This window comes from Pecten maximus, chromosome 8, assembly GCF_902652985.1.
Source record: "Pecten maximus chromosome 8, xPecMax1.1, whole genome shotgun sequence".
In the NCBI taxonomy this organism is placed as follows: Eukaryota; Metazoa; Mollusca; class Bivalvia; order Pectinida; family Pectinidae; genus Pecten; species Pecten maximus.
Window position 1 is genome coordinate 27,423,869 of NC_047022.1, and position 72,089 is coordinate 27,495,957.

Genomic DNA, 72,089 nt, shown 5'->3' on the forward strand with positions numbered 1-72,089 from the left:
ACGCTGCCGAGTATAAATCAGGTCCTTACCCGCTAACTAAACACTGCCGAGTATAAATCAGGTCCTTACCCGCTAACAAATCACTGCCGAGTATAAATCAGGTCCTTACCCGCTAACAAATCACTGCCGAGTATAAATCAGGTCCTTACCCGCTAACAAATCACTGCCGAGTATCAATCACGTCCTTACCCGCTAACAAATCACTACCGAGTATAAATAACGTCCTTACCCGCTAAGAAAAAAATACCGAGTATAGGAACTGATACACGGATCGACTGCATTTTCAGTACATGTGATTCCCATTATTTCCATTATGCGATTGGATGTCAGACATTTTTTATGCTTGTTGATATTCCTAGTGGTTCCGTTGTGGTGACTTAACCTGGATTTGACCTAGGTTTGTATATTAGTGTCGTTGATGCAGCAGAAAAACGCTTACTCGTCTGGAACCCCTGGTCTTATTCTCTGTACTTTTTTCAGGAGGCACAATGCAGATATATATTATGTTTGCATTTTTGCCTCTTTGAATTGATTTTGAAAAATCGGAGCATATAATGCTTAGGTGTCGTGCAATTTTAAATGTTATCTTATTCAATAATATCCACTACAACATCATTAATACCGCATATTTGATGAAACATCATATTGCACTCTCGCGTAACTTGGCAGACATGTGTACGACAAATCTGATTGGCTGAAAGAACCCAACGTCATAGAACACTCGCACGAGCTTGCACTTAGATGTTTTATCACTATGGCATATCAATTGGAATAATGGATCAGATGTAGACCAATCAGCATCTGATACAAAACTGAAAATATAATAACATAATTTATATATACACATTGAGAATTAACAGGCCTTCATAGAAACTACCTTCATCGTTTTGTGACCTTGCATCAGAAACTACCTTCACTGGTTTGATGACCTTGTATCAGAAAACGTCTTCAGAACTTGCCATTGATGCTATAAACACCATACAGATGTCTCGTCATTCGGGTACATGTCAGTGATGCTAGAGACACCATACAACTGGCTCGTCATTCGAGAAACCTCCAGTATCATCATCACATAATTCGCCAGTTATGCTAGAGACACAATAAAGCTGGCTCGTCATTCGAGAAACCTCCAGTGTCATCATCACATAATTCGTCAGTTATGCTAGAGACACCATACAACTGACCCGTCATTCGAGGAATCGTCAGTGATGCTGGAGACAATGTGTAGCTGTCTCGTCATTCAAGAACTCGCCAGAGACACCACGCAGCTATCTGTCATTCAATTGTGGAAATCCATGAGGCCAGTAAGGAAAAGATTCTAGGCTATTGTATTACAATTGTAAGAGGTGTGTTTTATTAACCGCATGATGTAGTCAATTTCAGAATAGTTGGTGGACATTATTCAAAATTCGAACCTACCGCAACTTTTCATAAAGGGTCCGAAATACCTTCTGTAAAACGTTATTTTAAGATACTTATGACCAATCTAGTTTTTTTATGATTACCACTTATTTGGTTTGAATATTGTTTTAAGTCCTCAACATTACTTTGTTTTTTTTTCCCAAAAAAATATTATGCATTAAACAATATTTCAGATTACTGGTTAATATACCACTAGTAATAAAGACCTCCTCCTTTTTATTATATTCCTAAACCTTACGACAGCATTTTATTCAAGGTTTGTTTTAACAAAAACAAAAATGCATATGTCTTACTACATGTTTATTCTTTGTATTTTTAAAGCATGTCTACAGAGTATTGTAACTACATATTAATTTTTCTTATCACGTGCTGTTTCAAATAGTTTTCGGAAACAAACGGTCCTATTCGCTTTGATTTTTATCTTTATTCTCCGTGTAAATGGGTCTTTTAATATGTTCCTCTCGTTCCATCAATGTTCAGTTGTTCTCTACAATATGTCAATACTTGTTATAACTGTAGTCGTGTTACTATTTTCGCTGCTCTCCAATATCAGTGTATGTCCAACGATTATTTGATAATCATCAGTAAATACCCAGATGGATAACGAATTCCGTATATTGAGAAATCAACTCTTTCACTAATAAAATTAAGCCTTTATTTCTATACATTTAACTATTGTTCGTTAAAATTATATAAACGGAAAAGAAGGACGATGCTTGACTGGTGGCAGTAGCCAGATTACTATACAAAATAGAAATAAAAAATGTACAAGCATAGCAAGCATATTAAAGGGACAAATAATGTGGTTCAAATATAATTGATTAGTAACATAAATGGATCGCAGTAATTGGCGGAGGTCAGTGTATATAGGGACCAAGGAACCAATGATTTCCCATAGACGGTAATGTTAACGTTTACCACTGTCCTGCTTAAATGGAGTTTTCAACACTGGTCCAGTACGTAGCTATAGTTTTTAAGTATGTCATCTCGGAAACCTCTAAATAGAATGATTTTTTTTTTTTACCAATTTGAACTTTTTTTATATGGGGGCCACCATCTTGTATTGAATTCAGCACCAAAAATTCATCTAAATTTACAACAAAATACACACGTACTTTACTCCCCCTGACCAAAACAGGCTAGCAAAAAAAATAACTTTTTTTCTATATATTTTACATCTACATGTATTGCCCAACCCACATATTAAAACTTTGGAAACTTCTCTCACCTAATGTCAATGACTGTTTGCATTTAAAGATTACCCAAGTCAATATTTTGATTTTCAGATTTTATCGTTAAATATGGAAGTTTTTGAGACAAACTCACTGATAGAGTACTGCGACTCATACGGAAATGCATTCGAAAGTCTCCTTCGCTATACTTTGGGACAATTTCGGAGGCATAATCAACAACACAGGCGTGTGTTTCCTTAAAAATATGCTTTACGGCAATGATATCCAAAAGTCTTCTGTTTTTACTCAGTTCTTCTACAAGAACATTTGAAGTATCGTCACTTTCTGCTATTTCGTTTATAAGTATTAAGTTCAACGGTGAAAAGTCAGCCATGATTGTTTGATGTCAAGCACTTAGAACCGTTGTAGAAGTGACTTAAGCGCTAGAAAATCGGCTGAGCGACTTGCAACGCACCCCTAGATATCCAATCAGTAGGCCCCGATGCATTCACCTTCCTATTAAATCTGCCCAAACGGGGAAAACCCACAATCTATTTTTGATTTGGTTCTGTGGTCCCTATAACACATAAAACAGAGTATTTATAACGGCTTACACTCTCAATACAAAGTTGTAAAGTATATGGGTCACTGTTCAGTGGTGCCAGTGTTCTGTGATAAGATAGTAATAGGTCGATTAACACAAACACTAGTCATTTCTGATTTCCATAAAATCATCAGCCACCTCTTCGTAGAATGTCGATCAGCGTCTCTATCTCCTCTCTTCTCTCGTTATCCATTCCTCTCTCCTGTGCTATCTCCCTCATCATCTCGTTTTCCATTTCTCTCTCTTGTTCTCTCTCTCTCATTCTCTCGTTTAACATGTCTCTCTCCTGTTCTATCTCTCTCATTGTCTCGATATCCATTTCTCTCTCCTGTTCCAACTCCTTGGATTCAAAGTCGGATTTCTTCTTCCCTTCTGCAATGTAGAAAAAGTACATCATTGTAGGAGAGGTCAGCGATGTCGGAATGGTAAGAAGTTTTACACTTATCTTTAAAAAAGATAAACGGCATAGTTTTAATGCTAGTGATTATAATGTAAATCTGCTGTTGAAATAAATTAACGAACTAATACATTTCAGCACGGTTAACAAAATTATATCGGTTTAAATCATATTTGATGATAATAAGACTGCATTTGAATAAGGAATATAATTTTATTAATGTGTCATTTGAAAAGATACACCCACTTATTCAGCTTGCATTTAATCGTAACTTTGTTTCGTTTTTAACTGCACATTTACATTTTGCATCTACCGCTACATTGACCAATCACATACTTCATCTTGACCAGTAACGCCACCTGTCGCGTAATACCCGGGGCCAAAAGAATATGATACGGCTATGCCGAAAAACCCAACAGAAATATGCGATTGTTTGTGATTATCCGTTTGCTCCACATTGCCACTATATAACCAATGAGCGCGGGTTATTCGATTTGTCTGCCATCCTGTGAACCATATAGGATCCGAAGTTTATTGCGTATATAAATATTATTGATATATATATATGTTATTTACGATTTACGAGTTGATATAATCTCAGATAGGAAAACGTTTGAATACGATTCTTCATATCACAGGGGAAAAAATAAAACAATTTTTCGATGACTAATTACCCTATACGTCACATATCGCTGTCAGTTGGAAACATTATCTTAGGAACATAATGGTGATATTCGCCTGACGTTTGGAGGGGAACAAAGTCGATAATACTTTCATTCATATTTTGTTCATGCCTCGAATGATTTTAAAAAGAAGTTTAAGTTTTAAAATCCTCTTATTTAAAAAAGACGTCCATGTTAAAATCACAAATGGGGTGCACTACAAATCAACACTATCAAACAATTAAACACGTGAGTATCTAAAAGTTTATTATTATCCCTATTATACAGCAAAACATAGCAGGTAAACTTACATTTTTTGTTATGTTCTGATTTGTTAAGCTTTAATGTGGGAGACGATTTTTAGTCAATCGGATATGTCTCAGACAGGGGGCAGAACGAACTATTCCTCGAAGTGGTGATTGTTCAACTAAAAAACCAAACGTGAGGCTTTGCCAAGAGAGATATTAACAAGAAATATATTCGGTAAGAAAGGAAAATATAAGATCCCATTCAGTCCCCTCTTACGATCATACAAGGATGGAAGGAGGTACGATTCTTACGTCCTTACTGCCAGGCATGGTCAAGTGGGGTAGGCAGTCTGTAGAGGGATTTTGACAGAAGTCAACAACAACAATCTAACTTTCAAACAAATAATTAAACATATAGTACCTTTGCAAACACTGGTAGTCAGCACTCTGAGAATGGAGTCCAGCTCGGAGAAATCATCAACCATGTAATAGTTATCCGCGGCAATGTCTTCCAGCTGGTCTGACCCGACTTTCTTCCCAACTCCTGCAAAAAAAGTACCCTGACAATGAAGGTGCTGTGGTAACGTAGTAAGCTAGATAGTCGGACATAGCTTCACTTACTTTTAATACTCAGATAATCACGGACTCGGGTGTAAATAATGCATAACCCTCAGACATTTTACTAATGCGTTTTAAAACCAACGAAGTAATAAGTAAACAATTAAAAAAATGAAATATCTCAGAGATTTTCCCTTCCTATATTTAACTCCTTTATATATTCTTAGATTAAAACAGACACACTACAACTATTTACCTATTGCAAACATATGTATTCCTTTTTTCTTTCGCTTCAGCTGCCATCCTCGTGTGTCTTGGTTATTCCCTGTGGATATCCGCCGGTGATTACAATCCCTATCCTCGGAACATCTTTTCGTTCAAGTGAATCCGAGAAAATCTGATTAGTCATCATTTGTATGGCAAGGTCAGTATTCCTTTGTCCTGATGTGAATCGGACATTTGAGAGACCCTGTTCGACTTCCGCTGGTTTCGTGTACGAATCGAGATTGAACTCAATCTTTGGTGCATCAGCGAACGTTATGAGACCAACGCGGGTGTTGTCAGAACCAATGTCAAAATTACTGACAACTTTGTCGATGAAATCGATGAGTTCATCGAAGTTCGATTGCCCGATATCGGCAGATGAGTCCAGGATAAAGGCAACATCTGCGACCTGCTGCCTGCAAACTGACATAAAATAATGTCAAATTAAAACGTAATATGTATGTTTCTACAGCCATATACAAAATAAACTTTCCCTTTGTTACTATGAGACATGAGACATGGGAAAATATATATCACTGACTGTACGTATATCACTGACTTCGTATATCATTGACTGTACGTATATCACTGTATGTATATCACTGACTGTACGTATATCACTGACTGTACGTATATCACTAACTGTACATATATCACTGACTGTACGTACATCGCTGACTGTACGTATATCACTAACGGTACGTATATCACTGACTGTACGTATATCACTGACTGTACGTATATTACTGACTTCGTATATCATTGACTGTACGTATATCACTGTACGTATATCACTGACTGTACGTATATCACTAACTGTACGTATATCATTGACTACGTATATCACTGACTGTACGTATATCACTGACTACGTATATCACTGACTGTACGTATATCACTGATCACGTATATCACAGACCACGTATATCACTAACTGTACGTATATCACTGACTGTACGTATATCACTGACTACGTATATCACTGACTGTACGTATATCACTGACCACGTATATCACAGACCACGTATATCACTAACTGTACGTATATCACTGACTGTACGTATATCACTGACTGTACGTATATCACTGACTATGTATATCACTGACTCTACGTATATCGCTGACTGTACGTATATCACTGACTGTACGTATATCACTGACTGTACGTATATCACTGACTGTACGTATATCACTAACTGTACGTATATCATTGACTGTACGTATATCACTGACTGTACGTATATCACTGACTGTACGTATATCACTAACTGTACGTATATCACTGACTGTACGTATATTACTGACTGTACGTATATCACTAACTGTACGTATATCACTGACCACGTATATCACTGACCACGTATATCACTGACTACGTATATCACTGACTGTACGTATATCATTGACTGTACGTATATCACTGACTGTACGTATATCACTGACTGTACGTATATCATTGACTGTACGTATATCACTGACTGTACGTATATCATTGACTGTACGTATATCATTGACTGTACGTATATCACTGACTGTACGTATATCACTGACTGTACGTATATCACTGACTGTACGTATATCATTGACTGTACGTATATCGCTGACTGTACGTATATCACTGTACGTATATCACTGACTGTACGTATATCACTGAATGTACGTATATCACTGACTGTACGTATATCACTGACTGTACGTATATCATTGACTGTACGTATATCACTGTACGTATATCACTGACTGTACGTATATCACTAACTGTACGTATATTACTGACTGTACGTATATCACTAACTGTACGTATATCACTGACTACGTATATCACTGACTGTACGTATATCACTGACTACGTATATCACTGACTGTACGTATATCACTGACCACGTATATCACAGACCACGTATATCACTAACTGTACGTATATCACTGACTTCGTATATCACTGACTGTACGTATATCACTGTATGTATATCACTGACTGTACGTATATCACTAACTGTACGTATATCACTGACTACGTATATCACTGACTGTACGTATATCACTGACTACGTATATCACTGACTGTACGTATATCACTAACTGTACGTATATCACTAACTGTACGTATATCACTGACTGTACGTATATCACTGACTGTACGTATATCACTAACTGTACGTATATCACTGACTGTACGTATATCACTAACTGTACGTATATCACTAACTGTACGTATATCACTGACTGTCCGTATATCACTAACTGTACGTACAAATAAATGTATATCACTGACCACGTATATCACTGACCACGTATATCACTGACTACGTATATCACTGACTGTACGTATATCACTGACTGTACGTATATCACTGACTGTACGTATATCACTAACTGTACGTATATCACTAACTGTACGTATATCACTGACTGTACGTATATCACTGACTGTACGTATATCACTAACTGTACGTATATCACTGACTGTACGTATATCACTAACTGTACGTATATCACTGACTACGTATATCACTGACTGTACGTATATCACTAACTGTACGTATATCACTAACTGTACGTATATCACTGACTGTACGTATATCACTGACTGTACGTATATCACTGACTGTACGTATATCACTAACTGTACGTATATCACTGACCACGTATATCACTGACCACGTATATCACTGACTACGTATATCACTGACTGTACGTATATCACTGACTGTACGTATATCACTGACTGTACGTATATCACTGACTGTACGTATATCACTGACTGTACGTATATCACTAACTGTACGTATATCACTGACTGTACGTATATCACTGACTGTACGTATATCACTAACTGTACGTATATCACTGACTGTACGTATATCACTAACTGTACGTATATCACTGTACGTATATCACTGACTATGTATATCACTGACTGTACGTATATCACTGACTGTACGTATATCACTGACTGTACGTATATCACTAACTGTACGTATATCACTGACTGTACGTATATCACTGACTGTACGTATATCACTAACTGTACGTATATCACTGACCACGTATATCACTGACTACGTATATCACTGACTGTACGTATATCACTGTACGTATATCACTGTACGTATATCACTGACTGTACGTATATCACTGACTGTACGTATATCACTGACCACGTATATCACTGACTACGTATATCACTGACTGTACGTATATCATTGACTACGTATATCACTAACTGTACGTATATCACTGACTACGTATATCACTGACTGTACGTATATCACTGACTGTACGTATATCACTGACTGTTCGTATATCACTGACTGTACGTATATCACTGACTACGTATATCACTGACTGTACGTATATCACTGACTGTACGTATATCACTGACTACGTATATCACTGACTGTACGTATATCATTGACTGTACGTATATCACTGACTGTACGTATATTACTGACTTCGTATATCATTGACTGTACGTATATCACTGTACGTATATCACTGACTGTACGTATATCACTGACTGTGCGTATATCACTGACTGTGCGTATATCACTGACTGTACGTATATCACTGACTGTACGTATATCACTGACTACGTATATCACTGGCTGTACGTATATCATTGACTGTACGTATATCACTGACTGTACGTATATTACTGACTTCGTATATCATTGACTGTACGTATATCACTGTACGTATATCACTGACTGTACGTATATCACTGACTGTGCGTATATCACTGACTGTGCGTATATCACTGACTGTACGTATATCACTGACTGTACGTATATCACTGACCACGTATATCACTGACTGTACGTATATCACTAACTGTACGTATATCACTAACTGTACGTATATCACTAACTGTACGTATATCACTAACTGTACGTATATCACTGACTGTACGTATATCACTGACTGTACGTATATCACTGACTACGTATATCACCGACTGTACGTATATCACTAACTGTACGTATATCGCTGACTGTACGTATATCACTGACTGTACGTATATCACTAACTGTACGTATATCACTGACTATGTATATCACTGACTGTACGTATATCACTGACTATGTATAGCACTGACTGTACGTATATCACTAACTGTACGTATATCACTAACTGTACGTATATCACTGACTGTACGTATATCACTAACTGTACGTATATCACTAGCTGTACGTATATCACTAACTGTACGTATATCACTGACTTCGTATATCACTAGCTGTACGTATATCAGTGACTGTACGTATATCACTGACTGTACGTATATCACTGACTGTACGTATATCACTAACTGTACGTATATCACTAGCTGTACGTATATCACTGACTGTACGTATATCACTGACTTCGTATATCACTAGCTGTACGTATATCAGTGACTGTACGTATATCACTGACTGTACGTATATCACTGACTGTACGTATATCACTGACTGTACGTATATCACTGACTTCGTATATCACTAACTGTACGTATATCAGTGACTGTACGTATATCACTGACTGTACGTATATCACTAGCTGTACGTATATCACTAACTGTACGTACATCACTAACTGTACGTATATCAGTGACTGTACGTATATCACTGACTGTACGTATATCACTGTACGTATATCACTAACTGTACGTATATCACTGACTGTACGTATATCACTAACTGTACGTATATCACTGACTGTACGTATATCACTAACTGTACGTATATCATTGACTGTACGTATATCACTGACTGTACGTATAGCACTGACTACGTATATCACTAACTGTACGTATATCACTGACTGTACGTATATCATTGACTGTACGTATATCACTGACTGTACGTATATCACTGTACGTATATCACTGACTGTACGTATATCATTAACTGTATGTATATCACTGACTGTACGTATATCACTGACTGTACGTATATCACTAACTGTACGTATACCACTGACTGTACGTATATCACTGACTGTACGAATATCACTGGCTGTACGTATATCATTGACTGTACGTATATCACTGACTATTCGTATATCACTAACTGTACGTATATCACTAACTGTATGTATATCACTTACTGTACGTATATCACTGACTGTACGTATATCACTATATCACCGATAGTATGTTACGTATATCGACAATAATACCTAAAAGCTAAAATCTCCACAACAACTTTTGGGAGCTTAACAGTGTTGCCATTTCCCCCCTCTGGTATTGTTTTCTTATACAGCAGTTTTTCCAAGGGCACTAGCTGTTGCTATGGCATTAGCTGTTTCTAGGGCATTAGCTGTTGCTTGAACTAGTACACACGCCATAATGTACATTTATGTCTAAACTTCGCTTTAAAAAGACTATGATTTCCGTTCCTTTCTGCGACCTAATAGGTCTCGAAATGTGAAAAGTATACACAACTATGTGTATACCCGGTGAATTGTAGATTAGCCTCTGTAGTCGATGGAGACGCTAAAACGATTATATATATATCCTTTTCCATGACAACAATACATCTACACTTCATCTCGATTTCCTCATTACATTTTTCAATTCTAGAACTACTCTAGACAACGCGAACCTTCGGCGCATCCGTCCAGATTAAGTGTCACGGGTGCTGTCAACTGGCTGAGACATAGGGTCTACTGCGTTCAGCTTGACGTTAGGCTGTTGAGCTTACAGGAAGGACTAGCTTGCGGATTATTAGTATAATGTGACTTGGTGGAGAGGGGTGTAAAATGAGCCCTACAAACATTAACTCCTTCTGAGGTTACACATATCATTTGTAGATATTTTGATTTCGTGAATTTTGAAACGAATTTTGTTTGTTACTACGTCTGAAAGTTACAATAAGTAATTCAAAACATCTTAGATTATTGTTCAAAGTGAAAGAACTAGCATCATAATAATAAGATTTAAATATCAATAGAGAGTTTGATAAAGTAATATGTATCAAATTCAATGCATCACGCTCTTCTCCTTATGTCCTATGGAACACAGGAACAGACATTTTAGTAGTAGAACTAAGGAAGCTGAAGTTGCATCACACATCTGCCTTGTCATTCTAGGTATCCTCAGTCTAATGACTAATGTCAAATGTCCCGTGTTTCAGGGAATATAAGATATTTAGAACATAAAATTAAGAGTTAACTATTAATATGTGGTCATACTTACTTTCCTCCATGCTTTCCGTTGGTTTTTCTGCATTAGAAAAAACAAGGATTATAAATCATAGATACATGTAACTATGATAAGTCGAATACCAAAGGGTGCATTTGCAACGGAAATTCAATTAGAACATGTGATCCGTACAAATTTATATCAAATTAACTAAACAAAAGAAACGCCTAACAATGCATCATCACATTAGATATAAGCCATCATACTGAAGGGAACTGCCGTGTTATCTTCCAATACCTACTTTTAGTTTGAATATTGATTATGGAGTTTGGGAATAACGGAGGAACAAAAGTATTATTTTAAAAAGAAAATGAAAGAGAGGCACACACTGGAAGAACAATCTGCCATATGGAATGCTGATTATGTTCCTAGACGATAGATATTTTATTTAGAACATGAAGAGGTGACTTAAGCAGAGCAAATGAGCTAATGAAGTCTCCTCTTTTCTTAATTGTACAAGTTAATACTGGAACCAAACAGTCACCTAAAACACGCCTCACTAGTGGGATATAAACCTGACATTTTAGAGTGATAATTTTGTTTTTAGAATATCAGTTTACTGCTCACCTTTACAGACCCTGTAGGCTAAAAGTCTCTTGATTGTTTCAAGAGCATCAAGAGTGTCAACAGTGAAGACGAATTCTGAACTCGGGTCGGATGCCAGGATGTCGAGCTCGGGTCTATACACGGCTCCGACACCTACAATGTATTAACTGTATAACTCATGTTATGACCTTTGGATCAGCATTGCTAGTAATAAAAATGATTTATTGTTTTAATGATGACACACTTTTTACGTGGGGAAGCCAAGAAGCAATGTCTTACCAATATTTATCAAAGAGAATACATAGGGAATACAATGATAGCGTCGTACAGGCATACATAATAAAACTCTAACCGATAGCAAACATGTAAATCCCCTTGCTAATAACTTGAGCTGCTTGTTTACGAGTCTTGTATGGGTCGGTAGAGTTCCCGTCCGTGACGATTATCCCAACCTGTGCCACGCCTTTCCGAGCTCCATTTCTGACTGTGAAACCTTCATCCAGGAGCAGTGTGAGAGCCTTGTCGGTGTAGGTGTTTCCTCCATTCCATTTTGTCTTGTTTACGGCGGTTTTAACCTGAAATTATTTTTTAATTAGAAGATAAAGAAGTATACCTTTCCACTAATTATATTCATGACCATTGTGCGCAGGGTCGAATCAATTTAACATTCTCTATATCTTTAAACTTTTATTCCAAAACTGATAAATAACCATTGAATTATGACCACCAAACTTTGCGTTTAAGCATAAGTAATAACGACGTACTTAAAGATTGCTCCATTTTTGTTCCCCGTTGTTATCTTTTGTTCTTCTGGATTGTCTAAATAGCTAAAGTTGTGAAATAACTCGAAGTAATGAAATGAAAATATATTTCCCCGATTCATTGTTTGTCCAACTTTCAAAATATAGTATTTTCTCGATCTGACACATCGAGTATGCGTACAGTATAAGATGGTTAGCTATTAAATCTGAGATAAAGTTGTTGCTTTTATTTGTTACTTATACTGTGAGTTACTTTGCAAACATTTGATTTAACGCAAAGCTCATAAGAAGAACGGGAACGAAAATGAGCGTAATTACGTGATAACTTCCATATACTTAAAAAAAAAAAAAACGCTCCTTTTTATACAGCAAAATAGTACAGGAAGGTTCAATGTTCAAACTTTGAAAAAAAAACTAAGCCCCACCCCCACCCCCCTCCCAAAAGAAAAAAAAACATCGATTAATATCAATAAAAATATGGTAATTTATTTAACAAAAGAGGCAAGTTTTATTTGAATGGCTGAAACTGGACACTACAAAACTAACCGACCCACTCGTACTTCCTTAACACTTTTCATGCGAGATAACCTCTACAACTGTGATATATTACCCCACCGTCATCCTTAATTGTGGACCGGTTTACCTCTACAACTGTGATATATTACCCTACCTCATCCTTAATTGTGGACCGGTTTACCTGTACAACTGTGATATATTACCCCACCTCATCCTTAATTGAGGGCCGGTTTACCTGTACAACTGTGATATATTACCCCCACCTCATCCTTAATTGTGGACCGGTTTACCTGTACAACTGTGATATATTACCCCTACCTCATCCTTAATTGAGGGCCGGTTTACCTATACAACTGTGATATATTACCCCTACCTCATCCTTAATTGTGGACCGGTTTACCTGTACAACTGTGATATATTACCCTACCTCATCCTTAATTGTGGACCGGTTTACCTGTACAACTGTGATATATTACCCCACCTCATCCTTAATTGTGGACCGGTTTACCTGTACAACCGTGATATATTACCCTACCTCATCCTTAATTGAGGGCCGGTTTACCTGTACAACTGTGATATATTACCCCCACCTTATCCTTAATTCAGGGCCGGTTTACCTGTACAACTGTGATATATTACCCTACCTCATCCTTAATTGAGGGCCGGTTTACCTGTACAACTGTGATATATTACCCCCACCTCATCCTTAATTCAGGGCCGGTTTACCTGTACAACTGTGATATATTACCCCACCTCATCCTTAATTGAGGGCCGGTTTACCTGTACAACTGTGATATATTACCCTACCTCATCCTTAGTGGTGAAATCGTCGAGTTTGAAGCGCATGGAGGCATTGCTACTGAAGGTTATGAGCCCAACATGGGTGAGATCGTCTCCTACGTCTAGATAATCGACGACCTGCTTTACGAAGGACAGTTCTAACTGGAAGTTCTTGGGTGTATGGATGCTACTTGACTCGTCAAGTATGAAGAAAATGTCGGCTGGCTTACCCTGACATACTGTTGAAAAATTGTGTAACGAATAATCAGATATACTAAAATGTATATAGATGTACTTAAGATTCTAGCATAATTGAATCAGTATAAATAAGTGACATAATTATTACATTATTGAATACTTTAATATAGTGTGCATAGTCACGAGTGCAAGCTTATGTTTATCACGAAATTCGTATTTATGAGAATATAAATAAAAATTCTTTAGAATAATTAATACAGGCGAATTTCGGACAGTATGCTTTTCTCTTAAGAAAAAATCGTGCGACGTCAGATAGTTATCGTGATGTCACGAATAATCTATGACGTCAGGGTAGTGCTTTACACGTGTGTCTTACAAGATTGATGATTGATGAGTCCATCATATGTTAGATATGTGGGATAAGGAAATTCTACCCTCGGGAGAATTTCACTATCCCGAAGACCTACCATATGATGGACTATTTTTCTCACACCTTTTTAGTAAAATAGATGGAGAAATCGATCCAATATGGCAAAACTATAAAACCATTTATATATTTGGAAAGATAACAAAACGATATCGTATCTTCTGTTGAACATGAAACATAAGATGAATGTCAAAATGTCAAGTTAACAACAAATATAAATTAATGTTTGTCAGAGGCGATCAGCTTTCCGGAAACGGCCGACTGATTTTGGACAGCACGCCATATTCCTCCATATATGCTTTCTTGCACAACGAAAACATATCTAGTCTTCCGCTGTAAAAAAGAAATTCTCGACAAAATGTAACAATATGACTGAATGTATTCAGTTTAAAAAGATCAATGTTCAGGTCTTAGGTTGGAATGTTTTCAATGTTTCTTAACCCACTGTGCCTTGAAAATAGGAATTCCTTCAGCAACATCATGTACGATAGAGTTTTTCTCCTTCACAACTGGCCTCTGAAACTGTTGAGCCATCTTGATACACTAATCTGTTTACATATGTCAAGCAGACGACTGTAAGAGTTACCCCCCTTCTTACATAAAAATCAGTCCCGGACCTTAGGTCACTCGGTGCGCCTATGTGGAATATCGCTATCAAACATAGGTATTCCACATGGGACTAAAAGAATCTTACATGGGTCTGTTCCGTGGACAGGGATATCTCAACCCGAGTGCAAGAGTTTGGCCGCGTGCTGGCCAGCTGAACTCTTACACGAGGGTTGAGATATCATTGTTCGCGGAACAGACCCATGTTAGGTAGAACAGGCAAATCGTATTGTAAACTGTGCTATTTACCTTCTTTTGGGATCCTCTCCTTGTGGTATAGTTGGCGCTGTAAGTGAAACGTATATATATCAAATTTAAATTGATGCATTTAAATGACAAAACTGTAACAAAAATGACACAAACTTTCATTATTGTAGACTATATCGTTTGTAAAACTTCTCGAATAAATAAAGAACAATAATTTGGTGTGTTTGAGAACGTATCACATTCATTGATAACTGGATTAAACTACAGGTTTTACTGTGCTGCTTCTTTGATTTCAGTATAATGTAGGATATGTAGTCTAGTAACTGGAAATGAATTTAAGTTTAATAAACATGAGTATTATTGAAAGGGAGATCTAAGTGGTGCTTGAGATTAGAAAGATGGACATAATACTGACGTATTTGTAAATATCGGGAGAAGTAATACTTACTAGTTGTTGGAGCTATTGGGGCTGGTATATTGACGACTTAAACGAAAAGGCAAAAAACATCCATCAACATCGCACAGATACATTGTTAAAGAAAGATAGGCAATAGCACAGCTCTGTAAAAACAGTATTTAACAAAGTATTACGTTAGGACATGAGATGTAGCAGCAGACTGCATTACATCATTGATTATAATTATCCACCAATGATGAAGCCATATTTAATGCAAGTATTGAATAGATAAGTGACTTACGACTACAAACTCTGTTGAACAGGGCCTTTTTCACTCCTTCTTTGTCAAGCTCACTGTAGTTGGCAACTGTGATGACAAACTTGTCGTCAGGGTCTGTAGCTATTCCGTTGAGTTCAGCCATATTCACCTTAGGTCCGATTCCAATAGCAAACAGGGTTATGTTGTCGTTCCTTGCTGACTTAGCTTCTTCTTGCGTTTTTGCCTTACCCTGGTTGGATGAAAGCCCGTCAATTCTCCCGGGGTTGGTTGTCCCGTCTGTCAGGATAATCCCCACGTGCTCGGCATCGTCACGTGCACCATTATTAGAAGCAAATAGGAAGTCACGCATTCGTTCGATAGCCTTGTACGTCCTAGTGGCTAGGCCTGCGCGATATCGAATATCATCAACGTCTTCAATGACACTCGCTTGGTCAGCATTTGTGTTGAATTTGAATTCGTCATACACGTAGGAGTTAAAAGAAACTGCAGCAAATTGGACATCCTTAGGACCAACGTCAAAGTATCTGACTAAATTTTCTATGAACGCCTTCTGAATTTTGAAATCTGACTCGTGTATACTGCTTGAGCTGTCAACAACAAAGGCGATGTCTGCATAGCATTTCTTATCTATGTCAACACCTGTAAAAATAATCAGATGAAGAACACGTTGATTCAGTGATCAAAACGTCTAAATAAAAGGTTTCAAGGATAGCAAAGAGTATCTTACATGGGAGTGTAATTGCTTGATTAAGTATATGACTAATTCCCAGCTCTGACGATCTCATGTGACGGGAGTTACATACCTCGATTTATGAATAGAAAAGCATTTCAGTCTTCGGGTTTTGTGATGTCGCTAATATAATGACGTCATAAATGCATTGTAACACTATTTTAAATTATGGTTCCGAAATACGAAGTTCTCATAAAGCGTCTGACGTTGAAAAACTACATACTTCATCCTGTAAACAATTACTTGGTGTACGTAAAAATACTTGTAATGCTATGGTTTATTTAGAACTTGGTAGATATCCATTGACATTGTTAAGGAAATTAAGAATTTTCAAGTATTTGATAAAGATAGTAAATACTGATAATTGTATTTTAAGATCATGTTATAAAGACATGTTGGGGAATAACGATAAATGGGTGTTGAATATCAAAAATGAATTATATAGAATAGGCCTAGGCTATACAGAAAATATTGACAATATCTTTTACATCTTAATTAAAGATAGACTTTTAGATGTTTACAGACAAGATTGCATAGAACAAATTAGAACATGGTAAAAGGGTCTTGTTATAATGTCTTTTTATTCTAAAATATCCATACTTTTCTGATATACGTAAGAAGTTTTTGAAAAGTTAAAATTATAAAAAGCAAAGCATTTTTAAATTGATATAGTTATTTAACGGACAAAACACAAAAGAATTAAAAAAAATTGGCCAAATATACTAAAGAGAAAATAATTTCATTAACTTAGTTATGCTCTTCGAGTATATTGTCTCTTAAACGTATTTATTAATCTGTGATGTTGTCAATGTTATGTAAATGTGTACATTTTTGTATAACAATGTATGTGTATGATAGTGATGAGTCGGAAGACTCAAAGTTAATAAAGAACTAGAACTGTTCAATTGGTTTTTCATCACGGCATGCAAAACATCCAATACGAGCAACATCTGTACACTTGATAGTGGGAATTCCGCAGGTTAGCTTTATATGGAATTGTGAAATATTATATCATAATTGTAGACTGTAGTTTTGGTTTATCACGTATTTACGTAACTGGTCTGAAAAACATTCACCTCGGCAGATGTCCGTTCATCTCAGCCGAGGTTTCGGTGATTATTATTCAGACTAAGTGCGTAAATCAGGGAAACATCTCACCAGTCAATAACTTATTGTACAATGACACGGACCTAAATAACTCAAATTACAATAAAAACAAAACTAGATTCACTTAATTCGGTTTTCATATAGCTTCGTAACTTAATGTATAATTTAACCAGTAAAAATGTACTTACCAACGGTTGATTTGATCTGAAATATAAATAAATACAGCATTGTTATGACTATAGAATTATTTTTTTATCCAACATAAAATTATAATAATTGATGAACAATCAAAAAACGGCGTCGGGGAAATATTTCACGTCAATTCAAATCGTATAAACAATTCATTAAAGATTATATCTTTAAGATAATCAGGTAATTATCTTTGAAACAGATAAAGGGGTCTACGAATGCAATACGTTAATGATCATACGGGAGCATGTTTATTCCCAAGTTTAAATCACTTCATGCGTTTTAATGTACCGAAGTCAATATTGAAACCCTGTGTCTCAAAATCAGTTTTACCCTTTAAAGCTTAGAAGATTGCTTGTGCACGAGAACAGGGTGAGAAAAACAGGGAATATCGACAACAGTAATTCATAATCAAGATTGCTTGTGCACGAGAACAGGGTGAGAAAAACAGGGAATATCGACAACAGTAATTCATAATCAAGATTGCTTGTGCACGAGAACAGGGTGAGAAAAACAGGGAATATCGACAACAGTAATTCATAATCAAGATTGCTTGTGCACGAGAACAGGGTGAGAAAAACAGGGAATATCGACAACAGTAATTCATAATCAACAAAGCGAGAAAATAAGACCGGAAGTGACGGAGGGAAAGTGCCCTGTGTTTCATCGTGTTTGATTTGTAGTAACCCTGTCTGCAGCCTGTCGATATATTTCACAGCTATCGATAAGTGATAATTTACTGCTAATATTGAACTGAACACGACGCAACTTCACAGACCGAGGTAGACATTTATAAAATTGGTACAGTTCTCTACTTGACGTTCAGTTTTGAGTTTGAAGGTATAGGATGTCCTGGTGAGCCGTGTCGTACCGCTGCCTTTTACGACATTGCTTCTGCGGGAAAGTTATCTTTGACGGCCTGACATGTTCGTAATGAAGTTATGCCTGAATTGCAGTTGCACTACCGTGCTGAAAAATCAGACATTACAACTGAATATTACCTCATCGAACCAAAATAAATTATTTTACAAATATAATGTATATTTGTCTTTTATTGGTACTTAAGCTGTCTACATTTCGTGCAGTTTCATTTACATCCATTCTCACGTTTTGTTTACATGGGCACACGTGTTTGTGCCATGTGGTGATCTCATTTATGTGACTGTGTGCAGGTGTAAGTCCATGTTTGCTTGTAAGGTTTGATATGGTGTTTTTTTTATATTCTTAGCTATTACCTAGTTTGCATGCTACTCTAACATAAATAATCGAGGTAAACAAGTTATGATTGGGGTGTATCATCACATTGGTGTGTAAGAGTATTAGTAGAGTATACTATCTGTATAAAGTAGGGACAAAAGAGTAATAGAGTATTAGTAGGAATATGATATCTGTTTAATGTAGGGATGTAAGTGTATCGGTTATTTATTTATTTTATAATTACGGCCTTATCGGTAGGAGTATACTGTCTTTATAGTGTCGGGTGTAAGAGTATCAATAGGGTATAATAATTTCATAGTGTATGGTGTAAGAGTATTAATAGGGTATAATAATTTCCTAGTGTCGGGTGTAATAGTATCAATAGGGTATAATAATTTCCTAGTGTCGGGTGTAAGAGTATCAATAGGGTATAATAATTTCCTAGTGTCGGGTGTAAGAGTATCAATAGGGTATAATAATTTCATAGTGTCGGGTGTAAGAGTATCAATAGGGTATAATAATTTCATAGTGTCGGGTGTAAGAGTATAAATAGGGTATAGTAATTTCATAGTGTCGGGTGTAAGAGTATCAATAGGGTATAATAATTTCATAGTGTCGGGTGTAAGAGTATCAATAGGGTATAATAATTTCATAGTGTCGGGTGTAAGAGTATTAATAGGGTATAATAATTTCAAAGTGTCGGGTGTAAGAGTATTAATAGGGTATAGTAATTTCATAGTGTCGGGTGTAAGAGTATCAATAGGGTATAATAATTTCATAGTGTCGGGTGTAAGAGTATCAATAGGGTATACTAATTTCATAGTGTCGGGTGTAAGAGTATCAATAGGGTATAATAATTTCATAGTGTCGGGTGTAAGAGTATTAATAGGGTATAATAATTTCATAGTGTCGGGTGTAAGAGTATTAATAGGATATAATAATTTCATAGTGTCGGGTGTAAGAGTATCAATAGGGTATAATAATTTCATAGTGTCGGGTGTAAGAGTATCAATAGGGTATAATAATTTCATAGTGTCGGGTGTAAGAGTATCAATAGGGTATAGTAATTTCATAGTGTCGGGTGTAAGAGTATCAATAGGGTATAATAATTTCATAGTGTCCGGTGTAAGAGTATTAATAGGATATAATAATTTCATAATGTCGGGTGTAAGAGTATCAATAGGGTATAATAATTTCATAGTGTCCGGTGTAAGAGTATCAATAGGGTATAATAATTTCATAGTGTCCGGTGTAAGAGTATCAATAGGGTATACTAAGGCCATAGTGTCGGGTGTAAGAGTATCAATAGGATATAATAATTTCATAGTGTCGGGTGTAAGAGTATCAATAGGGTATAATAATGCCATAGTGTCGGGTGTAAGATTATCAATAGGGTATAATAATTTCATAGTGTCCGGTGTAAGAGTATTAATAGGATATAATAATTTCATAATGTCGGGTGTAAGAGTATCAATAGGGTATAATAATTTCATAGTGTCGGGTGTAAGAGTATCAATAGGGTATAATAATTTCATAGTGTCGGGTGTAAGAGTATCAATAGGGTATAATAATTTCATAATGTCGGGTGTAAGAGTATGAATAGGGTATAATAATTTCATAGTGTCGGGTGTAAGAGTATCAATAGGGTATAATAATTTCATAATGTCGGGTGTAAGAGTATGAATAGGGTATAATAATGCCATAGTGTCGGGTGTAAGAGTATCAATAGGGTATAGTAATTTCATAGTGTCGGGTGTAAGAGTATCAATAGGGTATAGTAATTTCATAGTGTCGGGTGTAAGAGTATCAATAGGGTATAATAATTTCATAGTGTCGGGTGTAAGAGTATCAATAGGGTATAATAATTTCATAGTGTCGGGTGTAAGAGTATCAATAGGGTATAATAATTTCATAGTGTCGGGTGTATGAGTATCAATAGGGTATACTAATTTCAGTGTCGGGTGTAAGAGTATCAATAGGGTATAATAATGCCATAGTGTCGGGTGTAAGAGTATCAATAGGGTATAATAATTTCATAGTGTCGGTTGTAATAGTATCTATATGGTATAGTAATTTCATAGTGTCGGGTGTAAGAGTATCAATAGGGTATAATAATTTCATAGTGTCGGTTGTAATAGTATCTATATGGTATAATAATTTCATAGTGTCAGGTGTAATAGTATCTATAGGGTATAATAATTTCATAGTGTCGGGTGTAAGAGTATCAATAGGGTATAATAATTTCATAGTGTCGGGTGTAAGAGTAGCAATAGGGTATAATAATGCCATAGTGTCGGGTGTAAGAGTATCAATATGGTATAATAATTTCATAGTGTCGGGTGTAAGAGTATTAATAGGGTATAATAATTTCATAGTGTCGGGTGTATGAGTATCAATAGGGTATAGTAATTTCATAGTGTCGGGTGTATGAGTATCAATAGGGTATAATAATTTCATAGTGTCGGGTGTAAGAGTATCAATAGGGTATACTAATTTCATAGTGTCGGGTGTAAGAGTATCAATAGGGTATAATAATTCCATAGTGTCGGGTGTAAGGGTATTAATAAGGTATACTAATTTCAAAGTGTCAGGGTGTAAGAATGTTTTAATAGGTATGCTATATTTATAGTGTCGTGAGGTGCGAGTATTAGTAGTAATATATTTTTTTTAACGTCGGGGTGTAAAAGCGTAAGTTTTGGAATAATTTTTAAGCATTGATGTCATCTATTTTAGTTTCTTCGGGGGATGAAACAACATTAACGCTTATAATTAATTTTTGAAAATGATTTTCTAATTTAAAACATGTTTTATGTACAATTTTACTGGTTTTAAATGGGATTCTTTTTCTTAAATCAATACGCAACGTCAATTGTCGTATTGTGACGTCACATTTTTCGCGCCATTCTCGGAATTTCTTTCATAGAAGTATTTACCATGAAAACAAAGAAAACTTAATTATCTTGATATGGTCGTGGTGTAAGATTTATTTATAGTAGGGATATATAACATCTGTATAGGATCGGGTGTATACTTTTCATCTCTATGATTCTCTGCTCTATGTATTATACGTAATCTTGTAAAACATCAACATAGACACCTTGAACTACATCAGTGTATACTTCAGGTGAGGTATTTTTAAATGTTAAGCCAAGCCTGTTCCTCTCACTTTCCCGAGACAGTGGTATAACACACATCTAAAACTACATTATTATGCATCTCACACACAATGATATGCAAAACATTTTAAAGATCATAGTATCAAGTACGTGCTGGGATTATAAAATAGCTTGTTTTCTTCATTTCGCTTATTACTATTTAAGCTAAAATCCGGTGGAAACCATGTATATAACGACCGTTTCCTTCATGTGTGGCAGCCGTCTTGATAAACATATGAATGTCTCATTGATACTGTTTCCTTACATGAAAACATTGATTGTATACGTAACGTACAGATAATAATTTATTGTGTACGTGCAAATGGTATTAATTAGGTACTGATATGTATTAATAGTTACAGACGGGTATTAATTGCAGGGGAAGGCATTGTGTACATATATAATTTCACTGTATCTATTTGTATACATAAAGGTGTGCATCAATCGTGTACATGACCGGTTCATCTGACATAGGATCAGAAATGTGTTTTATGATTAAATTGATTAAATTGATATACAGGTTCATGTATTGCAAAGCAAGTCACGAAGCAATGTCTTTTTGATGTTTCTTAACAAATGTATGATGTTTCAGAAATCGGTCCATGAACGAAATGAAAACATGTACCCGGACAAACAACTTAATTTTAAAAGTAAAGTTAAATCTATTTTCAGTGATATACTTTACTCAAAGGAATACATTTCAGGTTTTTTTTTCACCTGTGGTTAGTTCATTTCAGTTACCCTTAATTACACATTTGCATTCTGTACCTGACAAATGCAGTTTGCGTTCAAATATTATTTTTGTGATGTTAAAATTTGCCATTATTGCTAATTTACAAACAAACTCATCTGTGACTATGGGAGACTATAATCGCGGTATCTTTAGAAGTACTGGGAGGGTTTTCTAAAGGTCGTGTGAAGGTTTCCCTTTGTCTCTAGTTGTTACTGGGAGGGTTTTCTAAAGGTCGTGTGAAGGTTTCCCTTTGTCTCTAGTTGTTACTGGGAGGGTTTTCTAAAGGTCGTGTGTAGGTTTCCCTTTGTCTCTAGTTGTTACTGGGAGGGGTTTCTAAAGGTCGTGTGTAGGTTTCCCTTTGTCTCTAGTTGTTACTGGGAGGGTTTTCTAAAGGTCGTGTGTAGGTTTCCCTTTGTCTCTAGTTGTTACTGGGAGGGTTTTCTAAAGGTCGTGTGTAGGTTTCCCTTTGTCTCTAGTTGTTACTGGGAGGGTTTTCTAAAGGTCGTGTGTAGGTTTCCCTTTGTCTCTAGTTGTTACTGGGAGGGTTTTCTAAAGGTCGTGTGTAGGTTTCCCTTTGTCTCTAGTTGTTACTGGGAGGGTTTTCTAAAGGTCGTGTGTAGGTTTCCCTTTGTCCCTAGTTGTTACTGGGAGGGTTTTCTAAAGGTCGTGTGTAGGTTTCCCGTTGTCTCTAGTTGTTTGAATTTGTGTCTGTTCCAAAAAAAATACAGACAGAGTTTGGTATTGCTATTTCAAATTCACAGAGAGTTCTTTGATATTTCTTAGACGTTTTATTCAGGTTCCCCTTCTTATCAATTCATTAAAGTAGAGAACATATCATAGAACCCATTACGATCTTTCAATGATGAGTGCCAAGATCCCTCTAGGTCATGTCGATGTAAAAAAGAAATAAGCCTACTCTGGAAAAAGCCGAATTGAGTTGTCACTTTAGTGTGTAATCATAATAAATGTAGTAGTAGTAATGGTTATAAATGACCAGCGGTAAGAGTGTTAGTAATTATAATAAGGATATTAAAATAATCGGAACGGGGTATACTGTACTTTTCATTGGAGAAAATCTATGATTCTCTAAAATACGCTTTTATGGAATAGTGTCAAACATCAATACACAAACATTTAGATTCATGAGTGTAAACTTTAGGTGTGTCAATCCGACACGTGCAATGCCATTGCCTTGTAATTCCCTCAGACAGCGGTAGACATCACGCAAATTTATATGTTGATATCCGAAAAGTTTTATTTATCATGGTACCAAGTGCGTGCTATGATTACATTATGGGTAACATCTTACTCAGTATGCTTCAGTGAGGTAGCACTATAAATCGGCAAAAATTCCGGCCTATCACAAGGAGACTTAACACGAACATACCGCAGCCTCCAAAAACACACTCATTAAATGACCTTAGCTGTTAATAGGACGTTAAACAAAATAAACCAAACCAATCCAAACCAAACTTATCTCTTACACTCAGTTACCCGGGGAAATCCATGAATAATAATGACCGTTTCCATTAGTAGGGACCGCCATCTTCATAAACGCGTTAATGTTTCGTTGCTATCAATTGTTAACGTAAATGAGGACTTTAATTAATTACTTACGTTACATAATTACTACCTGATTTTAATCATGTATGGATATGAACTTATTGTAAATTTATATCTATTGATTGAATACAATCAATGTACATACTTTACTCGTGTATGTAGATGATAGGTATTAATTACATATCCAAAGGTATATTCGTATCTTCTGATTAAATTTGTGTACAGGTATTGCCAACCAAGTCACGAAGCAATACCCTTTTGATGTTTGATGATTCAGAAATCTGTTCAAGAAATAAGAAAACATGTATCTGAACAAACAACTTGTTTTAAAAGGTTCTATCTATTTTCAAGGACATGCTGTATTCAACGGACTAAAGGTTTTGTTAACGCCGACACGGGTTTATACAGTGAATGATAATGAGCTTTCGTTAGGTATATACCATACGGTGCTGTGTAGGTACTGTTTAGTGGATATGACAATGCTACTAAGGCATGTATAATATAAACAAAAAATCAGAAAACATATGCCAATTATTGTTCTTTCCTTCGCCTCTTGTCCCCGACTTTTGATCGACCGACACCGATAGGCATTTACCGTAAATATTTAAATGTCCTACAGATTACCAAGGCATATAAAATATCAGCGGATATTCGGTTACGAAGAAATGAACTATGACATAAAGATGTGGCTTGGAAGTGATTTAAATACAAAATAAAAACAATCATCGTATTCAAGTTTATGATTACATTGACTGTATGAAATGATTTTGTTAACAAATACTTTGTAATAAATCGCGAAAATAGTGTTGAACTGATTGATAACGTGATGCAACAAAATCACACTGGACTTGACAGACGACATATTACTTGTCCATGGATGTTATCCTATTTATTCTTCCATACTTTGTCCGGTATCAAACGTTTGGCCAAATAAAGTATCAAATGCTAAATCGCGTGCTTTTACATTCTGTATAGTCACGAGATATAACCTCTGATGGCTACCTTCTTCGGCCCCATCTTTATGAACATAACATTAACTTTTCGTGGAATAAATTCATGTCTTGAAAGTCATTAGAAGAAGACGCTTCCTGGGACACATGATATGTCATTAGCAGAAGACATCCCTCAGGATACATTGTAATATCTACCATGCTCTTTGTATATTTCTATTGTCCCAGTGTATATTTGAATGTCGTTGGTAGAAGACACCCCTCATGACACATTGTAATATCTACCATTCTCTTTTTCTATTGTCCCAGCGTACATTTCTTTTGTACATACTCTGCCCTCGTTTTACTGATGTTCAGAAACTCTGTCTACTGTACACGGTGTTATTGGTCTGATATTGTAAGAGCGACAAGCTTTTACTGGTAACTGAACCCTTTGTAAACGGCCTAAGATAATTGGACTAGATATAAGACGGTATATCAATATGAGGTGTAGTTTAATATGCGACGGTCTCCAAAGAGGTCGCTACACGGAATATACTACTTGTCAGAAGGGCGAACGTCCACCCAGTTATAAAAATGTTAATTATTATCAAATTGAAACCAAATTGTCGTTTAACTTGGTTTGCGATCTCTTGTAATGTCATTTCTCCGGCTTAACTTACAGTTTATTTAATGCTTCGCGAGTTTTCTTTCGTCGTGGGATATACAGAAATCGGTGTCTGTTTCTGATCAGACGCTGATGTAATTCACATTTTTTAAACATCGCTAGAAGCTTCGACACCATAAATGGTCATGCTCGAATGCTTTTAACGAATTTAACGCCCACCGATATTAAGGCTATCCTCAAGGGGAAGAAACATTTCTTTTCATTCAGTTTACCTGTCTTATATATATGGTGGCCGATTTTGCAGTGTACTTTTGTCGCATGTCACATTGTCGCTGTTCACTTGGCGCTTTATCGCTCTTGATATGGTGCACTGTCGCTCTTTGCATGGCGCACTGTCAGCCGCACTTCGCTAGGGGCAAATGCCAAGGGAACCCCTTGTTGCCATGTGTACAGTAACAACATAAAACCTACTGTTCAATACTTTATTTGCTTTGTCTTACCATTTTCGTCAACTATTTATAAAATTTTTTAAAAAACTATCAGAAAATTCCGCCTGTTAAAAATTCACAATAAACTGGTTATTATAGCCTAATGTAACGGATGTTATATGCGCATGATGACAACTGTCTCTTAGCACTGAGTCAGTGGAAAATAAGGAAAAAATTTCAATATTGCAATATATTTACATTCAATATGCTTGAAAGCATTGGCGAAAATTGTATTACCACGGGTAACATTTTCCATCGTATTTAATAAACGCGATCCATGTAATAAATCCAATGTTGTTTCGGTCACCTTAATGTTCGAAACATAACCATCAATCCAAAAATCTCATAAAATAAATGTTGTAGATGAAAGTACATTTTGTTTGTTTGTTGTTACGACCGTGTCAATAACTGTCTGATACTTTGCCGCGGAAAACGGCTGTTCTTTCTCCCACGTCATGAGAACATGCATTTTTATTATTATTGGGTGTTTTAAAAGATGAAAATATAACAATGTAAATATTATGAATGAAATTTATTTTTTCAACATTCATGAGGTATTTCATGACGCAGTAAATTTAATTCCTTAAGAGAGTTCAATATTAAATGATATCATTGTAATATGTGTTGGAGTTTTTAATTCTTCTGATGTAGCCATGCTTGTGACACCTTAACAAATTGCGATTGTTTCTCTGATATTTGTTTACGTCCTTCTTGCCCAATAAGTCACTATAGACCAGGGAAATATGGAATGATAGGATAACTGATGGACCCTTTATTGACCATAACACTGACTGAGCGTACTAGTCCTCGCCGCCAATTGTAACACTGAACGTTAGATAGAGAGACGCCAAAACGATTGTGTAGTCTTTGGTTTGTATCGGCCATGTGACAGAAGCCTGAACCTTACTAAGTGTTGAACTATCAACTAAAGGATAGGGCAAGGCTTTATAGGAAGGAAATCAATGTTTTTCGTTAAGGAAATACGATAAAAACCCAAAATTATTCGCCTCAAAAACAAATCACGTAAAGGCGGTATCAGATACTTTCTAATGTCTGCGTTATAAAATAGTCGTTATAATGTTACGTTATCGGGAACTGCTACAGAAAGCAAACCATGCGTCTATCACTTAGTTATAAATATATACAAGTAAACAGTGACTAATTTAAAATATTGATAAATAATTTATGTTGATAGATAGATAATGTCGATAAATAATTAATGTCGATAAATAATTAATGTTGATAAATAAACAATGTTTTTCAATAAATAATTTTTGCAAAATGTAATAGACAAGAAGAGAAATCGGACAAATACAAATATAAAAAGGGACGTGAAATCATTAAAATACATGCATGCTTTTATGTATGAAGAACGAATGTGCTTGTAAATTAGAAAGTGTTGGGTGGCAGTTTAAATTTTACAATATGTTACTTACCGCCAGCAATGCTAGAACACCACACAACAGCCACTCCATGATGCTTCGCTGATACAGGTGACAAGTCCAGATTTAACAGCTGTATACTTTCTTTTATATCATTCGCATTCCTGTCTCGTCAGCAATTTCAAAATGAATCAGGTAAGCGGAAAGTTTTAGGCAGGTAAGCAGACAAAAATGCGTAAACAAATAAGCTAACTAACACGCTCTTGTGCGCTTTTCTAAATCTGGAATATTTTCGGATAAATGTTATATTTTCCGATGAACTTGCTTTCGTGCCCTCTATTTTTGGGACACGAAGGGGTCCAAAATAAATCTACAGCTCCCAATAATATTTGAGGTCTATGTTTTCCCGTCTAACTTCATTTGCAATGTCTCACATTTTGGTTGTTTGAGGATCTATTCAGGACAGACAAGTCCTGTAAGCTATATCTAAACTGAGACAAACCCAAGTCTATATAACACGTATTGGCAACTCTCGGTTTAAAGTGTAAACTGTATGCATGCTTGTTGGAGGCGCGAGGAGGCATACTATTTGTGGAAACCGGAGAAGACAAACGTTGGAAGGTGACACCATAGCTTTCCGGGGAATCGAACCCCGACCGCCTAGGTGAAAAACAGGTGTCACCACTGTGCCACACGAACACGCATGACTATGTTTGATGGTAAAGGATGTTTAACCCACTGTCAGTTAATGTGACAAGGTGGGGTGTTGTACTACTGGGTCCAGGTGTGGCCTTTCATTATGATGACGCTATACAATATTTGTTATTTGTTTACGCCGTCGCTAAATGACTTAATTGTTACACCTGTTCCTATACGTAACTCAATTAGTGTTAAACATTTACTGTTAGACAAGACACGTGTAACATGGTTACAGTTACTGATACACCTGTTTACATGTTCAAATTACACATCTACGTTAACACCCGGTACAGGTAACAGTTTGCCATTATTAATGTATTTTTTCGGCTCGCTCCATCTTTTGTTGAGATGATTTCATTTTATTTTCCGTATGTTTTAATGTCTGCTCGTCCTTTTATTGTAAGGTCACCCACGGGCTTTGTGGTCACCGTAAGGCCTTATTGTGTAGTATCCAGAAGGTGTTTATACATTACGTTCAGGTATACATATTTGCCACCCACCATGAGGATACCTAGACAACCATAACGCTATATAGAGTATGCCTGGTGATAAGCTATTGAATTTTGTGGACATGTGTTTTTAGTTGAAAGTGCATGTTTTGTTATACAGACACAATTGTGATACACGAGCTAGACATGTAGATATACTTCCCAGATATACAATATCACGTGTCACATAAAGCTATGTTTAATGGACTATTAACTAGATAGATCAAATCGTATTAACAAGTGCATTGACACTTACACCTCCCTTTTTAAATGAATTTTATATAAATATAAACCTTTTATAGTATGATTTTATAAAAAAAATGGTCACTGTCATCCAAAAAAAAAAACGGAAATAAAATAGTGTGGTGATATGTAAGTTTCTAAACACCTGTACAGATAGGTATGCGAATCGGTATGAAAGGAGAACGCTAAACCACACCTTACTTGTATTAACGATAAACGTGCTGATCCTAACGTCCATTTGATAACATTCCAGAGTCTTATGTAAATTGTCAATATAGGATTTTACGAGCCTGTCTGTATGTAAAGCTATTTAATGCAAAACAATGTGTGAACAAGATTACTGGGTTAAACCATAGAAAGACTAACGGCTATAAAATAAGTAAATATCACAAGTACCACGAAACTTTGGATACAAATCATCTGCTATTCAAACGTTTGTACAAGGCACCTTTTTATAATACAAATAAAGAGTTAGATACAGGTAGATAGGGTCAAAAATTAATAAATCTATACAATACAGCCGTCCTTCTGTTAGTGACCGTTAGGCGACTTATGAAACTAAAAATGTTATAAAAATGTCAGAAACCTGATTTTTTGGGTTGGGGGGGTTGGGGGGTGGGGGGGGGGGGGGGGGGGTGCAATAGCCCAATAATTTATATTACATTATGTTTGATAGTAGATTTCAAGAAAATGCAAATCGTGTTAGTATTCACATAAATCAAAACGTACCTTACAAGATACCACACAAAGTATAAAGGATGCTAGTGTTAAGGGGACAACCATCATGAAGGAGAACAACAACAAGGTCACACTAAACGACAACGACAAGGCTACTGAAGGTCGCAACTCCCATTGAAAGTATGGGCTACTGAAATAACATCTTTACCATCTACCTACGTTATGGTATATCAAGTGCCGATATATGTAAATTGTATATACATCTATGTCTACAACAACAGAAGTGTTTAATTCATGTCAGTAAAATCAGCAATGATCCGTTTTCGCGACGTTAACAACAGAGACGGTATTTGGATTAAATATGTAGGCTTCCATATTTAATCATGTTAATGCTAACTCATGTTGTCCGTATACGACCCTGAATAAATCGAGGGCTTCTAACCCGATTCATTACAAATTACACTGAATACCATACGTTTCTAGACACTTAACATACAACTACATGTATCTTGATATTCAGTAAAACTGGTTCATCAGTTATTGAATTATTGATTGTAATTACTCTCTGATGATTATTTTTCATAATACATTCATAATCTATCCCTTTAATACTTTTGCAATATCATGTGCCCTTTTTTGGAAATTTCCTTAACGCTCTTCACAATACAATTGTTTTGATAAGGAGCGTAATTTAATTGTACATGAGTAAGAAGTGATGAGAGGGCCTCCCCTGAACTTCCTGGTTTATTTGCTATTATCAAAATAACTCCTTTTCTGATGCGCGTACATGTATAATATATAAACAAGGCAAAAGAAAGATTGAATTTAATTTCTAAATTGTTTCAGAACAGGGATGTGTGATTTTTCTCTGATCATTTATCAAGAAAAGATGTTTTCTGTGACATGCATTTATATTGATATCAAAAAGCATAACAACAATGCTGACTTCTATTTTTGAATATTTTCTAAAGGAAACATAAACCTGTCCCTTCTAAATCTTAGATATTTTCAATGTATGAACATGTATTTTTAAAACATTGTGTCATTATTTGTTTAAAATTCAAGAAATATTTGGTACAATACCTACAGTGTATAATGACCTCATCCGGCATTCACTCGGCTGTGAAGTGTTTCAATCCAAGGAAGATGGCCTAACATTTATTGTACCAATCTCAAAGGTATTTGACAGAAAGTGAACAGTTCAATTTACTTATTGCTGTACCGGCTCTATCACTTTACATGAATAACCAGTATACATTATGGGAGCAGATACTATAAACGACTAGACCAATTTATCAAACACTGGACATTTAACAATAATTTTTTCTCTGATAACTTCTATTCTGTCGATTTTTGTTTTGTTTTATTCTATCGCGTGTTTTTATATTGTTTTGAGCTTAAGAAACATGATATTGAACCTTATCCAATTTCAAGTTATGATACATATACCACATTTGTATTTGTAAAATAGTATTTTCTTATTTAAAAATGTTTTTAAGATTAACAGCTTTAAATATGGATTGCGTATAGGAGTATGCCGATTAATGGATACAACTGTTTCTTCATATCGTCATATCTAATGTTAGCGATCAAACGTGTGAGAATCTAGACGGGCATTCGGGAAGATCATCAAAGATTTGGAAGTTAAGATGGAATTCGGAAAGGCATCAAACCGTTGGAATTAAAAAAATCGCCAAGGCCAGGTTAAAGTACAGATACATATGTACATTAACTCCTATTCGCGTGCATTCACTAACCCTTATATTACATACACATGTATATAATAAATGTTTTAATACATTAACCTGTCAATAGCATTTTTCGAGGATTTTATTTAAAACTTTTACAGCGTTGAATGCTTGTCGCAAATATCAAATGACACCCATGGCATATACTTATATCAATGAAAAAATATAGTTAAGACCCACAAATAAAATCAGCAACAAATAATTCGTTATTATACCCAAAGTTACATTAAAATATAGAGGCGATGTACCTTACAATGTCTTTACAATGCAAGTAGTGATGCATTGACTATAAATTAAAAATAAAAACAAAACAAAACAAAAAAGGGAAGCTTAAACGTTCGGAATGTGGTAATAGCGTGAAGTATATACCACGGTCTGTTCTTATTTTCAATAGATCGTAATTTGTCGGAGATGAAGCATCTTAGATATTGTGAGGTATGTGTAACACAGTATTACAACGTAACGTAGTGATAATGACCATCTATATTTTAATTAGATTGACAGTATTACTTCCTTTTACAGATACACATAGAGATCATACCGACTCGCACGGGAAACAGCACAAACATATGGCAGTCTGTGATGTCGTGTTATACTGCAGTACATAAAGGGAGAGAACATCACTTGAGAGGAGAACTTACAACGTTAACAGGGGGAACTAATTTTATTCCTGGTCATAGAAAATATGAATGTTCATGAATGACGTAAACACTGGTAACAAACGATCATATCACGCTTTTTAAACGAGAAAATCATGAAAAAGCACAATACAGCGAAATTATAGATATAATCTATTCTTTATTTTCAATCTTTGTAAATTATATACGTAAGTATATATAATGTACACTCGTCATATATAATGTGTAAGATATGAATAATTCTCCTTTACTGCTGATGAACGGCTTCTTTGTTAACACATATCGTTAGTCGATGTTTCAATTTCCATTTGTATTTACGAAACTGACATCATCTTTAAAATATAACAGATCATTAACGATCTTCACCATATATTTATTCCATATCTTTGGTTACTTTGTTTTGTAGAATAAATTTGTGATCAACTTTGTCAACATCTCACTCTTTAAAATCTTTTCTGACCGCGATCAGAGTCCACTAGTTTGTTTGTAATGGTAACGATCATGACTAGAATATTTTAAAGCGTGGTTTCAGTTGAACGACGAAGCTTTTTTCAGTATGTCAATAAGCGTCTCCATCTCCGCAGGAACTACGTCATCGAGCCCCTTCCCTAGTCCCCATGTCTCAGACGTTCGCTTTCCCTTGGCTTTTTTCCTTCCTACAAAGTATAACCAAATAATATTTTTGGGGGTTAATGTGGCATACCATCAAAACAAAAACGCAAAGATGGAATCCAAAATGTCAGTAAGTTTTGGGTTTTGATTCGCTGTTCATAACAATCTCCTCAGGCTACTCATGCAAGATTAATGTACTAAGGCACCTTTCTCTTGCTTTTTGTTCACAAAATGGATTAATGACACCTAACCAAGTGACATATCTGATCAAATGAAAATTGTCATTTATAGAAAGAATAATATTTTTCTCTGTCTTAAAAGCAAAAATAAGTTTTGACCGAATCACATATACCTACACATTACAAGACTGATAATTCGATACGAGGTCTGGAGACAAACGTTTGGTGAGATGTTCCATATTTTCAAAGCGTAGACTCAAAAGGATTCCTGTTCCTTGGAATCAATAACAAAGTGGACACATAGGTAAACATAGATACATTTTATCGTTTGTACGGTTAGAATCAGTTATCGTATGTAATATTACATATGACTTACCCTTGCAAGTTTTTAGAGCGAGGGCCTGGCGGATTGAATTGAGTGAGGAAAAGTCATCGACCATGAAATAACTATCAAGGTCAGAAGACATGATCCTCAGTTCATCCTCAACGATGTACTGACCGACACCTGTAATATACGGATATAACAGTGTACTGCGTTTTCATATCATATAGGCAAGGTAAACTAAATATATGTAGTATCACTTGAAAAGAATTAACTTTTAGATCGCATTGATACTCAAAATATAATCCCTGAAATACTCGTTTGAAAGCCACCGTAGTATCGCAAATCTAATAACCCTTAAACGAAATTCAACCCATTTTATTTATTTCTTTATTGATAGCACTACCGTAACATACCTATTGCATACATGCGTATCCCTAGTTCCTTCGCCGCTGCCGCCATAGCGTACGTTTTCTTGGGCTCACGTGAATTCCCATCAGTAATTATTATTCCTATCTTCGGTACATCGCTTCCCCGTGCACCAAAGTCTGCTGTGAACATCTGTTCGAACATCATTTGTATGGCCTCTGCGGTATACGTAAGTCCTGTTCTATAATGGACTTTTGAGAGAGCCTTTTCTACTTCGGCTGATGATGTGTACGTATCGAGGTTGAACTCAATCTGTGCTGTATTGGCGAAGGTTATAAGGCCAACTTGGGTGGAATCTAATCCAATATCAAACTGATTTACCACGTCCTTTATAAAACCGATGAGCTTATTAAAGTCTGACTGTCCAATACTAGTAGAGGCGTCCGCAATAAACGCAATATCTGCAACCTGTCGTCTACAAACTATATAAACAAATAGATAAATAAACTTCATAACTTTAAAAAATGTCATCATTAATTATTTTATTTCCTGAAAGTTGTGCAGATGTAATCACATACTAATTTTGAACAAAACCAAATATTAATATAAAACTACCCAATATGGAGGACTATTTAAGTTGTTTGTGACATAAATGGTCTAAATGGTCTAACCAGAATGTTTAAACCTGTGTCACACGAATCAAATTGTTGTGTTACTTACTTTCCTGTGGTCTGTCTTGTTGGTCCTCTGGAAAACAAATTTTTGAATTACTAAAATATTGCTGAAGTGTATTTCATTGTACAAAATGAACTGTTGTGAAATATTATTTTCTGTTTAAAATTGAATCAATTTCATATCAATGAGTCACTGTTCCTAATATTTATGTTCTCAATACGTTTTGATATAATTCCGTTAACGACACCTGAAGCCTTTCAGTGTTTTACCTTTGCAGACCCGGTATGCCAAAATGTCCTTGATTGTGTTGAGAGCTCCAAGATTCTCGACAGTAAAGACATAGTCAGAATTCGGGTCGGACGCCAGGGTGTTAAGCTCGGCTCTGTTCACGGATCCAATACCTACGGAGACATGTTTTCCAGTAATTCATTCCATTTGGATTCCAATATACATGTACGTGTATATTATTATCAGGTCTTTTGTAAGATTAGACACCTTGGTAAGGGTCATTAAACAGTTAAGTATTTAGAATAAAGTTGGCGATTTATATTATATTCTAAACAAACCCAGCCGCCTTTGTCAGAAAGTTTTCAGAGCATATTATGGTCAAACCCAGCCATCTTTGTCAGAAAGTTTTCAGATCATGTTATGGTCAAACCCAGCCATCTTTGTCAAAAAGTTTTCAGAACATGTTATGGTTAAACCCAGCCATCTTTGTCAGAAAGTTTTCAGAGCATGTTATGGTCTATAAACTGTATTCCACACTGCCCCTGCCGTTAACACCAGCATGTGCATTATATTTATACTTCTTGAACATATTGTTGATTTTAGCCAAAAGCTTGAACAGAATTTTAATGATCCTACCTATTGCAAACATGTAAATCCCCTTGTTAAGAACTTGCGCTGCTTGTCTACGAGTCTTGTATGGGTCGGTAGAGTTCCCGTCCGTGACGATTATCCCAACCTGTGCCACGCCTTTCCGAGCTCCATTCCCGACTGTGAAACCTTCATTCATGAGCATTTTGAGAGCCTCGTTGGTGTAGGTGTTTCCCCCCTGCCAGTCTATTGCCTTTACGGCGGTCTTTACCTAGAAATAAGGTGAGGTTAGAATGTTTATAACAGACAACTTTCATTCATACCACAGAGACATATTTCTGTGTAGTAGATAAAGAAAGAATGGTATGTTGGTAACGTTGTACTTTTTATTGATTGCATGTCCTGTATCTTGCGGATGTGGTGACGATTTTTTTATCAGTTTAATACTGAAATACTAGAATTAAATGTGACCACGTTTTCCCTCTGCATACTATTTACTTTACTAATTACCTGGATTAAGAGACCACCTATCGTCTGTGATCTATTTTTTGCCTCCCTTGGAATGTCACATTTGGCAGGTTTAACTGTACATTAAACATGAGAGAGAAAATGAACTGACTACGTTTTGCAATAACGTATATGTGCATTCCAATGTGCTTAAAGTCACTTTTTAAGCTGTACGGTCACGTGACTACTGATTTACATACCTCATCTTTACTGGTGTAACGGTTGAGAGGGAAACGCATGGTTGCATTGCTACTGAAGGTTATGACCCCAACATGGGTGAGGTCATTTCCTACGTCTAGGTAGTCGACGACCTGATTCACAAAGGACAATTCCAACCGGAAGTTCTGGGCTGTATGAATGCTACTGGATTCATCAATTATGAAAAAGACGTCTGCCGGTTTTCCTTGGCACACTGTAACAACATAATATTATGATTACCTTTAAAGATTCCACGGTCATATATATACTAGATGGGACTATATGAAAAATGACACGTGCGTATTCGATTTGTGACGTAGAAGTCATAGTTATGTTAAACTTTCCTATATCGAAGTGTAAGTTTACCTTCTTTTGGATCTTCTCCAGATGGTTTGGTTGGTGCTGAAAAGATAAAAGAGTATGCTGTAGCAATATGCAAAAGACGTTTATTTACAGACAGGGAGTTAACAAGGTTAACGAAAATAATTTCAAAATAAAATACATGCATATAGGCGTTGATAAAAGTTATTCACTCACGCATCCTACTTACTAATTGGTTGAGAGCTTGTGACTGGAGGAGGCTGTGTTGTGACAGCTAAAATAAATAAAATATGAAATAAAAGTAAGCTTTACTTATTCAGTAGATACATGATTGTTTATTGATATACATGTACTTTTACCATCTTTATTATAAAACGTTCGAACATCTGTTTAAGCGCGTTAATTCATGGTTCATGATTGATGATACTAATAAAATAGCTGATATCGTGGTATATTTGCATATAAGAAGCAGTTTTCTCACCGTAACATGCCCTGTAAGACAGTTCCTCTTTGATTTTTTCCGTGTTTAACTGATTGTAGCTGTCGACCTTGATGACAAACGTGTCGTCTGGATCAGAAGCTATACCATTGAGTTCGTCCATATTCACGGAAGATCCGATTCCAACAGCAAACATGTATATGTTGTCGTTCCTTGCTAATTTAGCTTGCTTTTGCGTTTCGGCCTTACCCTGTCTGGAAGAATATCTGTCATAGCCCCCGGGGTTGGTTGTTCCGTCTGTCAGGACAATGCCCACATGGACAGCATCGTCACGAGCACCGTTGCCCGGAGCAAATAGATAGGTGCGCATGCGTTCAATGGCTTTGTACGTCCTAGTGGCTGGGCCTTCGCTATAACGAATGTTACTAACGTCTTTAATTACACTTGCTTGGTCAGCATTTGTTTTGAACCTGAACTCGTCATATACATTTGCGCTATAGGAGACTGCTGCAAATTGGACATCTTCAGGACTCACGTCAAACCGTCTAACTACATCTTCGATAAACCTTTTTTGAACTTCAAAATCCACCTCCCATATACTGCTGGAGGAGTCAACAACGAAAGCGATGTCCACCTTGCATTTCAGTTGATCAATATTTCGACCTAACAACATAAGGACGGATCATATCTTAGTAGCACAGTTTAATAACTATATGGTAACATGACAAAAAAAGGGGGAAAAAGAACTGAAAAAGAAAAATCGGGGAAACTTAGCTTTAGGTATAGAGGTGATATAAAAACAAAAGGAAATGTGTCAAAAACTAAACATGTAATTATAATTGACATTTGGATCATGGTTTAATAAATGTAACTTTTAAATTTTGTTCATTATGATGATAAAATTGATTGATAGATGTTTCAACAGGTGTAAAAGTCATGATGTCTTATCTTACACTCGGGAAACATAGTATACGCATTTGTGTTGTATTTGTTTTTATATTATTATCATTTTAATGCAATGCCGCATACGTTATCTGTACCTTCAATCTAACAACATTTTCCATTGCTAATATTTTTTAAATGAGGTTCATTAGCAATATTAATGAGTTACATTGTTTACATTGAGACGTTGCATTGTTTATATATATGAGGTACATTACGCTCGTCTTAAAACGTGAGCATAGTAGATGGTGCTTTGTTTTCCAACATACCATGCGACAATCTACTGGATCTTATCGCGTATTACTATTCTTCATATAACAAACCGACATTTTCCATTGTTAACATTTAATGGAAATAATGGCAAGATTTGATTAGGTACATATAATATATTGATAGAAGACATTCATAGTTAAATGACATTGTTTGCAATTAAACTTTTTAGAGTGACGGGTCACGCTACGTTGCCTATCTCATGGTCTCAAACACACAACTTTTTCAAGAAGAATATTGTCTCTATCGGGTTCATGTAAATAACTTACCATTAGCCAAGTTGATCTGAAAATGTACAAGTAGCTTGTTAGGAAGTGATACAAATACGGAACATGCACGTCAAAGAAATGGAGATTTCCTTTAATATTAAAACATAAAAATGTCTATCTAGAATAACGCAATCTAATTAAAATCTAGATGGTCATTATCACTACGTTACATGAACACCATCTATATTTTAATTAGATTGAGAATAACGTTGCACAAAACATGAAAACAAGTAGTCTGCAGCAATATTGAGTATTCTAAATTATTCCGATTTTTGTGTTATATTCCAGACTTAATCAAAATAAATTATACAAAAAATTTAAATGGGAAAATGACAAATACAGATATATAGACAAAAACGACCAGTACAATACTAAATAGTACAAATATAGCAAAAACCATTATGTTTTAATTTTTAAATTGTTTTAAGAATAACGATACAATGATAAATACATGTCTTTAATGAAATGAAGCGGAGTGCGAAATTGTTCTGTCCAAAGTGAAATGATATACTTAATATAAAAAACAATTCATGATAGTGCCTCTGCAGATTGTGACACGTTTTAAGATAGTCACTAAGCTTGTTTCTGTGTATAGTCAGACATAGTATAAAGTATGTAAACATGACTATTGATATTACATATTTTAAATGTATCTTCAGACAGAATATTCAAACAAAAATAGTAGCAAATGATAATACATCCATACATAACCAACATTCATATAAAGCATTGTATGGAATAAAAACAAAGTTAGGAATACGTAGATTGTAGCAATCGTAAATTGATAGATAAGTACGAATTCTATTAAATCAATCATTTATATCGGAGCATCATAATGATTCTAATATCAAAACTGTATCAAATGATGCATTAAAAACAACTGACCATACGTCAGTGAAGTGAAGTGAAATATGCTGGACATCAGAATGTAGATTTACTTAAAACAGGCTACATGTTTGGATTTAAAACCTGAGCCCTACCATGAATTTCCTTGTATGTATAGTAAAATAGGATACTCACCAGTAGTACAATGGTCGAACAGAACCTGAATAAATACATATTTCAAACGTGTAGCGTCACTGTGTCCTGCTGCTGATACTGTCACATTCACATCTTCTCCGCCTTATATACCACAGAGAAATGGAAATTACAGGTTAGATATAAAAAATAATGTGGTAATTAGTATCGTATTTGGTCGAAATAATTGTTGCACCAAAAATCTCATTAATGTAAAATTACGTCCGCATATATCTGATATCTAGTTACTGTAGAAGATACCTAACATTTTTTATTAATTGTCACATGGAAAGGGTGTGTCAAATCATGTGGGGACATGCGGTTTATTTAAAGTTGAAAATAACTGTCAACTGCATGTAACATGTCTAACATTTATCGTATTGAATGCTATATAACTTTCTATTAAATGTGATAAGCATTGTATTGTCGAAGGCTAAATGTTAGATTTAATTTGTCATTTTGAAGTGCAATAGTACGGAAGCGTATTAGGGCCACTATAAAAAAAATTAAATCGTACGTACGCTAATTCGTACGCACGGATTGCTAATTCGTACGTACGATTTACTCATTCGTACGTACGATTTACTAATTCGTACGTAGATTTTTATAATTCGTACGTACGGATTACTAATTCGTACGTACGGATTACTAGTTCGTACGTACGATTTACTCATTCGTTCGTACGATTTACTAATTCGTACGTAGATTTACTAATTCGTACGTACGATTTACCAATTCGTACGTACGATTTACCAATTCGTACGTACGATTTCATAATTCCAGAGACATATATAGAGAGATAAGTAACATCGCTATTTATTCGTGACCACTCAAGCATATCCCTTATCGAGAGCGTCTTGTCCCATCAAACACACGCGAGCAAGGGTAAATCGGGCTTAGCGCATGTGTGTATCGATGTACTGGAACTTATTCGACATGTTCTGGTCAATCCGCCATTACGTCAGACCAAAACGTCGTCAATGTTCAATACACACAAAAAGCACATGGTTTTATTTAGGCCACTACAAAAGTTACTACATTATCCAAAAACTATCATACTTATGGGATATGGTCTTGTTTATTATGCACATTGTTGTCATTTATCCGTATTTTCGAAAACCCCATCTTCCCTGTGGTGTGCTTGACTTTCATACTCAAAATACGAACACTTTGACAGAAATGTGATATATTCCATATTGATGACACTTCTGCACTTTGCTATTAATGCAATTAAAGCACATCATTGGATCTTGGTGATGATTTCAAATAGAAATTATCGATAACTATGTGTCTGGTTTTCAAGTGTTTTCCATTATGGCATTAGGAGAAGACTGAACAGAGCGACTGCAAAGGATTGTGGGAGGGTCAAATAGAGAGCTGCCAATCTCTCTATATATGTCTCTGCTAATTCGTGCGTACGAATTAGTAATCCGTACGTACGAATTAGTAAATCGTACGTACGAATTAGTATATCGTACGTACGAATGAGTAATCCGTACGTACGAATTAGTAGATCGTACGTACGATTTATTTTTTTGTATTGGCCCTTATACGCTGCCGTACAATAGAGTATGATAATGTCAAAACAAGCATTAATCATAATAAACTACTTGTGTCGTCTACTAAATTGTCGTGTAATCGTGAAAATCTCACTTATTATGTTTTGTTGGCAATACAAATGTACATGGAATGATTTTTAAAAACAACCTCACTGCTGTTAATGGGTATGGCAATAGAACGAGATAAGCATGGAGGAAACAAGATAAGAAACAGGCACGTATTTAATCCAACGGATGAACTACAGCTCTTGGGAATTAACTTTAACAATACATTAAGAGCAATGGTCGAATTGACGAGAGTAAAATGTGACTAAAATAATAAAAAAAAACCGACTTATCTTAATAAGCGATATCAAAAGTTCGAGGCAAGTGAACCCCATGTACACTTGTAAGATGAATCTATGTCACACAAATGAAAACTCAATGCCTTTTTCCTTTAGTGTAGGTCAAAAGTAAGAATTTAGGGCAGATTGACCTACAGTTGATACATGACACACGTAGATAAGTTCAAATAACAGGTAGTATATGAGATGAAATCCAGACCAACTGTTTCTTTGAGAAAGGTCAAATGTAAAAATGTAGGTCATCTTGGTGAAACCATGAGCATATAACTGAAGGTCCTGAGACAAGAAGTATTCAAGATAGGGAAAGTACGGACGGAGGCAGACAACGCAAAACTATTGTCCCTCCCTTCTCCCCCTCCCACAGTTCCCTTTCCTCATGCATAAAAAGCCGAAAAGGTTACTTTCGGCCTTTGCGCAGGACCTTCACCAAAGACATTTGGTCCACCTCCCTTTTCTGCGATATGAAAAATAAGTCTTAGAGGTATACAGAATGTGAAAATAACAGATGCATCCATGTCCAGCCTTGGCAGCAACCACGAGTAATAGTATATTCAAAATCACCAAATAAAGTACTGAACAAAATTATTTTTAAAATGCATAAACGCCTATTCTATGATGGAATTCTTCTTTGCAATGAGTTGCAAGATGTCACTTGTTCAAAAACGGGTGAAGGATAGTCCTGGGTTTATCTCATTACATGTAGAAAAGAGCGTCTCTTCCAATCTTACAACGAGATCGGTGTTATTGGAAAGAATATGAGAGAATACGACCTGGTGTAACCCTGTTTATAGAAGGATCAGACAAACGAGTCTGCAGAATAGAACATTTTCTTTCGTGTATTAAAGTCACATTAAAGAAAGCAAAATCGATCTAGTACCCTTATTCCAACACTAAATTTCATATAATTATTTTGTCTTTGCATTTGGCTTTCTTTCTTGTGTGCTCTTTCTCCCTGTCAATTGCTTTTGTCTGTTGGGTGTCGCCCTGACATCTGTCCTCATTCGTCCCTGCTGTTGGCGTCACTTTGCTCTCTGTTCTTACACGTTGCTGATGTCTTCTTTTCCACTCATCCTGATACGACACGAGTTGCTGTTTATTTTGTTGTTGGTATCTCCTTTCCTATACACCTTCCTCATATGACAGTGGCTGCTGATTTCCCTAAAACATATGTCTTCATACGCCCCTTCCTGTTAGTATCTCCTCTCCAAGACACTCGTCCTCATATGACATTGGATTCTGGTTACTATAAAACATCTGTCCTCAAATATTTTCGGCCACAATCTGTCCTACATTTTGCGCTAAATGTGTATATAATCATATCATAAAATCATATCAACATTTAAATATAACTAATTCTCTCATTTACAAAATGTTTGGCTGTCGTTGTTCTTACTTACCCTCCGTACCGTTTAAATAGCAGTTAGCCTGTAACATTGCACTTATCTGACCCTCCATGTCCTATTCCAGATGTAGTTAGTAAAAGGTAATTAGCATTCTACTGAAAACGATAATGAACATTTTATGACTTTTTTGTGAGCTCATTGATCACAGTTAATAAGCACTTTACTTTAACTGTAGTTTGAGATAAATTACTCAATAAATTGCTGTATACAAACCAGGTCTGCATTTGCAGGCACCTTATCGTAATACATATGTCATGTCTCTATTATCTTGATATTATTTATGACACTATGGCACTCTCAGTTAGACTGGAACCGAACTAAGGTATCATCACAGCCAGACATGGTGACTACATCACTGCTTATTTAATAAATATTTCAGTAATGGACTAATTCCCAAACGTTTTGTTAATATTTATCTGATTGGTAAATTTTAATGGTCCGTGAATATCAACATTTTAAACGTAAATTAATATCATAATATCAATATTATTACACTCAATTTACTCGAATATAGAGTTTAAATGATGAAAATTAGAAACAAGAAAGGGTTACTGATGCAAGAAAAACCAGGCTGACATTTTCCAGTTACACTTCAACATTATACCAAATTGTGATCGGTACGCATACTGTGCTGAAGAGAAAAGAAACGCATTTTTAACAAATTGCTTTACTACTTGTTCACATAACTGTCAGTGTGTGCGAGATGCATGCGTATAGTGTATGTGCGTGTTTTGGGAGGCTACGGTATATTGCCGTTTGTCTCCATTTGATCGTCGTCTGACTGTCGTCGATTACATAGTGCCATCTTACTGAATCATACTGCCAAAGTCACTCAGTATGACACATCAGATTCTCGCAAACACGATCAAATCGCAGTCTCCAAAAACAAACACACACACATACACTTCACATTGGGAAATCGTCCTCCTATTGATGTTTGTGTAAGAAGACTTTCCTTATCGATGTTTGTGTATAGGAGGTTTACTCCTATTGGTGTTAGTGTATAGAAGTTTTACTCCTATTGGTGTTTGTGTATAGAAGGTTTACTCCTATTGCTGTTTGTGTATAGAAGGTTTAACCCTACATATTACTTCTAATAAAGTGTACATATTTGTAAATATTTTGTACAACATTTGCAATTTTAATACAGCTCTGAAGGATAAGTAAAATTTTCTGTTATTTTAGAGCTGTGAATACCATGGTAACAGCTTAAAAAATGCTCAAAAATTGCAAAATATTATATTTGACCCAAAATGACACAATTCTCTACACATTTTTTTTTCTGAAACATATATGAAATTAAATATCTCTATCCCATAGACAGAATTTATCTTGTTTTGACATATATTGTAAATTAAGTTTTCCTGCTATCTTACCTTTTCGGTGGGCTTCCATTTTTCGCTGTAGGCAAAACTAAATATCCTGTGTAAACACACTTGCGGAAAATCCGGAAATTTAAAATCCGGAACCAATTTACTAATTTTTGTTTCAACAAATGTGAAGCCTGTATGTACTACTTCATACTGAATATACCAATTATAGTGTACATTTATTTTTTTCATTTTTTATGCATATCATAATACAGGAGTTATTTGCTTAACAAAAAATTGCCCATGGCCAGCCTGTCCTACTGTAGTGTGCTATCTTATGTAAAGCGTTCTCCTATAGACGTTTATGTAAAGAAGGCTTACTTCTGTTGACGTTATGTAAAGAAGGCTTACTCCTATAGACGTTTATGTAAAGAAGGCTTACTCCTATAGACGTTTATGTATAGAAGGCTTTCCCCTATTGGTAATAGTTTACAGACGGTTTACTCATGTTGAGTTTTGTCGCAACGCATGATCTTGGGACTTTAGTATCACTGAAGAGTCATTGAAAGAAGAAACAGCTATATGATAGAGTTGATATAATTAATTTTGGCTACGTTTTATCTAATTTTGAATTTGTTCTGAACATTGTTAAAAGTGTATCTTTTGTATCGTTAACATTAATTAAAATTTTGATATAGTAGTAACAGATATATTAGTATCGATCGATTATTGTATAATAGCTACTTATCCTGGTCGTATGACGTTTTTTGACCAAAATGTAAGTCAAATATATCTTTACTTGTATATCGTAACAGAGTGTCATAGAGCAATGGTTTTAAACATCTGCAATTTCATACTGCAGTAGTATAAAAAATCATCGGTACCATACAGCAGTAGTAAAAAAAACCTATTCAGTATCATACAGCAGAAGTATCAAACCTCATGAGCGGTATTATACAGCAGTAGTATTAAATGTCAGCAAATGGCAACAAACCTCAGTAGTATCATACAGCAGAAGTATCAACAGTTGACAGTATCATACAGCAGTAGTATCAGATCAGTATCCTACAGTGATAATATACAGCGTAAGTAACAAACATCATCTGCACCATACAGCAGTAGTATCAAACTTCATCAGTATCATACAACAGTAGTATCAAACTACATCAGCATCATACAACAGTAATATCAACCTACATCAGTATCATACAACAGTAGTATCAAACTACATCAGTATCATACAACAGTAGTATCAAACCATCTTAGTATCATACAGCAGTAGTATCAAACTAAATCAGTATCATACAGCAGTAGTATCAAACTACATCAGTATCATACAGCAGTAGTATCAAACTACATCAGTATCATACAACAGTAGTATCAAACTACATCAGTATCATACAGCAGTAGTATCAAACTACATCAGTATCATACAGCAGTAGTATCAAACTTCATCAGTATCATACAACAGTAGTATCAAACCACGTCAGTATCATACAGCAGTAGTATCAAACCACGTCAGTATCATACAACAGTAGTATCAAACCATGTTAGTATCATACAGCAGTAGTATCAAACTAAATCAGTATCATACAGCAGTAGTAACAAACTACATCAGTACCATACAGCAGTAGTAACAAACTACATCAGTATCATACAACAGTAGTATCAAACCATGTTAGTATCATACAGCAGTAGTATCAAACTAAATCAGTATCATACAGCAGTAGTAACAAACTACATCAGTACCATACAGCAGTAGTAACAAACTACATCAGTACCATACAGCAGTAGTATCAAACCACGTCAGTATCATACAACAGTAGTATCAAACCATGTTAGTATCATACAGCAGTAGTATCAAACTAAATCAGTATCATACAGCAGTAGTAACAAACTACATCAGTACCATACAGCAGTAGTAACAAACTACATCAGTATCATACAACAGTAGTATCAAACCATGTTAGTATCATACAGCAGTAGTATCAAACTAAATCAGTATCATACAGCAGTAGTATCAAACTACATCAGTATCATACAGCAGTAGTATCAAACTACATCAGTATCATACAACAGTAGTATCAAACTACATCAGTATCATACAGCAGTAGTATCAAACTACATCAGTATCATACAGCAGTAGTAACAAACTACATCAGTATCATACAGCAGTAGTATCAAACCATGTTTGTATCATATAACAGTAGTATCAAACTACATCAGTATCATACAACAGTAGTATCAAACCACGTCAGTATCATACAGCAGTAGTATCAGACCTGATCAGTATTATACAGTGGTAATATACCACGTAAGTAACAAACACCATCTGTACCATACAGCTGTAGTATCAAACTACATTAGTATCATACAACAGTAGTATCAAACTACATCAGTATCATACAGCAGTAGTATCAAACTACATCAGTATCATACAGCAGTAGTAACAAACTACATCAGTATCATACAGCAGTAGTATCAAACCATGTTTGTATCATATAACAGTAGTATCAAACTACATCAGTATCATACAACAGTAGTATCAAACAACATCAGTATCATACAACAGTAGTATCAAACTACGTCAGTATCATACAACAGTAGTATCAAACTACATCAGTATCATACAACAGTAGTATCAAACTACATCAGTATCATACAACAGTAGTATCAAACTACATCAGTATCATACAGCAATAGTATCAAACCATGTTAGTATCATACAACAGTAGTATCAAACCACGTCAGTATCATACAGCAGTAGTATCAGACCTGATCAGTATTATACAGTGGTAATATACCGCGTAAGTAACAAACACCATCTGTACCATACAGCTGTAGTATCAAACTACATTAGTATCATACAACAGTAGTATCAAACTACATCAGTATCATACAGCAGTAGTATCAAACTACATCAGTATCATACAGCAGTAGTATCAAACTACATCAGTATCATACAACAGTAGTAACAAACTACATCAGTATCATACAGCAGTAGTATCAAACTACATCAGTATCATACAGCAGTAGTATCAAACTACATCAGTATCATATAACAGTAGTATCAAACTACATCAGTATCATACAGCAGTAGTATCAAACTACATCAGTATCATACAGCAGTAGTATCAAACCACGTCAGTATCATACAACAGTAGTATCAAACCACGTTAGTATCATACAGCAGTAGTATCAAACTTCATTAGTATCATACAACAGTAGTATCAAACTACATCAGTATCATACAACAGTAGTATCAAACTTCATCAGTACCATACAGCAGTAGTATCAAACTACATCAGTATCATACAGCAGTAGTATCAAACCACGTCAGGATCATACAGCAATAGTATCAAACTACATCAGTATTATACAGCAGTAGTATCAAACTACATCAGTATCATACAACAGTAGTATCAAACTACATTAGTATCCTACAGCAGTAGTATCAAACTTCATCAGTACCATACAGCAGTAGTATCAAACTACATCAGTATCATACAGCATTAGTATCAAACTACATCAGTACCATACAACAGTAGTATCAAACCACGTCAGTATCATACAACAGTAGTATCAAACCACGTTAGTATCATACAGCAGTAGTATCAAACTTCATTAGTATCATACAACAGTAGTATCAAACTACATGTAACCCTTCTAGCTCGGCGATACAACTCGACACGAGTTTATGGTTTCAATATGTTTATTTTCTATATATATATGAACCTGCAATAAAAGATACGAAACTATCACTTAATATATATGTACAGGTGTAGTTTCGGTTTTTATTTATAGCATGGTATATTTAAAAATGCATTTAGACGGAGCTACTATTATACAGTTATATAATTAGTATACAGGTACTTACCAGCGACCGGAGAGGAAGGCAATACTGTGACAATATAGAATATATCTATGCAGGAGCTCCGTCCTGCTTCGCAGCTAAGTGCTGAGTGAATGGGACATACAGGGTAGACAGGGTGGTGATGTGTGCAGGTGGAATCACGTGCAACTCGCTCACGACACGATATACCCGTGGTGACACGGGTACATCCAAAACAGCACAAACAAGTGTGACTTAGTGCAATGAGTACACCCTGTTACATATTCCCCCCCTTTCCTTGAATGACACCCGACATTCCCAGGATGTACCCAGTGTTGTCATACTATACTGGTTATCTACATCAAGGGTTAAAGCCACACTGACTATAGGAATACATATTCCAAGTTAATGAGATATACCTATAGATAGTGTGTCACAACATTGTACTAGTAACAACGAAGTTTAGGCGCACAGACTCAGTACCCAAGGCTATAAGGCACTTATATCAACCATATGATAACTTGTACTCTTTTACAAAAGACAAGGAGATTTACTACATATTTGGGTGAGATGGTTTAAGTTCACCCGGAAAGGTTATCACAAATTCACAAGGCCAATCTCATTGAGTCTATATGTACCTGTAGAAAGTTGTTCTGGTAAGAACAATATATATAACATCTATAAAACAACTTAGTGATAAAATACAAACTAGATTTACCTACAACACCTGATATTGAGTGGTTGGGGAGCCCCCTACCTACTCACAGGCGAATAGGAGACATATTTTATAAAACAAGTTAAGGATAAAACCAAGATAAAATTATCACAATTTAGAATTCTACACGAATATTTCATGATCACCAGATCTCATCAGCTCAGCCTGTTGAGAGAGTACCCAATGACCGTACCTATCCGGTGGTTTACGTGTTCTAGTGGACTGTCGAACCACTGGTGGGCTCTGTGTTGGTGCTATGAGGGAACTTCCCTCAAGATCACCGATATCTGAGACTGTTGGATCACTGGTAATATCACCCAGTTCTACACTGGTGTCTCCAAGTTCCACTACACTGACACCCTCATCGTGATCTGTGACCTCAATGGATATAGGTTTCGGGGCAGTACCGGTCAGGGTATGGGGTTTTCTCTCTGGACGTTTCCTGGAAATTTGTCGCTGTACAGGTTCCTCATCGGATTCTGATACTTCAGAACTCTCCGATCCAGAGGACATGTCGATTGGGTTAGGGGGAGTTGGCTTGGATGACCTTGCTTTGCAGCGGCTCTCCTCGATGGGGACATCTATGGGCATAGCATTGAAGTACATCAACATATTCCGGTGTAGGGTCCGTTTACGTCCCTTCCCGGTCTCAAGTTGTACCTCGTATACAGGAATATCACTACTAGGCCTATTGATAACCTTGTAGGGTTCCTGTTCCCATCTATCTGCCAATTTGTTCTTTCCCTTTAGACCGACCTTCCTTACAAGGACACGATCTCCTATTTCGAGTTTTGACTCCCGAATCGACCTGTCATAACGACTTTTATTGCGTGCAGACACCTTGGCGGCCTCAGTACCAGCAACCTTGTAGGCATATTTCATCCTATCTCTAAGCTTACTGACGTACGAGGCATGGTCTGTCGCCCCTTGTTCACAAGGGTCTGTTCCAAGGAAAACATCCACAGACAGGCGAGGATGCCAACCGAACATTAAAAAATGTGGTGAGAAACCGGTGGCATCGCTCCGTGAAGCATTATAGGCTTGGACTAATGGCGCTACATAAGACTTCCAGTCCACTTTCTGGTGCTCCTCAAGGGTAGCCAGCATACCAAGAAGTGTACGGTTAAACCGTTCGGCTGACCCATTTCCCATGGGATGGTAGGGGGTAGTTCTGGTTTTCTGAACTCCTGCGATCTTACAGAGTTCTCTTATAACTTTGCTCTCAAAGTTGCGACCCTGATCACTATGGAGACGTTCAGGAAAACTGTAAAAGGCTATGAAATGTTCATAAAGTGCCTTCGCAGTTGTGTGTGCTGTCTGGTTCCGACAGGGCACAGCCTGAGCGTACCTGGTAAAATGATCAGTTATCACCAGAATATTTTCAATACCACCCTTCGAGGGCTCCAATGTGAGAAAGTCCATGCAGACTAACTCCATCGGTCTCGTGGTATGGATTGGTACCAGCTCAGCCCGCGGGCCTACTGGAGTTTTGCGTCTTATGCACCGTCCACAGTTCTCAACTCTGTCATCTACATCTTTTTCTAGACCTGGCCAGTAAAACCTCTGTCTAGCTAACCAAAGAGTTTTCTCCCTTCCCTGATGACCAACATCATCATGGACCCCTTTCAGCGCTAGGGAGTGGTATTGTCTTGGCAGCACTAGCTGTTTTACCTCCTGACCGTCTAGAGAGGTGGTTCTGTATAGCACGCCCTCGTGTAGATGAAACCTTTTCCAAGTTCTCATAATTTTCTGAACATATGGGGACTCATCCTTCCGGTTATTCCCCCTGGGATGAAAACCGGCTCTCTTAAGGTCTATAACCCTGGCAATATCCTTATCCTCCTCCTGCTGTTTCCCCCAATCAATTGTGCTAAGACCATCTTTACATGTAATACCCTCACTGGCCAGGTGAGAGGACAGCTTAGTATGGTCAGCAACACTGTCAATCAGTGGAGCTAGAACAGTTGAAATAACATCCTGCTGGTTATAGGACTCTGGGTTTGCGTGGCCTTTGTAGGCATTCCACACTCTAATTGAATATGGCGGAATCTCTAGAAATACAAGTTTTACCTTACTAAATGTGGATATAAATTTCACTAATCTATCAATATGGAATTTGCAATAATCAGAACATTCCTCATCAGTACTGTGACTCAAGGAGATGAATGGGCCTCTCTTAGTAGTAATATCACACGTACCTAACCAAATATACAATGTAATGTTGCCATGTTTATCAATAATTCCTGACAAATTTTTAGTGAGCCAGCTATAACTTTGGTCAAATTTAGCACCCGCCTTACAATAGAAATCAAATTTGTATCCCAGACACTCAATTATATCTAAATGGTTCCTCAGTGAAAAACCCTTACTACTTGTTAACAACACTGGGGTAAATTTAAGAGAATCTGGTGCATTCAAAGGCTTCTCAAGAAATTTCTTAAGTTTACTTAGACTCATTTGTCATGAATGACCAAAATATAAACAATACAACTAGTTTCACAGCAGATATATATAAGAGTTTACAATAGTTACACAATTATTATGGTTTATATCAAAAGTTTGGTGTACTCGTGCATTAAATCAAAAAGGAGTGGACAGACATAAAACATGAACTTCAATAGACAAAATACACTGTAACACAACATGCATACAATACCTCTTTCTCTCTAGTGACTGGGCTGGGAGTGTGCACAGGATACAAAATGATGAATGAGAACAGATGTCAATTTGCTAAACTGCTTCACAGGCTTCCCTCACAGGTCCCTGGTAAACCCAAACATCAAGTATCCTATCAGTATACACATTAATATATGTCAATACGATAGATAATATCTATACACAATATACAACATAATAATATTTATATGTATAACAAGTTATATTTACGTAAATGTCAGTAGCTAATATCAAAGATATTTTAACAATGTACAGTGTGTAAATGAATGTTATGAATTTATGACAGTCTGAAAAATTATAAATTACAACGGCGCTGAAATGAATGACTAGACTAGAATTTCTCACGATAAATAGTGAATATGGTATATAATATATGAATAACACGAGGTATAACGTTAGATACACTTGCAATGTTCAGTCAACCCCGTCAGCTTCCATATATATAATGTCTAGATTCACAAAAAATATCGTCCTCTGGTCCACCTTGACCTCGCCGAAATAACAATACTCTTCACCACCATCCTTCCGGCGTTATCCCCCTTGCCTGCATTGTCGACTTCCGTCGTAGTCAATATGTGGGCCACTGGTTCACCTCTAACTTTCGTTGGGCGCCATTTGTAACCCTTCTAGCTCGGCGATACAACTCGACACGAGTTTATGGTTTCAATATGTTTATTTTCTATATATATATGAACCTGCAATAAAAGATACGAAACTATCACTTAATATATATGTACAGGTGTAGTTTCGGTTTCTATTTATAGCATGGTATATTTAAAAATGCATTTAGACGGAGCTACTGTTATACAGTTATATAATTAGTATACAGGTACTTACCAGCGACCGGAGAGGAAGGCAATACTGTGACAATATAGAATATATCTATGCAGGAGCTCCGTCCTGCTTCGCAGCTAAGTGCTGAGTGAATGGGACATACAGGGTAGACAGGGTGGTGATGTGTGCAGGTGGAATCACGTGCAACTCGCTCACGACACGATATACCCGTGGTGACACGGGTACATCCAAAACAGCACAAACAAGTGTGACTTAGTGCAATGAGTACACCCTGTTACATACATCAGTATCATACAACAGTAGTATCAAACTTCATCAGTACCATACAGCAGTAGTATCAAACTACATCAGTATCATACAGCAGTAGTATCAAACCACGTCAGGATCATACAGCAATAGTATCAAACTACATCAGTATTATACAGCAGTAGTATCAAACTACATCAGTATCATACAACAGTAGTATCAAACTACATTAGTATCCTACAGCAGTAGTATCAAACTTCATCAGTACCATACAGCAGTAGTATCAAACTACATCAGTATCATACAGCATTAGTATCAAACCACGTCAGTATCATACAGCAGTAGTATCAAACCACGTCAGTATCATACAACAGTAGTATCAAACTTCATCAGTATCATACAGCAGTAGTATCAAAGTACAACAGTATCATACAATAGTAGTATCAAACTACATCAGTATCATACAGCAGTAGTATCAAACTACATCAGTATCATACATCAGTAGTATCAAACCACGTCAGTATCATACAACAGTAATATCAAACTACATCAGTATCATATAACAGTAGTATCAAACTTCCTTAGTATCATACAATAGTAGTATCAAACCACGTCAGTATCCTACAGTGGTAATATACAGCGTAAGTAACAAACTACATCAGTACCATACAGCAGTAGTATCAAACCACGTTAGTATCCGACAGCAGTAGTATCAAACTACGTTAGTATCATACAGCAGTAGTATCAAACTACATCAGTATCATACAACAGTAGTATCAAACTACATCAGTATCATACAGCAGTAGTATCAAACTACATCAGTACCATACAACAGTAGTATCAAACCACGTCAGTATCATACAACAGTAGTATCAAACCACGTTAGTATCATACAGCAGTAGTATCAAACTTCATTAGTATCATACAACAGTAGTATCAAACTACATCAGTATCATACAACAGTAGTATCAAACTTCATCAGTATCATACAACAGTAGTATCAAACTACATCAGTATCATACAGCAGTAGTATCAAACTTCATCAGTATCATACAGCAGTAGTATCAAACTACATCAGTATCATACAACAGTAGTATCAAACCACATCAGTATCATACAGCAGTAGTATCAAACTTCATCAGTATCATACAGCAGTAGTATCAAACTACATCAGTATCATACAGCAGTAGTATCAAACTTCTTTAGTATCATACAGCAGTAGTATCAAACTTCATCAGTATCATACAGCAGTAGTATCAAACTACATCAGTATCATACAACAGTAGTATCAAACCATGTTAGTATCATACAGCAGTAGTATCAAACCACGTCAGTATCATACAAAAGTAGTAACAAACCACGTCAGTATCATACACCAGTAGTATCAAACTACATCAATATCATACAGCAGTAGTATCAAACTTCATTAGTATCATACAACAGTAGTATTAAACTACACCAGTATCATACAGCAGTAGTATCAAACCACGTCAGTATCATACAGCAGTAGTATCAAACCACGTCAGTATCATACAGCAGTAATATCAAACTACATCAGTACCATACAACAGTAGTATCAAACTTCATCAGTATCATACAGTAGTAGTATCAAACCACGTCAGTATCATACAACAGTAGTATCAAACTACATCAGTATCATACAGCAGTAGTATCAAAGTACAACAGTATCATACAATAGTAGTATCAAACTACATCAGTATCATACAGCAGTAGTATCAAACTACATCAGTATCATACAGCAGTAGTATCAAACTACATCAGTATCATACAACAGTAGTATCAAACCACGTCAGTATCATACATCAGTAGAATCAAACCACGTCAGTATCATACAACAGTAATATCAAACTACATCAGTATCATATAACAGTAGTATCAAACTTCCTTAGTATCATACAATAGTAGTATCAAACCACGTCAGTATCCTACAGTGGTAATATACAGCGTAAGTAACAAACTACATCAGTACCATACAGCAGTAGTATCAAACTACATCAGTACCATACAGCAGTAGTATCAAACCACGTTAGTATCATACAGCAGTAGTATCAAACTACATCAGTATCATACAACAGTAGTATCAAACTACATCAGTATCATACACCAGTAGTATCAAACTACATCAGTATCATACAACAGTTGTATCAAACTACATCAGTATCATACAGCAGTAGTATCAAACTTCATTAGTATCATACAACAGTAGTATCAAACTACATCAGTATCATACAACAGTAGTATCAAACTTCATCAGTATCATATAACAGTAGTATCAAACTACGTCAGTATCATATAACAGTAGTATCAAACCATGTTAGTATCATACAACAGTAGTATCAAACCACGTCAGAATCATACAACAGTAGTATCAAACCACGTCAGTATCATACACCAGTAGTATCAAACTACATCAGTATCATACAGCAGTAGTATCAAACTTCATTAGTATCATACAACAGTAGTATCAAACTACACCAGTATCATACAGCAGTAGTATCAAACCACGTCAGGATCATACAGCAATAGTATCAAACTACATCAGTATCATACAACAGTAGTATCAAACCACGTCAGTATCATACATCAGTAGAATCAAACCACGTCAGTATCATACAACAGTAATATCAAACTACATCAGTATCATATAACAGTAGTATCAAACTTCCTTAGTATCATACAATAGTAGTATCAAACCACGTCAGTATCATACAGTGGTAATATACAGCGTAAGTAACAAACTACATCAGTACCATACAGCGGTAGTATCAAACCACGTTAGTATCAGACAGCAGTAGTATCAAACTACATCAGTATCATACAACAGTAGTATCAAACTACGTCAGTATCATACAACAGTAGTATCAAACCACGTCAGTATCATACAACAGTAGTATCAAACTTCATCAGTATCATACAGCAGTAGTATCAAAATACATCAGTATCATACAGCAGTAGTATCAAACTACATTAGTATCATACAACAGTAGAATCAAACTACATCAGTATCATACAGCAGTAGTATCAAACTACATCAGTACTATACAACAGTAGTATCAAACCACGTCAGTATCATACAACAGTAGTATCAAACTTCATTAGTATCATACAACAGTAGTATCAAACTACATCAGTATCATACAACAGTAGTATCAAACTTCATCAGTATCATACAGCAGTAGTATCAAACTACATCAGTATCATACAGCAGTAGTATCAAACTTCATCAGTATCATACAGCAGTAGTATCAAACTACATCAGTATCATACAACAGTAGTATCAAACTTCATTAGTATCATACAGCAGTAGTATCAAACTTCATCAGTATCATACAGCAGTAGTATCAAACTACATCAGTATCATACAGCAGTAGTATCAAACTTCATCAGTATCATACAGCAGTAGTATCAAACTACATCAGTATCATACAGCAGTAGTATCAAACTACATCAGTATCATACAACAGTAGTATCAAACCATGTTAGTATCATACAACAGTAGTATCAAACCACGTCAGTATCATACAACAGTAGTAACAAACCACGTCAGTATCATATAACAGTAGTATCAAACTTCATCAGTACCATACAGCAGTAGTATCAAACTACATCAGTATCATACACCAGTAGTATCAAACCACGTCAGGATCATACAGCAATAGTATCAAACTACATCAGTATTATACAGCAGTAGTATCAAACTACATCAGTATCATACAACAGTAGTATCAAACTACATCAGTATCCTACAGCAGTAGTATCAAACTTCATCAGTACTATACAGCAGTAGTATCAAACTACATCAGTATCATACAGCATTAGTATCAAACCACGTCAGTATCATACAGCAGTAGTATCAAACCACGTCAGTATCATACAACAGTAGTATCAAACTTCATCAGTATCATACAGCAGTAGTATCAAAGTACAACAGTATCATACAATAGTAGTATCAAACTACATCAGTATCATACAGCAGTAGTATCAAACTACATCAGTATCATACAGCAGTAGTATCAAAATACATCAGTATCATACAACAGTAGAATCAAACCACGTCAGTATCATACATCAGTAGTATCAAACCACGTCAGTATCATACAACAGTAATATCAAACTACATCAGTATCATATAACAGTAGTATCAAACTTCCTTAGTATCATACAATAGTATTATCAAACCACGTCAGTATCCTACAGTGGTAATATACAGCGTAAGTAACAAACTACATCAGTACCATACAGCAGTAGTATCAAACCACGTTAGTATCAGACAGCAGTAGTATCAAACCACGTTAGTATCATACAGCAGTAGTATCAAACTACATCAGTATCATACAACAGTAGTATCAAACTACATCAGTATCATACAGCAGTAGTATCAAACTACATCAGTACCATACAACAGTAGTATCAAACCACGTCAGTATCATACAACAGTAGTATCAAACCACGTTAGTATCATACAGCAGTAGTATCAAACTTCATTAGTATCATACAACAGTAGTATCAAACTACATCAGTATCATACAACAGTAGTATCAAACTTCATCAGTATCATACAGCAGTAGTATCAAACTACATCAGTATCATACAGCAGTAGTATCAAACTTCATCAGTATCATACAGCAGTAGTATCAAACTACATCAGTATCATACAACAGTAGTATCAAACCATGTTAGTATCATACAACAGTAGTATCAAACCAAGTCAGTATCATACAACAGTAGTAACAAACCACGTCAGTATCATACACCAGTAGTATCAAACTACATCAGTATCATTCAGCAGTAGTATCAAACTTCATTAGTATCATACAACAGTAGTATCAAACTACACCAGTATCATACAGCAGTAGTATTAAACCACGTCAGTATCATACAACAATAGTATCAAACTACATCAGTATCATACAACAGTAGTATCAAACCACGTCAGTATCATACAACAGTAGTAACAAACCACGTCAGTATCATATAACAGTAGTATCAAACTTAATCAGTACCATACAGCAGTAGTATCAAACTACATCAGTATCATACAGCAGTAGTATCAAACCACGTCAGGATCATACAGCAATAGTATCAAACTACATCAGTATTATACAGCAGTAGTATCAAACTACATCAGTATCATACAACAGTAGTATCAAACTACATCAGTATCCTACAGCAGTAGTATCAAACTTCATCAGTACTATACAGCAGTAGTATCAAACTACATCAGTATCATACAGCATTAGTATCAAACCACGTCAGTATCATACAGCAGTAGTATCAAACCACGTCAGTATCATACAACAGTAGTATCAAACTTCATCAGTATCATACAGCAGTAGTATCAAAGTACAACAGTATCATACAATAGTAGTATCAAACTACATCAGTATCATACAGCAGTAGTATCAAACTACATCAGTATCATACAGCAGTAGTATCAAAATACATCAGTATCATACAACAGTAGTATCAAACCACGTCAGTATCATACATCAGTAGTATCAAACCACGTCAGTATCATACAACAGTAATATCAAACTACATCAGTATCATATAACAGTAGTATCAAACTTCGTTAGTATCATACAATAGTATTATCAAACCACGTCAGTATCCTACAGTGGTAATATACAGCGTAAGTAACAAACTACATCAGTACCATACAGCAGTAGTATCAAACCACGTTAGTATCAGACAGCAGTAGTATCAAACCACGTTAGTATCATACAGCAGTAGTATCAAACTACATCAGTATCATACAACAGTAGTATCAAACTACATCAGTATCATACAGCAGTAGTATCAAACTACATCAGTACCATACAACAGTAGTATCAAACCACGTCAGTATCATACAACAGTAGTATCAAACCACGTTAGTATCATACAGCAGTAGTATCAAACTTCATTAGTATCATACAACAGTAGTATCAAACTACATCAGTATCATACAACAGTAGTATCAAACTTCATCAGTATCATACAGCAGTAGTATCAAACTACATCAGTATCATACAGCAGTAGTATCAAACTTCATCAGTATCATACAGCAGTAGTATCAAACTACATCAGTATCATACAACAGTAGTATCAAACCATGTTAGTATCATACAACAGTAGTATCAAACCAAGTCAGTATCATACAACAGTAGTAACAAACCACGTCAGTATCATACACCAGTAGTATCAAACTACATCAGTATCATTCAGCAGTAGTATCAAACTTCATTAGTATCATACAACAGTAGTATCAAACTACACCAGTATCATACAGCAGTAGTATTAAACCACGTCAGTATCATACAACAATAGTATCAAACTACATCAGTATCATACAGCAGTAGTATCAAACTACATCAGTATCATACAGCAGTAGTATCAAACTACATTAGTATTATACAGCAGTAGTATCAAACTTCATCAGTATCATACAGCAGTAGTATCAAACTACATCAGTATCATACAACAGTAGTATCAAACCATGTTAGTATCATACAACAGTAGTATCAAACCACGTCAGTATCCTACAGTGGTAATATACAGCGTAAGTAACAAACTACATCAGTACCATACAGCAGTAGTATCAAACTACATCAGTACCATACAGCAGTAGTATCAAACCACGTTAGTATCATACAGCAGTAGTATCAAACTACATCAGTATCATACAACAGTAGTATCAAACTACATCAGTATCATACACCAGTAGTATCAAACTACATCAGTATCATACAACAGTTGTATCAAACTACATCAGTATCATACAGCAGTAGTATCAAACTTCATTAGTATCATACAACAGTAGTATCAAACTACATCAGTATCATACAACAGTAGTATCAAACTTCATCAGTATCATATAACAGTAGTATCAAACTACGTCAGTATCATATAACAGTAGTATCAAACCATGTTAGTATCATACAACAGTAGTATCAAACCACGTCAGAATCATACAACAGTAGTATCAAACCACGTCAGTATCATACACCAGTAGTATCAAACTACATCAGTATCATACAGCAGTAGTATCAAACTTCATTAGTATCATACAACAGTAGTATCAAACTACACCAGTATCATACAGCAGTAGTATCAAACCACGTCAGGATCATACAGCAATAGTATCAAACTACATCAGTATCATACAACAGTAGTATCAAACCACGTCAGTATCATACATCAGTAGAATGAAACCACGTCAGTATCATACAACAGTAATATCAAACTACATCAGTATCATATAACAGTAGTATCAAACTTCCTTAGTATCATACAATAGTAGTATCAAACCACGTCAGTATCATACAGTGGTAATATACAGCGTAAGTAACAAACTACATCAGTACCATACAGCGGTAGTAACAAACCACGTTAGTATCAGACAGCAGTAGTATCAAACTACATCAGTATCATACAACAGTAGTATCAAACTACGTCAGTATCATACAACAGTAGTATCAAACCACGTCAGTATCATACAACAGTAGTATCAAACTTCATCAGTATCATACAGCAGTAGTATCAAAATACACCAGTATCATACAGCAGTAGTATCAAACTACATTAGTATCATACAACAGTAGAATCAAACTACATCAGTATCATACAGCAGTAGTATCAAACTACATCAGTACTATACAACAGTAGTATCAAACCACGTCAGTATCATACAACAGTAGTATCAAACTTCATTAGTATCATACAACAGTAGTATCAAACTACATCAGTATCATACAACAGTAGTATCAAACTTCATCAGTATCATACAGCAGTAGTATCAAACTACATCAGTATCATACAGCAGTAGTATCAAACTTCATCAGTATCATACAGCAGTATTATCAAACTACATCAGTATCATACAACAGTAGTATCAAACTTCATTAGTATCATACAGCAGTAGTATCAAACTTCATCAGTATCATACAGCAGTAGTATCAAACTACATCAGTATCATACAGCAGTAGTATCAAACTTCATCAGTATCATACAGCAGTAGTATCAAACTACATCAGTATCATACAGCAGTAGTATCAAACTACATCAGTATCATACAACAGTAGTATCAAACCATGTTAGTATCATACAACAGTAGTATCAAACCACGTCAGTATCATACAACAGTAGTAACAAACCACGTCAGTATCATATAACAGTAGTATCAAACTTCATCAGTACCATACAGCAGTAGTATCAAACTACATCAGTATCATACACCAGTAGTATCAAACCACGTCAGGATCATACAGCAATAGTATCAAACTACATCAGTATTATACAGCAGTAGTATCAAACTACATCAGTATCATACAACAGTAGTATCAAACTACATCAGTATCCTACAGCAGTAGTATCAAACTTCATCAGTACTATACAGCAGTAGTATCAAACTACATCAGTATCATACAGCATTAGTATCAAACCACGTCAGTATCATACAGCAGTAGTATCAAACCACGTCAGTATCATACAACAGTAGTATCAAACTTCATCAGTATCATACAGCAGTAGTATCAAAGTACAACAGTATCATACAATAGTAGTATCAAACTACATCAGTATCATACAGCAGTAGTATCAAACTACATCAGTATCATACAGCAGTAGTATCAAAATACATCAGTATCATACAACAGTAGTATCAAACCACGTCAGTATCATACATCAGTAGTATCAAACCACGTCAGTATCATACAACAGTAATATCAAACTACATCAGTATCATATAACAGTAGTATCAAACTTCCTTAGTATCATACAATAGTATTATCAAACCACGTCAGTATCCTACAGTGGTAATATACAGCGTAAGTAACAAACTACATCAGTACCATACAGCAGTAGTATCAAACCACGTTAGTATCAGACAGCAGTAGTATCAAACCACGTTAGTATCATACAGCAGTAGTATCAAACTACATCAGTATCATACAACAGTAGTATCAAACTACATCAGTATCATACAGCAGTAGTATCAAACTACATCAGTACCATACAACAGTAGTATCAAACCACGTCAGTATCATACAACAGTAGTATCAAACCACGTTAGTATCATACAGCAGTAGTATCAAACTTCATTAGTATCATACAACAGTAGTATCAAACTACATCAGTATCATACAACAGTAGTATCAAACTTCATCAGTATCATACAGCAGTAGTATCAAACTACATCAGTATCATACAGCAGTAGTATCAAACTTCATCAGTATCATACAGCAGTAGTATCAAACTACATCAGTATCATACAACAGTAGTATCAAACCATGTTAGTATCATACAACAGTAGTATCAAACCAAGTCAGTATCATACAACAGTAGTAACAAACCACGTCAGTATCATACACCAGTAGTATCAAACTACATCAGTATCATTCAGCAGTAGTATCAAACTTCATTAGTATCATACAACAGTAGTATCAAACTACACCAGTATCATACAGCAGTAGTATTAAACCACGTCAGTATCATACAACAATAGTATCAAACTACATCAGTATCATACAACAGTAGTATCAAACCACGTCAGTATCATACAACAGTAGTAACAAACCACGTCAGTATCATATAACAGTAGTATCAAACTTAATCAGTACCATACAGCAGTAGTATCAAACTACATCAGTATCATACAGCAGTAGTATCAAACCACGTCAGGATCATACAGCAATAGTATCAAACTACATCAGTATTATACAGCAGTAGTATCAAACTACATCAGTATCATACAACAGTAGTATCAAACTACATCAGTATCCTACAGCAGTAGTATCAAACTTCATCAGTACCATACAGCAGTAGTATCAAACTACATCAGTATCATACAGCATTAGTATCAAACCACGTCAGTATCATACAGCAGTAGTATCAAACCACGTCAGTATCATACAACAGTAGTATCAAACTTCATCAGTATCATACAGCAGTAGTATCAAAGTACAACAGTATCATACAATAGTAGTATCAAACTACATCAGTATCATACAGCAGTAGTATCAAACTACATCAGTATCATACAGCAGTAGTATCAAACTACATCAGTATCATACAACAGTAGTATCAAACCACGTCAGTATCATACATCAGTAGTATCAAACCACGTCAGTATCATACAACAGTAATATCAAACTACATCAGTATCATATAACAGTAGTATCAAACTTCGTTAGTATCATACAATAGTATTATCAAACCACGTCAGTATCCTACAGTGGTAATATACAGCGTAAGTAACAAACTACATCAGTACCATACAGCAGTAGTATCAAACCACGTTAGTATCAGACAGCAGTAGTATCAAACCACGTTAGTATCATACAGCAGTAGTATCAAACTACATCAGTATCATACAACAGTAGTATCAAACTACATCAGTATCATACAGCAGTAGTATCAAACTACATCAGTACCATACAACAGTAGTATCAAACCACGTCAGTATCATACAACAGTAGTATCAAACCACGTTAGTATCATACAGCAGTAGTATCAAACTTCATTAGTATCATACAACAGTAGTATCAAACTACATCAGTATCATACAACAGTAGTATCAAACTTCATCAGTATCATACAGCAGTAGTATCAAACTACATCAGTATCATACAGCAGTAGTATCAAACTTCATCAGTATCATACAGCAGTAGTATCAAACTACATCAGTATCATACAACAGTAGTATCAAACCATGTTAGTATCATACAACAGTAGTATCAAACCAAGTCAGTATCATACAACAGTAGTAACAAACCACGTCAGTATCATACACCAGTAGTATCAAACTACATCAGTATCATTCAGCAGTAGTATCAAACTTCATTAGTATCATACAACAGTAGTATCAAACTACACCAGTATCATACAGCAGTAGTATTAAACCACGTCAGTATCATACAACAATAGTATCAAACTACATCAGTATCATACAGCAGTAGTATCAAACTACATCAGTATCATACAGCAGTAGTATCAAACTACATTAGTATTATACAGCAGTAGTATCAAACTTCATCAGTATCATACAGCAGTAGTATCAAACTACATCAGTATCATACAACAGTAGTATCAAACCATGTTAGTATCATACAACAGTAGTATCAAACCACGTCAGTATCATACAACAGTAGTAACAAACCACGTCAGTATCATACACCAGTAGTATCAAACTACATCAGTATCATACAGCAGTAGTATCAAACTTCATTAGTATCATACAACAGTAGTATCAAACTACACCAGTATCATACAGCAGTAGTATCAAACCACGTCAGTATCATACAACAATAGTATCAAACTACATCAGTATCATACAGCAGTAATATCACACCACGTCAGTATCATCCAGCAGCAGAAAAATCCTCATCAGTACCATACATCAGTTGTATCAGACCTGATCAGTATCATACAGCAGTAGTATCAGAGTTCATCAGTATCATACAATAGTAGTATCAAACTACATCAGTATCATACAGCAGTAGTATCAAACTTCATTAGTATCATACAGCAGTAGTATCAAACTACATCAGTATCATACAGCAGTAGTATCAAACTACATCAGTATCATACAGCAGTAGTATCAAACTTCATTAGTATCATACAGCAGTAGTATCAAACTACATCAGTATCATACAGCAGTAGTATCAAACTTCATTAGTATCATACAGCAGTAGTATCAAACTTCATTAGTATCATACAGCAGTAGTAATAAACCTCGTCGTTTTAAGATTAGTCCTTTTGTTGTATTTAATATTTTTGTTGTGTTTAATCTGTGTATTGTGTTAAATCTGTGTATTGTTTTAAACTGTGTATTGTTTTAATCTGTGTATTGTTTTAATCTGTGTATTGTTTTAATCTGTGTATTGTGTTTAATCTGTGTATTGTGTTTAACCTGTGTATTGTGTTTAATCTGTTTATAGTGTTTAATCTGTGTATTGTGTTTAATCTGTTTATAGTGTTTAATCTGTGTATTGTGTTTAATCTGTGTATTGTGTTTAATCTGTGTATTGTGTTTAATCTGTGTATTGTGTTTAATATATTTATTTTGTTTAATCCGTGTATTGTTTTTAGTGTATTACTTTTGTTTAATCTGTTTATTGTTTGAATCTGTGTCTTGTGTTTAATCTGTGTATTGTGTTCAATATGTTCATAATGTTTAATATGTTTATATATGTTTCTTGTGTTTAATCTGTGTCTTGTGTTTAATCTGTGTATTGTTTTAATCTGTGTATTGTTTTAATCTGTGTATTGTGTTTAATCTGTGTATTGTGTTTAATATGTTTATTATTGTATCTGAGTATTGTGTTTAATCTCTTTATGTTTAACATGTTTATTATGTTTAATCTGTGTATTGTGTTTAATCTGTTTATTGTGTTTAATCTGTGTATTGTGTTTAATCTGTGCACATATTTATTGTGTTTAATCTGTTTATTGTGTTTAATCTGTGTATTGTGTTTAATCTCTTTATATTTAATCTGTTTATTGTGTTTAATCTGTGTATTGTGTTTAATATGTGTATTGTGTTTAATCTGTGTATTGTGTTTAATCTGTGTATTGTGTTTAATCTGTTTATTGTGTTTAATCTGTGTATTGTGTTTAATGTGTGCACATATTTATTGTGTTTAATCTGTTTATTGTGTTTAATCTGTGTATTGTGTTTAATCTCTTTATGTTTAATCTGTTGATTGTGTTTAATCTGTGTATTGTGTTTAATCTCTTTATGTTTAATCTGTGTATTGTGTTTAATCTGTGTATTGTGTTTAATATGTGTATTGTGTTTAATCTGTGTATTGTGTTTAATCTGTTTATTGTGTTTAATCTGTGTATTGTGTTTAATCTGTTTATTGTGTTTAATCTGTGTATTGTGTTTAATCTGTGCACATATTTATTGTGTTTAATCTGTGTATTGTGTTTAATCTGTGTATTGTGTTTAATCTCTTTATGTTTAATCTGTTTATTGTGTTTAATCTGTGTATTGTGTTTAATCTGTGTATTGTGTTTAATCTGTGTATTGTTTTTAATCTGTGTATTGTGTTTAATCTGTGTATTGTGTTTAATCTGTGCACATATTTATTGTGTTTAATCTGTGTATTGTGTTTAATCTGTGTACATATGTATTGTGTTAAATCTGTTAATTATGTTTTATCTGTGTCTTGTGTTTAATCTGTGTATTGTGCCATTGCGTAGAACTGACGTTATGATTTCATAGCATACTGACATGGATGAGCATGCATTTATTTTTAAATTTTTTGAAACAGCGTTTTTTACCAGCTATTGGGGACAGACATGTTGCTAGTATACAGGTTCATATATATTTAAATATCTCTTTTCACAATACTTTCGACAAATCGTAAAAATACCCTTTTTACCTCTACATACAGGTACAGTGTATATAACATATTTTCAACCGATCCCACCGGATCAAATCTCTTTTATGTTGTTGTTAATAGGACTAATTGGAATATAACAATTATTTTTTATTTTATTTTATTTATTAATTTATTTATTCTTTTTTTTTTGTCAGCATAACACATTCCTGCTCACTGGGGTATATACGGTAGAATAATATAAGCTTTCCCTGCCTTGGGGGTGTAGCAAAGAAATCTCAACCCGATGAGGATTCATGAACGTCTAACGCGGGGCTTGCCAAGGGTTGGACATTCATGAATTTCTCCGAGGGTTGAGATTTCTTTGTCACACTCCCTAGGTAGGAGATGATTATTTTTCTCACACCACTTCAAATAATTGCATATCAAATCGGTGGTCATTGTATGTTTGTAAACAAAGCACCGGTGAACAATTAAACATGTACACGTTTTTTTGTTATACCGGAATTTTCCATTCCATCATTAACCAAACATTCAATAATACATGTACATGGCTACACTCCGACATTTCTGTCTGACTTTCGTAACAAATAATTCATTTCTACGTTTTCTTTTCTGGCGTATAATGATATTACACATTATAACATGACCATAATCGTTAGTACGAATTAAATCATCACTACGGAGATCAAAAGTTGTACTTGTACGAAAACAAGTCGTTATATGATAGAGAACGGAACAATTTGTTATCATCCCCTCCCCTCCCCTCCCATCCCCGGTTTTTTTTTCTCCTCTTTGACCAGGAACGGGGGTTATTTAAACCAACACATTGTCACCCCTAAATCAATTATAATCATTTACAGACCCTCTATAATAGATTCGTCAATTATTAGTTATCTGGAAGTCGGACCAATGATTTAAACACTTCGATAATTTCACTCACAACAACTAAGTTAGGGGGTATACTGGAATCAGCTTGTTTGTCCGTTTATCTGCCTGCCTGTTTGCCCTTAGAAAAATCAGCAATGAAACTACACAGGTTTGTGTAGATATGCAAGTAGATTTTCTTCAAATATTTCTATTGATCAGGTCATTATACAGAGGTTTTTGCTCTGTAATATTCTGCTGCTCATCAGTCCTTTATCCAAACTTGGTCCATACCAATATAATGACATATTGTAAAATGTATCAACGCCAAATACAAATGTATGCAAATGAGAGGTTGTAGGGAGATGCATTTATTAGCATTCGACGTAAAGTTATACATGTAGTTCATTATTGGTCACATGAATTGGAATCGCCTGTGTCAGGTCTCAGGTGAGTACTCAGATCCGCCATGTTTGTCAGTCTACGTAACCATACTAGCTATGGAATATCTTATTTAATGGGTAAAAACACCTTCTTAGGTAAGACTCCAATTTTCATGAAAAGCTACGAAATTCTAAATATATAAATTGGCGAAACATAGATTAAAACAAATTTAGATCCGTCATGTTTTTTTTCAGATTGAAATATAGTATCGATCTTCTTTCTGATCTTTCTTCCTTGTAACAAATATTTGTTTGAATCATTAATGTGTACACGAGTCTGATCACATAATGTTACATACTGTCTCAGTAATAATTATTCATTCATAGCTAGTTTAGATAGAGGGCAGACATGTAATTTAATTAATATTTTCATTATTTGATATATTTTTCTATTTACAATATTTTGTCGGCCAGTCAGTAATCTAAAGTGGCAATTTCTGTGTCATTGAGCAGGAAAGTCATGAAATTGATTCAAAATTAGTTTCCAATTTCCGCTGATATTTTTTGCGAGCTGATGCTAATATGTCTGTATTTAGTTAACAGGTCTTGCTATGCGTTATATATGATTGGGTAGCCCAATATAGGTCCTCGACATTACTTGGGCATTAAACGACAACACCGAGTAGCATTTCTCTATATTTATTTACTTACTATGCTCTTTAGACATATGTATAAGTACATAATAACATATGCTGTACACAAACTTCCTTGTTTTGTTGAGAGCCTTACTAAGACTACATTGCGTCAATCCTACAGAAACATTATATGTTGCCTTTTCTGGTAGTTCATATCTTATAACTTGGCATATGCCCAGGATGATACACAACTTGTGAACCGTACATGTGCCATATCCACTGGGGCACTCGTCACTGTTGGACAGTTGTCGGTATTGGACCTGCAATATAAACCATGACAATGAAATTATTTACACATGGGCTGCTTTCAGATTGGATTAAAGGCAATATGAATGCACACTGCTTTATATGAAAAACACAAAAAAATATAACTTATGGATGTATTTATGTTTTCACATCATAATGTACAAAAAAGAAATAGTAGTGAAAGAACAAATTCGAAAATCTTGCCAACACAACGCTAGCGGAACTGTAACGGAAAGTTTCTTTGGATTTTAAAATAACTACCTTAAGCCATTTTTAACAATTTCTACATGTTTTCATCTTTGGGATTGTTTCTATCGCTGGAAGAGTTGTTTTAAGCACAATGACAATTGTGTCTGTTTATATGGGTCACCGAGCTAACATCTTCAGTTATTGGAGATCGGGTGATTAATGCTCCTTGGGATGGCATTTGCAGCTAAATACGACTGACGGCATCATTTTCTTTCTTTCGAAAGGATTTTGTGGCTATATAATGTTGCAGGTAGTGACTGGGATCTTACGTTTGCGTTATCTTAATTTCAAAAATGCTATATCAATTCCTATTGAACCTGCATTATCATCCGTTTACTTCAGTGACCGTATTTTGACAACTTCTTGCTACTTTCGCATGGTTTGTACTTTATTTATATCATTCTGAAGTTAATATCCATACTAATTTCGGTTTTGAATATAGATATGACACTCGTTGAATAGTGGCTTTGTAAATCTAAAATTAGATACTATTTTGTGTTAAAATGTGTTTGTTTGTCTTTTATTCAATATTTTACAATGACTATATACAAATATACAATGGTCTATGTTAATGAATGAATCATGAGTTAAAAAACAAATAGATAAAAAATATACAAACCAGAGCATGTCTTCTTGATAAGAATGTCTTCATGTTCCACCAACGAAGAGAAGTCATCTACCATAAACGTATAATACTCTGCTGGGGTGGACGCGATTGCTTTGAGATGGTCCATATCGACACTGCTGCCAATACCTTAATATTGGTGACAATAAAGGTAGCAAGTAAGGATATAGAATATGATGACAGACTTCATCTTTTTTCATTTAATGATTTCAAAAATGTATCCATCTTTATAAGAGATTACCTAAAAATCTCAATATATTTGATTTCGATGAATTACATGTGTATTTGGACCAAGAATTAGATAATGATTTTGTTTTTCTGAAAGCTGATATATATTTCAAACTTAATAAACTAAATAAACTTTTTTTTTCAAATCAAGAAACAAACGAATTAAAAAAAAAAAGATAAACAAAAAACAACAAAAGAAACAAGTCAGACCGCAATCTATCAACTGACATTACGGGGATGTACCCAGAACAGTCTTGACATGTTCTTCTAAAGGTGTCCTAAGGGAGTCAACAGTGAAATACTGAATTGGAACTCTTGGCAAACCTTATAAAGTAGAACCTAATGCTCATTTCCCTAATGTTAACATCTTACCGGACATCAAAATAAAAATAAATAAATAAATAACGTGAAATGATCACAGTTAGCTTTCCAAAATAATTTCCCAAGACTATCAAAGAAATACAAAAATTGTTTGATTCCCGGATCCAACAAGGTGTGCGGGCTGCCTGTCTGACCTTTTTCTCCGGACACAACGCTTTTCTCCTACAGTAAGACCCCTTGCGCGCTCCCATACGGGCCAACAAGGGTAATTAGATATAAGTTTGTAACACTTGTTAAGGCTTGTGTTTAGTTCTCCGCAAGCATTATTTTTCCGTGAGGAACATTTGATGTTATTTCAAGCAAAAATACATGTACAAGTAGCAAACAAAAAGATGTTTCATTGCATGTCAAACAACGTACCGATTGCGTAAATGGTGATACCCTCATCCTTCGCCCTGGTTGCCATTTCGACGGTCCTCGGCTGGTTTTGCGGTGACCCGTCGGTTATGACGATGGCTATTTTGGGGAGATTAGGACGTGCTCCTGCCTCTGTGGTAAACGCTTTTCTTGCCATCATGTCCAAGGCCTTGTCAGTGGACGTATCTCCAGACATATATTCAACCTGGTCATATTAAGTTAACAGTAAGCATTAAAGTAAAAGATATAGGACTGATTTCTCTAGAGTAACTGGCCTAAGGTATATGATATCCGTTTGTTCATTGTTAACATTTGTTTTTTATATTGATCATTTTAGAGTATGTTTCATGCTTAATTTGATTAACAGGATGTAGTGAACAACCCACTTTTTCCAGCGTAAAATACTACGATTTAAAATTGAGTTAGATAAACTTAAAGTACTGTTGCCTTTATGTCTAATTACAGGCTATCTGGTTTCCACGATGTCAGCCTTACAAAACTTATATCATTAGACAGTCACTGACTAGTAATAGAATGGGGAAGCAGACAGTCACTGACAAGTCATAGAAGGTCGGAGCAGACAGTCACTGACGAGTCATAGAAGGTCGGAGCAGACAGTCACTGACGAGTCATAGAAGGTAGAACAAGTCAGTCTCACTGACGAGTCATAGAGGGTCATAGAGGGTCTTACCAATCAGTCATTGACGAGTCACAGAAGAGGGAAGCAGACAGTCACGGACGAGTCATAGATGGTCGAACCAATCAGTCACTGTCGAGTCATAGAAGGGGGAAGCAGACAGTCACGGACGCGTCACAGGAGGAAGCAGGCAGTCACTGACGAGTCATAGAGGATCGAACCAATCAAATAAAAGGGCAAAGCAGACAGCCACATACAAGTCATTGAAGGTCGAACCAATCATTTACTGACGAGTCAAACAAACCAGACAGGCCAACCAGGCAGTGACTGTCGAGTCGTAGGACGAACCAGGTAGTGACTGATAAGATGTAGAAGGACGAATCCTGTAGTCACTGACGAGTCGCAGGACGAACCAGGCATTGACTGTCGAGTCGTAGGACGAACCAGCTATGTGATTTAATCTTGTTAATACACACTTTATCCTTGCAAATGTGGTTTGAAGTTTCAAACCTACATGTACATCATGCATATTTAAGAGAAAAAACTATTCGATGATGTTTAATATTTCTACTAAGCGCCCTCTTTGGAGCCTAATGATGTCCTTTTATCAAGCAATCATTTAAGAACGACTCATCAGTTTGCTGTAAGCTAAACGTCCTGCAGAACATAGATAAAGGGATTATGTTTTTTTTTTCGTTTAATTCAATTCGTGTACCTCTAAGATGGCGGCTTTTAATTCTCTCTCTGAGCCGTGGCTGCTCAAGTTGAAATTGATATAAGCGTCTGTGGAGAAGGACAACATACCAATCTGCACGCCATTTGGTCCGATATTATACCTGTCTACTAAGCTAGCGATGAACTCTTTTTGTGTGACAAAGTCGGTATCCGAGATACTTGTGGAAGAGTCCGATACAACTACTATGTCTGCTTTGTATTTGTCACATCCTGTAAAAGAAAAAGCATTAAACACTTTCACAACACAATATCGATCAGCAGGAAGTGAGAAACAAAACAAGAAAACATATTAACAGGGACGGAAGAGACATGCAAATGAAATATACAGACAGGAAATAAGTTAACGAAACAAAGGGAAAGAAAACAACAGCACCATCAAAGTAAATCAAGCACTACACACCTAAACAACAAAGGCTGAGGAAAAAACAAACGTAACGAAAGAAAAGAGGAACCAAGGAAGAAACCTAATGTAATGTTACACATCAACCTATAACAAACAGATACGTGTAATGTAAATTTTTCTTGGACCGTTCTTCCATGACTAACTATTTTAATATTAAAACGTAGAGTATCATCATATACCAGGGGAGTTATTGTAATGAAGCATTTGCAAATAACAAGGTAGCAAAGAGATTATATACTATAGTATATTCATATGAGGTGTTGTTAATTAAATATTTTCTGCAAAGTAATAAAT

At 35.5% G+C, this 72,089-nt stretch overlaps 4 protein-coding genes across 4 annotated transcripts in view; all 4 read right to left on the bottom strand.

Moving 5' to 3' along the window:
* Positions 1-1,709: 1,709 nt before the first annotated feature.
* LOC117333040 (cartilage matrix protein-like) lies at positions 1,710-14,318 on the bottom strand. The gene is made up of 7 exons (XM_033892156.1): positions 14,145-14,318; positions 12,413-12,635; positions 12,082-12,213; positions 11,509-11,535; positions 5,320-5,750; positions 4,927-5,049; positions 1,710-3,570 (listed from the first exon to the last, which is right to left on the bottom strand). The coding sequence occupies exons 1-5, from the start codon at positions 14,181-14,183 to the stop codon at positions 5,356-5,358; spliced, it is 816 nt and encodes a 271-aa protein (XP_033748047.1). The 5' UTR covers positions 14,184-14,318; the 3' UTR covers positions 1,710-3,570; positions 4,927-5,049; positions 5,320-5,355.
* Positions 14,245-28,681, bottom strand: LOC117333041 (cartilage matrix protein-like). The gene is made up of 6 exons (XM_033892158.1): positions 28,388-28,681; positions 18,258-18,273; positions 16,254-16,871; positions 16,004-16,039; positions 15,598-15,634; positions 14,245-14,356 (listed from the first exon to the last, which is right to left on the bottom strand). The coding sequence occupies exons 1-6, from the start codon at positions 28,424-28,426 to the stop codon at positions 14,344-14,346; spliced, it is 759 nt and encodes a 252-aa protein (XP_033748049.1). The 5' UTR covers positions 28,427-28,681; the 3' UTR covers positions 14,245-14,343.
* Positions 28,682-32,967: 4,286 nt separating this feature from the next.
* On the bottom strand, positions 32,968-39,857 carry LOC117333042 (cartilage matrix protein-like). Its single transcript, XM_033892159.1, has 12 exons — positions 39,767-39,857; positions 38,747-38,762; positions 37,308-37,928; positions 37,056-37,100; positions 36,872-36,907; positions 36,508-36,719; positions 35,849-36,071; positions 35,254-35,385; positions 35,030-35,056; positions 34,357-34,791; positions 33,995-34,123; positions 32,968-33,483 (listed from the first exon to the last, which is right to left on the bottom strand). The coding sequence occupies exons 1-12, from the start codon at positions 39,803-39,805 to the stop codon at positions 33,356-33,358; spliced, it is 2,043 nt and encodes a 680-aa protein (XP_033748050.1). The 5' UTR covers positions 39,806-39,857; the 3' UTR covers positions 32,968-33,355.
* A 28,065-nt stretch (positions 39,858-67,922) lies between these two features.
* The window catches only part of LOC117333043 (collagen alpha-5(VI) chain-like), a 10,882-nt gene continuing 6,715 nt past the window's right edge, over positions 67,923-72,089 (bottom strand). Inside the window, exons 10-13 of the mRNA XM_033892160.1 lie at positions 71,373-71,602; positions 70,024-70,225; positions 69,049-69,183; positions 67,923-68,194 (exon numbers count right to left, since the gene is read on the bottom strand). Of these exons, the coding sequence (XP_033748051.1) occupies positions 68,166-68,194; positions 69,049-69,183; positions 70,024-70,225; positions 71,373-71,602 (596 nt within the window). The 3' untranslated portion in view covers positions 67,923-68,165. The remainder of the gene's footprint in view (positions 68,195-69,048; positions 69,184-70,023; positions 70,226-71,372; positions 71,603-72,089) is intronic.

Coding starts and splice junctions, on each gene's coding strand:
- LOC117333041 (XM_033892158.1), bottom strand. CDS start 28,426: ATGGAGTGGCTGTTGTGTGGTGTTCTAGCATTGCTGGCG. Junction 16,040..16,253: donor GTTCAACAGAGTTTGTAGTC/GTAAGTCACTTA, acceptor TTTTCGTTTAAG/TCGTCAATATACCAGCCCCA. Junction 15,635..16,003: donor CCCAATAGCTCCAACAACTA/GTAAGTATTACT, acceptor TTTCACTTACAG/CGCCAACTATACCACAAGGA.
- LOC117333040 (XM_033892156.1), bottom strand. CDS start 14,183: ATGCGCTTCAAACTCGACGATTTCACCACTAAGGATGAG. Junction 12,636..14,144: donor ATTTCACCACTAAGGATGAG/GTAGGGTAATAT, acceptor AAATAATTTCAG/GTTAAAACCGCCGTAAACAA. Junction 12,214..12,412: donor GATTTACATGTTTGCTATCG/GTTAGAGTTTTA, acceptor AATACATTGTAG/GTGTCGGAGCCGTGTATAGA.
- LOC117333042 (XM_033892159.1), bottom strand. CDS start 39,805: ATGTATTTATTCAGGTTCTGTTCGACCATTGTACTACTG. Junction 36,908..37,055: donor CACAAGCTCTCAACCAATTA/GTAAGTAGGATG, acceptor TTATCTTTTCAG/CACCAACCAAACCATCTGGA. Junction 36,072..36,507: donor GTTACACCAGTAAAGATGAG/GTATGTAAATCA, acceptor CCTTATTTCTAG/GTAAAGACCGCCGTAAAGGC.